Source organism: Mytilus californianus, unplaced genomic scaffold (genome assembly GCF_021869535.1).
Source record: "Mytilus californianus isolate M0D057914Y unplaced genomic scaffold, xbMytCali1.0.p SCAF_2, whole genome shotgun sequence".
Classification (NCBI taxonomy): Eukaryota; Metazoa; Mollusca; class Bivalvia; order Mytilida; family Mytilidae; genus Mytilus; species Mytilus californianus.
Window position 1 is genome coordinate 54183576 of NW_026262668.1, and position 72089 is coordinate 54255664.

Below are 72089 nucleotides of genomic sequence, written 5' to 3' on the forward strand. Positions count from 1 at the left end.
ACCGTCCAGATTTCAACTAAATTAAGGCGTAGGAAACATACAGCGCAGGCGTCGAAAAACTAAATATTCAAGTCAGATATGTAAAATGTTATAAGAAACATTATTTTGAAAGATATTTTAGTCAACGGATACGTATTTCCTTTATAGTCATTTTATTAGCTATGATTCATTGTGATATTGCTCAATAAATCGTAATGTAAATTATAGCTAGAAATGGGGGCCATTTTAAGGCCTTATCGAACGTACTCCTTTGAAATGATCATATTATGTGCTTTTTAACTCATTATTATTATGTATGATATGCTAATTACCCATTTATGAAAGCTGTTGTCAAAAAGTCTAGTACTTCATCAATTACGTCGTTTTTGTCTGGAAAAAACAACAGAAGATAAACGATTATATGCATGCATGTACAACATGTTGGTTTTGACATAATATATAAAACCAAATTAGTATAACTTGCAAAAAGAGATTAAAAAACAACAACAGATAATAATAATGATGATGATAATAATAATGATAATAATAAAGTTGTAATTATTATAGACATAATAACAATAATATTACTATTGATGTCATCAATTTTGTTATTGATAGATAAAACATATCTAAATATTTATTAATATACTTTTATCAACACCTATGCTTTCTGCTTATGACGTCTTTATACTTAATCCATTGGGGTGTAATAATGGATATTTTAGTCAGGAAGTCATGATTTCTTTATAAGTTGTAATCGGCTTTGAACAACCTTTCAATAACTGTGAGTATTCTAAAATCGGTGTTTTTAGTTTCCTTTAAGTTGTGTTTTGCTTTTTGTGTCGACCTGATGAGTCAAGTCATTACAACTGATTTTTATAGTTTGTTCTTAATTTGATGTAACAACACTGTCACAATTCAGGGTCATACAATTATGGCATTGTGCTAAAGCTAAGATCGCAGATTCTTCAGGTAAAGTTGACCCCAGAAGTTTTTTGCTGTTGAATTAAGGTCCTTTTGTTTTTGTCCTTTCCAACGATTTATATCTTCGGTTTCTTAAGATTTTGTCTTGAGTGCACAATTTTAAGGTTATTCCAGAACAAAATCTTTTGGACACGTAAATTATACATGTTTATATTACCACTAGGTTGGAACCAATGCTGGGCCACTACTTGTATCTTAGAATATTCTCCGCCCATGAGCCAGTGCATCGATTTTTGCATAATTCAAATCATACATCATTCTGTTTCGTGTTCTTTATGTGATTGTGCTGAAGCAAAAATTCGGATGTCTAAAAAAAAAGATGGCCTTACGCGTCTTTGGCGGTTATGTGTAGTCAAATTTGGGATTTTTTGCCCTCACATATAAAATATTTTTTGCTTCAAAAGGGTTATATCTCTACTATACCTAATTAAGGTTATTTATGAAACATACGATGAGAACAAAGAAATCCTGTCACATTTCTACTTTTTAAAGCGGATGTTGAAATTTTATTGCCCTTCATTCTGGTCGACCAATTTTGAAGAACCTACTTATTGGATTTAGTGTCAATTTGTTCTCTCCTGGATATGCATGAAATATTAAGCAAACAACAACCAGCACTCAATTAATCCAATACAATTTTAGATTGAAGAAATGGATGCAGATATTTGCTTTCATGAAGGACTGTCATTTTCAATTTCATATTAGCTTTCCCTTTATGGTATATGAGAGAATGAATGGCATTTTTATAGATCAATACTGCTTTGAGTATAAGTATGGCCATTTTCATCACTTCCTGTTTAAAACTGAAAATACACTCAGTTAACCCACAATTGTGTACTTTTCAGATTCATGCAAATTTTCTACTGAAATGGTAACTGTAACTTTGAAGCGATGCTTTTAAAAATTAACAAAAAATTAACAAAAGAAAATACATTAATTAAATGATTTCATTCTTTGGTAAACGACTGATTTAATATTCACGTGGATCCTATTCGAAATAGTAAGTTCATTCCCGTCTTTATATCTTTACACTGAATCCATTGGATATGTACTGATGATATTTTGTCGGGGATACCTGTTTTTTTTTTTTTTAAATTAATTGTTTTTGGCTTTGAGTTAGCATTCAGTAACTGCTAGTATTCTCGAATCGATAATTTGTGTCTTTAGTTTTTTTGTTAGTAGTTAATGTGCTTTTTATCGATCTGATGAGCCAAACCCTTTTCAACTATTTTTTAAAATTCTTTTTATGTTGTGTTGTTATACCACTGTCTTAGGTAAGGGGAGGGTTTGGTGCCTGCAAACATGTTTACCCCTCCACATTCTGTATGTTTCCGTCCCATGACAGGAGCCTGAAATTCAGCGGTTGTTGTTTGTTGCTGTATATCATACTTGTTTTCCGTTTGCTGTTTTGTACATAAATCAAGACATTGGTGTTCACGTTTGAATTGTTTACGTTTTGTCATGTCGGTGCCATTTATAGCTTGTTATGCGGTATGAATTTTGCACGTGTATTGATCTAAAGTTGCTACCATCTACGTCAATTGGTCTCTGATGAATAGTTCTCTCATGTTTAATAACACCACATCCATTTTTTATAAGGAAAACTTCAAATGGGTAAACTTATGTAAACTCAAATTTCTTGCAAATTGACAGTAAGCTAGGGAAAGAAGAACTGCTAATCATTGACTTTCAATTGCAGCACATCAGTATTAAGCGGAGACTGGTAACCAGACGGTTTTAGTTAAAACCTTTTAGTTTATCCAGAAACAATGCGATGCATTTCTATATATTTTAAGTTTTACTATGCTGTTAGTACCTTTTATCTTGGTTTATTTTGGGAGACTAAAAATTAGATTCTCCTATTGATTTTAAGATTGACCTCTTACTGTGTACTGGACCGGTCACTAACAGCAGGCTACTATTAGTGTCTATTTTGTAAGTCATTTATCTTGTTTACTAAAGTGGCATTTATCGTTTATTTTGGAATGAGTGAAAACTGGGCAGTCTGCTTTTGATCTTCCACAAGAAACATATCTTTGTATAATGGCTTTTACCTATCGTCAGTAATTTATAACTTAATTGTTGTTTATACATTTGTATGTTTTTGAGTTGCTTAACCTACAAGATGAAAGTTTATTTACAATAATATTCTATTTGTGTTGTCCCGACTAGTGTCAAAGTTTGTAAATCTAAAATTAATGTTGAACATATATCAAATATGTATTGCCAATAAATGCAAGATAAAAAACCTCGTAAATCATAACCCGTGACAATATTAAACTAGGCTGTAGACCAAATATTATAGTAATATGCTACGATATGATTTATAGTTGATGCTTAGCGTCCAGTTGCAATTATTTCATTCATCTGCAGGACGTCGATCTTGTCACGATAGACAGTCAGGATATTGTTCGACTTATAATTTGTTGTTGGCTAACACGAAATAATGTGAAAAGAGCAGAATACAACAATCACAAGCACACCTTTCCCGAAAACAAAAACCAGACTAACAAAGACAAAACAACAACGAGAACTTGTTACAGTGACAAATTGGGCTGGTGTAATATTTGTATGATTGCCAATGAGACAACTATCCTAAACCGTTTTTACGTGCAAACAAACAAACATCCACTTTGCCTATGTAGACCATAAACAACACAAGCAAATAAAAAACAACATGCACACACACAGTCTTCCGTCAATAGACCTCTCCCGCTTTAATAGTCTTTATGTCCTAAGGCTCGCGTCGTGTCGTCCGTCCACACCTCGCAACTCCTCCAAATAAAGTGAGTCGGGTTGGATTTCAATGATGGTTGTACAAAATCGTAATTATTGACATTGCATATCTCTTATTAAAAAAAATTCAATTATTTGAATAGATTTAGGGGTTTCCATAACAAAACATGAACTGCTAAGTAAGTATACATCTTGTATCCGAATCTTTTAAAACTGTTGGTAGATGCCAATGAAACATTCAATACATGATGGCATTTCACAACTATTTTATTTTTCATCAGATAGTCCTATAGCTACAATGTAAACATGGAACTTGCTATTATAGAACAGGGTATCCATTAATCAGTTATGTTTACATGTTTACCAGTTCATTGGTCGCTTCCGATATCCTACGAGATAAACATGGGATCCATTGAAGTCCTGTGACAAACTTTGGTTTAACTTACCGTCTAATCTTTAAACTTTTGTCGACCCGTATTAACGAAAACATCGCAGATTCAATATCCTTTGGTTCACAATCATGGAAGAGTCACATCTGCAATGATACATCAATTAATTTATTAATAAGTCGCAGATAAATCTGATTTTACATTATGCTGGTATTAAATAAATCTGTTTGATGTGGTAAATGATTCTGTCATATAAATTGGTATTGACCGATACTATAAAATGAAAACTGTGAATAAATCGTCTATAACATGTCAGAAACAATGGCTAGAAGATTACATTGATAGGATAAAGTCATAAACTTTGTATACGGAATATCTAAAGGTTAGTCGGTTTTAATTCATTATAAAAAATTCCTTTCGAGTTACCAAAATTAATTTGTTTACTATAGATTATATAATTATTGAATAGCATGGAATGATTAAAAAAAGTGAATCATTGTGCAATCAAAACCTGTTTGCAAATAAAATATCAAAACACAAAAAATATTGTCGATAAATAATGAAAAAATTAAAACAATCATCTATAAATATTTAGAATTACAAACATTTTCCATCAAAAGACTGATTGCATGACAAATTGTATTTGATTATATTAACATGAACAAGCTGATGTCGAAAGATAACTTTTTGATATGAAGTAAGTTTTGATTGTTCTTTATGCTAATCTAAGTTTCATGCATGTAGCTTTGAAATTGCATACAAAATTAACAAATTTCTTTTAGTGGTTAGAGCATATACTTTATATGTTTAACAATAACGTGTAAAAAGGAATTGACGGTAAACGTTGTATCTTACGATGTATTCGTGTTAATCTTGAATTTATTTTCATCATTTGATTGTCCGTTATGCTCGATATTGTTTGAGCATACGTGGGATTTCAGAAGGTGGCGCGTAATTACATGTGCCATGTATATATTAGATGTATATTTGGAATGGTCATGTTGTTTGCTCATTTACAATTCTAATTGATCATTCGACAAAAATGTGTGGTTATCGTCAAAATTAATGTTTTTTTGTTGCTAGATCTCAATTACTATCACATCAACCAATTATATCTGTTCGGGTTGCTCACCCAATTTTGTCAATATAACCATGGAAGTAAAATGATATAATACTTCCATGATATAACGGAACTATAAACAACTGTTATACAAGTAGAAGGTTTAGCTGGCTATAAAGCCAGGTTTAACCCACTGTTTTATTCGGAAAATGGCTGTACCAGGTCAGGAATTTGACAGTTGTTTTCCGTTCGTTCCTTTGGTTGATATAGTCGAACGTTTGTTTTTGTCAGGTGTTATTGACTTCCCCTTTTTGAATTTACCATGGACAAAAATGTTGGAGTTCGGTATTTTAGTCTTTATTTTTGTTCCTAAATAAAAGATGACCTTTGTGTTTTCATTGATCTTTTAAACAATGCATTGTTGCTTTCATGTTTAATGTTTGATTATGTTTTTGTATAATTGGTCTAAAAAGTAAAAATAACAAAAATACCGAACTCCAAGGAAAATTCAAATCGGAAAATTCCTTTCCAAATGGCAAAATCAAAAGCTCAAACACATCAAACGAATGGAAAACAACTGTCATATTCCTGACTTGGTACAAGCATTTCCTTATGTAGAAAATGGTGGATTAAACCTGGTTTTATAGCTTGCTAAACCCCTCTCTTGTATGCCAGTCGCATAACATTCTATTATATCGACAACAATGTGTGAAAAAAACAAACAAACATAACAGGTAAAATTGTCAAAAATAGTGGTATAGCAGTCAACATTGTGTTATAATCTTAATCACTATAAAAACAAACAAATATGTCAACAAAGAAAAAAAACTAAATTTATGTATAAGTAATAAACACACACACACATATATATACTTTTATGTTAAGTATCCATTTTTATCTCAACTTGTTCGATTCGCTCGTGTATGTAACAACGTGTTTGATTTTCACGAAAGAAATCTCTGTATTACTGAAAAAATATTACACCATGGTTTTCGATATCGCAAATTTATCAAAACTTTTACTAAAATTTTTTCATCGATACTAGGAAATCATTCGTAAATATAAATCAACGTGCAGACATTTTATACGTTCAGGTATTTCATATCCCATCTTTTATTGTAATATTCTATGCAAAGCACAAAAATGTCGTCATTCACCCCAAAAGCTAACCAAACCTTTAAAATGACTTATTCAGATTGGATATAGTTACGATATTGTTGTCAAGTCATTAAAGATGGCATTTTTTTGGAATTAATATTGATTCACTCATAGGGTCTTTGCATCGGAAATAAACACATTTATTCTAAAACCAGTTGTTGGCATGATCATGATGATACGGGGTATGTTTTTCTCGTATAATTTGTAAAAGCATGATACTAAACCCCTAACGGGAGGGATTGTGCTTGATTTTCATATGATGCAGACATAATCTTTCGATTAATTTAATTGAGGTCTGGAGCTGGCATGTCAGTACATTTATTTGTAACTGCTAGTTTGTTAATTTATGTTGATCATTGTCATTTTGCTTAGTTTCTTTTGTTAGCTATTCTAACATCGCACTCCGACTTCTTTTAAACTGAGTTTTACCTTGCGTATTGCTATGTGTTTGTTTAATCCATACTGGCTAGAGGTATAGGGGGAGGGTTAAAATCTCACAAGAAGTGTTTAACCCCGCCTCATGTATGCGCCTGTCCAGCCTTGCGTGTTTTTTAATCTTGGTTCATTTATATATTTTGGAGTTTAGTGTGGCGTCTATTTTGCTGAACCAGTATACAATTATTGTTTAGGGGACAACTGAAGCCCGCATCCGGGTGAGGGATTTTCCTACTGCGTTGAAGACCCATTGGTGGCCTTGTGCTGTTTTCTGTGCTTAGGCCGGGTTTTGTCTCTTCGACACATTCCCCGTTTCCATTTTTTAATTCTATATATAAATATACATTCTATTTTCGTGTACATATTGTAATAAATAACCATGGATAACTATTGTAAGAAAAATAAATCGAAAAAAAATGAAACAACACATGAGAATTTAAAAAAAAAATGCTATACGTCGTTAGTGAGTGATTATTTTTCTTTTACATCGTTTTAAATATATATGCTTAATATGACCCCTCACAGGTTGACCCCCATTAATCTCAAAAGAAGTGTTGTAAAATTTCTTTGAGTGTAGTATATTTGCTTAATGATGGTTCTCCTTTGTTATTTTGTGTGTCTTTGGATTTTAGTAACGGTTACACTTGATTCTTGCATTTACTAAGATAAGAAAAAATCAAAAATCATGTACTTTTATGGCGTCATATGTATAAAATATGGGCCAATATAAGATGGTTATATCGAGTTTAAAATAATTGAAAGTACTGCTTTGCTTAAAAAAAACCCAGTGATTTACATAATAAGGAATTTTGAAGGTATTATCATATCAATCAACCGACGCATGCTGGTATGGTCGATCAGTTGACTTTAGAAAAAAACTACACAAATCGTCTACATTTCATTTCATATAAATATAATAAGGTGTGGTATATTGTCATATAGGACAACTATTCACAAGTGTCCAAATGACGCGAATGTAAGCAACGCTATAGGTTATCGTACGGCCTTCAATATTGAGCAAAAAATATATACATGTAGTACAGAAAGCTATAAAATGTCCCAACGTGACAAAATGTGAAACAATTCAAACGAAAAAAACAACGTTCATATAAAAATAAGAAGATGTTGTATGATTGCCAAAATGAAAAAAAAGACTATCGGATAAAAGTACACATGAAACATCGATCATATGAGATTCTGAAATAACATTTTGAAACAAACTGTCACAAATAATTGCATTCATCAAACAATGGACACATGGCGGTTGAAAATATTTATCAATTATGGTTCCCATTTACGGACAGATAGGTTTATATTTATAATTTTAACAATAAAAAGACACCCACTAAGTATTATCCCATGACCAACTTTTTTCTATACTGTTAACTTGGTTTCTGATGATTTATTTTTATTGTAAGATTATCTTAAACGCTACATTGAGGATCTCAATTGATGTACATTTTCGAATTAGAACCTGAATGCAGATGAAAGAAGGATTTCTAACTTGATATAAATAATAAAAGTACAACGCTTTTAAGGCCAAGGCTGTAAGTTTATTGTAATAGGAACAAGGAATATTATACATGTATCATAATAACGGATTATACAGGAAAGGGAATACAGATGAAAACCGAATATAATTTTACTTGAGTCACGTTGTCGTTGCTGCATTCAGGGTTAACCTTCAGGAATGTTATGGTCAAAAGATTTGAATGGAAAAGAAGCATAAAAAGATAAATATATGTGAAGTACAAAAAAAAAAATCAAATCAGAAATCTTTTTAATCTTTGTAAAAAAACATGGATGAAAAAGTCATTCAAAACAATTTTTCGAAACTCATTTCTGGATTTTCTACTAACATCAGCAACGCCCTAAGCCAAAAAAATGGAAAGAGAAATATGTATGTCCGGTAAAACTTTATTTCGGATAATTTGCTTCTAAAATTCAGTCAACAGATGGATCTTCTTTGCAATTCATGAAATATCTTTTTTGTAATCTTGAGTCCTTGCTGGGTTAAAATAACCTATTGGAGCAACAAGTACGGACTTGTGAATACTTTTATGATTTTATGTTTTGTATTTTATTATTCTTGTTCAAATTTATGCTACTCCTATATTGCATTCAAATGCATTTTTATAATCGTTATTTGTAATAATGTAATTTTTCGATTTAGAATATAGAATAATGTTTAACCAATTACTGAAAATTCTAATCTATTAAGCCAAACCATGCTATTTCACTTTAGATTTGTTTAATTTTAACATTACATGCAACACATCATTAAACACCCAATCTATAAAAAAAATATTTTTTGACATTCCATTTAAAGCTCAGTGCTTGCTGACATGGCCTATTAGTATTCCTTCTAAAGATGTGTCATTGCTTACCTTTTTGATTAATATACAGATAGCGTGTATGCTGATGTCAATAAAAATGTATAATCTTCCTTAAATTTTTACTTAGTACAGCTGAGAATTTAAATGCATTAATCTCCACTGGAGAAGTTTAAATAGTTTCGTATAAGTTTATTCATGGTTCTATTTTGGTTCATTTAATCTGTCTTCTTCATTTTTGGTTTTTTTGTAATCGAGCCAGCATGTCAATGTTTTAACTTTTATTGAAATGTCAAGTTTCTTGAACTAAGAAGTATTTGTCTTAATCTTCTTTAAATTTCTTTTAAAGTCTTAGACAGCTTGCCAATAATAGTTTTGATACAACTATTCACGTGAAGGCTATCTTTGTTTTAAATAATAGTCTAATGACATTTGTCTCAAAATGCAGAGAACAAAGTATGACAAAGAGAAGTTTTAAAAAACAATATTGATACCCAATAGTCTTGAACGTGAAGTTTAAGAGAAAATGAAGCTCAAATATGCAGTTGTTTTATGTTTTTATTTGATTTAATCGCCTTTTTGTCGCATGCTTAATAGCAACTCTATGCTTTATTCATTTTATTTTTTAAAAAAGCGGGATTAAATACAAATGGTGTACGTGATGTATGAGGTACCAAAGTCCAAGCAGACAAGGGACTTGAAAACTAAAAAGCTAAAAAGCAGTGAAAGGAAAATAACATGATCGTTTCTGGACTTAAAAGAATAAATTGTTCTTGAGATTCGGTTCTTAAACATCCTTTGCGTTCATCCATTCGGCTTTGAATGGTGATGGTAAATCCCGAAAAGCGCTTCGGATGCATGAAATTCATTTAGTGTTGTTTTCATTTTTTCTTGACGGCTAGAAAATAACATTGGGTTTTGTTAAAAATTTTGCAGTATAAACTTATTTGCAAGTTACTTTTGGCCATTTTTCTAGTTTCACTCTATGTTAAAAGACAAAATATATTTTTTTTTTGAAGTTTTTGACTGCTTTCTCTAAATGTAAAATATTTAACACAAAATAAATTTTAACAACTGTACAGAAGATAATAATGTTGATAATATTAACACAAATCCAATGTAGTGATAATTTATGCATGGGATATGCGCATATAGTGACGATGTTAGTTGGGTATAATATTGACATTTCCACTGGGGACGAATTCATAAAACTTTACTCCGTACTCGTAGTAAAAAATTTGCACTCGAAACAACAAATCCAGTATTTTGATTGATTGATTTCTGAGTCAGGATACGATAATCGTAATCAAAAGTTGTATGACTACATTGTACAAGGCCTGATCACGTTATTAGATTGACCGTATTTTATAAAAGACCTCCAAAAATAGCAATAGTAACGGCTAGTGGACTGTGTTAAATCTACGCGACATGTATACTAAATAGGCCAAAAGGGCTTAGGTTGTGTGCACGTGAGACTGGTTTGGTCCTTTTGCATTTTGTTCTTGTGCCCAGTCAGAATGTCTGAGTCGGGTATTTTTTGTTGCTGTATTTGCGTCTGCTTTTTAGTAGGCGTCGAGTATTGGTGTGGTCTTTGAACTTTGCCATAGTTTTGGTAATTCCTTTTATCCTAAGTTATTATGTATTACATAATACTATTGTATTTCTTTTATCCTTATTATGTATTTCATAATACTATTGTATTTACATAGAAATTGAATTTTAACGGTAACTAATTAAACAAGATTGTACATGTATATCTTTTGATCCCAAAGCCTAAGTCCGGTCTTTACACTGGTATCGATCAGAGACAAACTTGACCGGTGCTTACCACTTCAACTTGTTTAATTGCACCAGGTTACGTTATTAATATCTTTCCATTTGTTATGTTGTGATATCATATACAAAGTCATTGGCTTTTGTAATCAACGATGTGTTTGTGATCTCATTTAATGATGATACCTTTCACACGGAAAGTAAGTAAATTTACTTCATTAATATTCTTGCATTTATCTATTATCTTATAAGATGTATTGATGATGAAACAGGAAGTAACGATTGTGGATTAAATGATTTAACATAGGTGCATTTATTTACTTTGATATTACTAATTTATTTTTATATAAAATGCACACATTTAATGAAGTAAACAATTGAAAACACGTCTGTTCTTTTATGTAATTCCCATTGGACTCTTGAACAAAATTAATTCCATGTCAGCTTATTTTTACATTTGCATATCATTTCCAATTTACGAGGTATACCATCAATATCCATTTTTAAATCCATACAGACAAACACAAATTTCTACTTCTATTTAAATTTTATGCACATTCAAAAGAACAACAAATTAATTGGGATAACCTTCTTTAACTATGATATAACTCGCAAGCACAACTGTTTTTTTATGTATAAAGTTTATGTATGTATTAGATGTAAGCTTCTCATGAGGGATGCTAGCCCCGACGATATGAGTCAATTACAACTGATTTACATAGAAGAAATAAATAAATATGTTACCTTCTCTTGTTCTGAAAAGAGCAATTAGTTTTAATAAAACAGGAACAGTGTTATTATCTCAAAGTTTCCAGATGCAGTAACACATTCAGAAGATGTTTTGTAGTTATGGATGTAGAATGAAATCTTAATTGCGTCTATTTTTCTGTCATCAAATTGATACCTTATCACTGCTTTTGTATGGCAATATGAATCGCTGTACTATCTTGTCTTTTCTGGTTTAATTGGCAAAATCTAAACTTTTTGCTGATAAATGATAACACTTCTATGTACATTTTAAGTATTCATTAAGATACACCTTAAGGACGTCGCTAGGTAAACTAAATTTGCGACAGTAAAATCTACGTTTTACGAAAGCAAAGCTTAAAATACAATACAGTTATCTCCTAATTTCTCATGTCAATTTTATTTGATTGGGAATTCGCGGTATTCCAATGCAACCAATGTTATAAAATTTCTGATCGTGTACAAACATTGTGATGTCATCAGCTTAACCGATATAAGTTTTGATTTCGCAGGAACTGGCTATGTTATTGCACAAACATTGGTAAAAAATAGCTATATTAAAGGTAAAGGTATAATTATTATCATTTCGGAAAGCACTTTCAAAAGAAGGACTTATTTAACAGAAGCATCTGAAATTTGATGAAAAAGGAAAGCACTCTTAATAATCGGACCTGTCTTATGTTTTCACCCTGTCTAGAAAATCGCATAATGAATTCAATGAATAAGGATTAAAAGAGGAGATGCGAGTATACGTCAACGCAACATCATCTTAAATACACAAGAACCCTATAAACATCTAACGATCAACATACGGTCTTCGAAAAGAGAAAGGTGTCCACACAATACTCAGCCACACGACAGGATTCAAATGATTTCTTTTTTATTGTTCCCTTAGTTCAGGTTATAGGACCATCTTAATTTATAGTTTAATCTGGTTGCCTGACGGCCTTGTCTTGGATCTAGAGTTTATGACTTTCAGGTAATAAACATTTCAAATTTGGATAGATGCTAGAAATATTTAGAAATATTTTTGATTACATGGAAAGAACAAAGAGGTTTCTAAACAATGCGATTAAACAGTATAGAAGAAATGCTAGATGGTTAAAACGCACGCACACTCATCCACGTCACTCTATCATTTGTTCTCGCTCTTTTTTCTTTTTTTTTCTTTCCCTAAAATTATATTTAAATTTAATATTTTAATATTTGAAATTTTAAGGAGACGTATGCATTCTGGCGCAAATACAAAATTTCAATCCTGGTATCTATGATGAGTTTATTTAAAAGATAAATATAATTTATATTGTAAATACTCATTATAGGAAGAAGACGTTATAAGCTTGATTTACTCGTCTTATCCCTTTTGCTTTGTTTTTGAAAATAACATGTGTAAAAACGAAAATATGTCGAGCTCTAAACAACTCCAAGCTGAACAAAATTTGTGAATAAACTTTACAAATACTTTCAAAAATCTGGAATCAAAACCAATTCCTCCTAATGAAAAAAGCTATCAATAAATAATAAAAAAAAAAACCAACCAGTGAAGAAGTTCCATTTGAACCAGCACAATGTTCAGGACGATTTAAAGCTTCCCTTTTGATGATGACTGTGTGTTACCCTCTAAATGATAATTAAATTAAACTTTCTTTATTGAAGCCATTGGTTGTTTATGTGTCGTAGTGTTGCTGTTTAAAGACGTAAACCCTTTATTTCCTTTTATTAATACATTGTACAAAAACATTTGACAGGGTTAAACTTTTTTTTTAGATCTAAACCCTCCGTTTTTTTTGCTCCAAAATGTAAAGTTGAAAATTACGGACACACAAGTCTAAACTATCATTGATATAGACACCAAACACATAAAAAAATGGTTCTTGACAAAATACAGTTCCTTTCAAAATCGATGAAACATGGCAGTCGCTCTGGAAAGGGTTAACAATAATTCATGGCATGTGCATGTGACAACCGGTAGTAACGGACAGTGTGAAAAGTCGATTCAGAGCCTAACGATCAATGCATGCATACGATGGCGATCGTAGAAAGTTTGTAGTTATAATATCAGAGTAGGCTAAATATGTCGTTTAGTAAGCTATAAACAGTTTATGTAAAAGCGATTGCTCTGTCCAAAAAGTCTCTGTTGTTGAGATAATCTTTGTCGAAACAAACCAGCTGTCATCTGCGGATACACAATACAGAGAAAATATCAGTATTTTGCTAATGAAAAAGTTCACCTTTTTTAAAGCTTAATTGTTAACGTCTGTCATAAAGGTCAGATTTCTAACATCCTGTATTGTCCACCTTATCGTATGTAAGGTTTGCATTTTCCTGAATTGATTCACAGAGGTTGTAAAAAGCCAGATGGAACATCCAGGAGATTTGCCTATCATTTACAGAGTTGGAAGATGATCAAGGAGACCCGTCAATCAATAACAAAGTTCAACGAAAGAGAGGCGAATGATACCAAACGGATATCGAAAACAAACGCCATTGCAAAAAAAAACGCAAAACCAACAAAAGACAAACAACAGTCCACAAAACACAACATAATATATAATAAAACTAAAGACTGAGCAACACAACTCCACCATAATATCGGGGGCTCCGGAAGGGTAATCAGATCCTGCTCCACATTTTCGCACATCGTGTTGTTCATGTTAGTACAATTTGGTGATAAGTCTAATTCGGTAAGTCCCATACACATTCGGGAGATTCGTTAATCAGTCACGGAGCTGGATAGAAGAGCAGGGGATCCAACAATCAATTACGGAGCTGGATAGATGATCAAGTATCCGTCTATCAATTACTGAAATGGATAAAACATACGACGATCCGTCAATAAATTACAAAGCTTGGTAGAACATCTGGGAGATCCACCAATCAATTTCGAACCTGGAAAGAACATCCGAGAGATGCATCAACCAATTTCAAAGCTCAATAGAACATCCAAGACATCTGCTTATCAATGGCGGTGCTAAATAGCACACCCGAGAGATCCGTCAACCAATTGAGGACAACAGAAAATCTCACTGGAGACCGAGCGACTAATATACCATTTAGTTTCCTCTTTGGTCAGATAATCAACTTTCATTATTCATAACAAAGTGAAAATAAAGCGAATACAATATATTAGATTTAAAAATGTCTAAGTATTTGACATCAGACAGCTAAGATCATATGTAACAAGACTGTTTTTCAAGATTGTCGTGCTTTTCTGTCGTAAGAAATAAAGTGACATGCCACGGTAAATATAAATTAAGCAAGAGAAAAGAGAAAAAAACATACATTTACATTGTGTCATAGGTCAAATTTATTTGTTCAGTGTATGTTCAATGGTGTTAATATGTCCTTTGATTGAGTTAAGCTATTTCAGTTGATATTTTATAGTGTGTCTTTCTATGTTGTGATGTTACACTATTGTTTCAGAAAAAGGGTGAAGGTTTGGTACCATTAAAACGTTTAAATCCGCTGCATTTGTTTGCACCTGTCCTAAGTCAGGAATCTGATGTTCAGTAGTTGTCGTTTGTTGATGTGGTTCATAAGTGTTTCTCGTTTCTCGTTTTTTATATAGATTAGACAGTTGGTTTTCCCGTTTGAATGGTTTTACACTAGTAATTTTTTGGGGCCCTTTATAGCTTACTGTTCGGTGTGAGCCAAGGCTCCGTGTTGAAGACCGTACTGTGACCTATAATGGTTTACTTTTATAAATTTTGACTTGGATGGAGAGTTGTCTCATTGGCACTCATACCACATCTTCTTATATCTATTGTATAAGAATGTAAGAAAAAATGAATATGATTACATATGCAACTTTTTATAGAAAAATTACATGAAAGTAATTTACTGGAATGTTTGAACAATACGAATCCTCTCAAAGAACAAAGTGTGACTTTGCTTATAGTTTCTTAGTGGAAAGTCTGTTCTAAAAATAAACATTACAAGAATGTTGTATCGAGTAGCACTCAAAATTCTACTTGAAATGTGGTTTGTATGAAACTACAATGATAATCCTTCATTTTTAAGATATAAAAAGCTGCGTCAGTAACGCATCTTAAGCCCTTTGCAAACCGGTTGTAAAATTATAAACATTTTCTTAAAGTGAAATTACTTTTTCGAAAGCCTTTTGTAAATTTTGCAAACCAATGGATTAACACTAAATCGAGATCCTTTTTTTCGATCCTTGAAAGTGTTCGATTTCGGTAGGGAGGTCACTTCCATCAGTCGGTGTTGTATAAAAATAAGAAGTTCGTCAAAAAGAGGATAGGGAAATATTTAAGAAAATGTGGACATATACATTTATCATCAATAAGACCGATTTTTAAATTTGAAAGGGAACGGAAAAAATTCCAGGAAATAAGTTAATCAAGTATACAAACATTTACCTGTGTAGGAAAACAAAATGTAAAATTGTCATAATGGAAATTGAGCGACCTGCTATTGATTCCAAGCTTATGGAAAGAGTCTGGATCAATTTCTCCCCAATCCATACATTAAAAATAGTATAATTCGAAAGCTGTTAAAAACTACATAAATAGTATAATCAAAGAGTCTTGATAATACACATTTAGAATTTAAAAACACATAAATCAAAATGTTATACAGAGTTTAAATATAAAATTGCAATTTTTACATAGTTTTTGTAAAATTATAGTTGCATCAAAGGATATCTTGAACAAATAATTTATTTGTATCTGAAAGGCAAACCGGAACTATATTTACCATAGAAAGTTTTTTTGTGATTGTTGCTCAAAACTTGTAAAAATCGACAAAATTGCAGTTTTGATAAATTTTACGTTTCCAGGAATACGTCGACATAACTTTAGAACTTAAAAGTGCACAAAGGAAAATAGATCTGGTGTGAAATGAATTCATGGGAAATTTACTCTATCTTTTTTAATATTTTGAGAATATAAACTAGTTTCGCATTGATGCGTAAATGTAAAATGACAAACGATCGAAAAGGCTATGGGTACAATTATACGACACATCCCTGACGGGCTAATAATGAAAAAAATATATTGACGTTACAAAGTATTTGACGCACAAGTATATAAAAACCTCAATCGTTATAAACACCTTCTAAACATGTCATATAAGTATGATTGCCATGAAAATGAAAACAATATGATTATCGCTTTTAGCTTCTACTAGGTGAAGCAAATGATCTATCCTGTTTTATCATCTACCTATAGAAAGAATTATCGCTAAAGTAATTACATCGAAAGCTTTTTTTTTTGCGGTGCTGAATTGCATTTGATTTGTTTTTGTTATTATTGGTGATAAATTGTGTATCTCTAATCATGCTGTGCGAACACGGGTTTGGTTTCTCACCTGTATATTTATACGGATCCATTCTGATACATTCACTACATAGAGAAACATGTGTTTGTCTTGTTTACTGAAGATAAATTAATTACTTTGATGAGAGATGACTTTAGTTAAAGTAAGTCAATAGAATTATTAGACTATAATAAGTGACATCTAAATAATCAAATTTTATTTTAAGTTAAAAGGGAAGTTTTACAATAAAGTATTACTTTAAAGAAATTAACTAATACAGTGTACATAATCTTTTGGTAAAAAAATAAATTCAGCTGACTATGGACATTTTGCATGAAGCACATTTCGCTTCAAAATAATTATGCTATGCACTTCATATGCTTAAAGTAATAACATTTGCTTTCAATGTCTTACATCTACAGCAACTATGAGAAAAAAAAAATAAAATAATTACGACAAATAAGAAAAAAAATTGTTTTAGATTCCGCTTCGATGACGGCAGATGCTCGAAATTTTTATAAATTCTTCAGGTACACATCATGTGTTATATTTTCTATTTTTTTAATTGAAATTCCAAATATATCAAGATGTTATAGCATAGATATATTTTTAAATTTTCAATTTACAAAACTGGAAAAATCTTAACATATGCAACAATACCATATGGCGCTAAACTTGGATAGGAAAGCTTGTCTCGGATAGTGTTATGTTGTCAATATATGAAAGAACTGTTCAAACTGCGTTGACATGTTCATTTATGCTCTAAAATCTGAGACTACTTTTTCAGTCCCTCTCAAAATACAATGCTCTCGATATGGGTTCAAACTACAATTAGACAAGTACAAATGTCTTGACTTTGTGCATTAAATCCTCAATTAGCTACCATTTTTTTGTAAACATTCGTCAGTTCGCTATTGTCAGGTTTTATTTTAATGTTTTGAATATTTTTGTTTATATTTACAATAATAGAAAAATGTATGTTTCATGATTTGAAAGCGTCATTTAATTTCGTAGAACTAAAATTATACCTAATATTGAAAAAAAAACCAAGAAAAATACAGTTTTTGTCCTCTAAACTATTCTCAAAGAGGTTGTAAATAAAACTTTACGTTTTCAAGTATAACTCTGAATCGCTAATGTTTAATGGTTCTGCACAGTTACGTTATCTGAAAGAAGCAAAAGATTTGTGTCAATAACAGCGCTGTATCAGTTTTTTCATTTCGATAACGCATACGATTTACTAAATAGTTAGATTGGAACTGTGCTGCTTTGTTTTGACAAAAATGTTTTTTATCTTTTGAATATCTTCAAGTATCCGCCATGATTAAGAGTAGTAAAACAACAGCAGTTCCTGTGATATACCCATATAGTTATCTCGTCGCATTTGATGGATTGTTTATACGTGTACATTCGCTCCATTTCCTCTTTTTTCAAATTTGTAAACACAAAGATGTTAAACTTCTTTTCTGATGCTATGTGGCTGCATTAAAAAATATGCTGTATTTTAAGCTTTTTGTGGGTCTTTATTTTTTTAAGATATGATGTGTTCATTCATGGTGGAAATCCCAAGGATAATTTTATTTCATCAAACTTCACATGAAGCATTGTGGTTTTATGCAGTACATCCGTTTATACCGCTCCAATTACTGAATTTTCCTGTAAACATCATGTTATAGTACGTGTTTGTAATCTGAAATAGCAGTGCATTTTGTAAGGCAAAAAAATATCATTATTTGCAAAATAAGAATAAATCGGTTGTTTATAAAATTTCTTAATAACTCAAACTACATGTATGTATTACAGTCATACAAGGATATCAATGAGAATCCTTTAAATCGTCGCTAAGCTCGGTTGTAAGTGTAAGCACTTCCAATATTTGGCAAAACTTTTCAGAATATTTGGTTTTAATGCTCTTCAACTTCGTATTTGATTTGGCGCTCCAGCTGTTTTGATTCGAGCATATGTGATGAGTCTTATGTAAACGAAACGCGCGTCTGGCGTACCAAATTATAAGCCTGGCATCTTTGATGAGTTTTTCCCAGTAACTGTGTATATGAAGACCATATATAAAAGCATTATTTTGATTCTCAATACTCTTCAAGTTAGTATTTGATTTGGCTCTCCAACTGTTTTGATTCGAACACCAGGAATGAGTCTCATATAGACAAAACGCACGTCTGGCGTACCAAATTATAAGCATGGCATCTTTGTTGAGTTTTCCCAATGTCTGTGTACATGAAGAACATATACGAAAGCTCGCTGTTTTATAATTTTCTAGTATTTCATGACATATTTATATATGGATAGAGAGGTATACTGGTTTAACTTATAGTTTGTCAGTAAGTTTACAGAAACACATTTCTGTTGCTTAATAAAAATAAAGGAGATGTGATACGATTGCGACACAATTATCCGCAACAGTCCAAATGACGTGAATGTAACCAAGACTTATTTCATTGAAACTTATATCCTCAAAATGTCGTGCACAGAAATTAATTTTTCATCATTTTTTTCTCGGCAACAACAAATCATACCTTCTTGACATAATTATGCGGGTTATAAAAAACAGTAAATGAACAGTAGTTCACCTTATTGTATTTTCATATTAATAAGAAGATGCGCCATGATTGCCAATGAGACAACTCTCCACCAGAGACCATATGACATAGAAGTCAACAACTATCAACGTACGGCCTTCAAAAATGAGCAAACCCATACCGCATAGTAAGCTGTAAAAGGCCCTGAAATGACAATGTAAAACAATTCAAATCAGGAAACTAACGGCCTGTTTTATGTACAATGTGATTCTTTTTTTCCAAGTTACGGTTGTATAATGAATAATACATTTACAACTGGGTGTATTGTGTATTCTTTTCAATATTTAATGAATACCAAATATAAATTCGGAAATATTTCATAGGATTATTTGAACTAATGTTAAGTAAATACTATTAAGACAGCAACAAAACAGCATGTAGCAAAATAAGACACCAAAATTTCCGTGCCGAACCCGGCACTAATTGGAATTAGTTGAAAGTTCTTTTAACAGGATTTTTATGTTCTTTTAGGAATCAAACCATTTAATATGTACGCTAATGGATAGTGCACTCAGTTGAATAATAATTTTTCTACAAAATGATAACTAATCATTATTTGGATTGTTTTTGGAAAATTTAATTGTTACTAAAAAACCATAAATCATAAAACTTGTATAGTAAACTTTTTGCAACAACCGTTATACGGAAAAATCTCTAGAAATCACATTTCTCGTAATATTAAACGTTAATTGACACATTTTCCTTCAATCCACATCACGAGGGTCTGGATGCAGGTCCTTCATTTCTTTATATATATTCTTTAATGTTTTTAACCATTTTACCTGTTCTTTATTTATTTCGACCATTATTAACTGTTCTTTATATTTAAGCACCCCATTATTCTCTATTCTTTTAGCCTGTTTTTCTCTATTCTTTATTATTTTTGCCCTTTATTCTGCACTTTTTGCCCATTATTCTCTACTCTGTAAACCCTATCCAGACCCTCCATCGTTATGATGTCGTTGTGATTATATATTCAAATAACAGTAACAGAAACCTTGAACATAAATTGACTATATTCATCAAATAACTGCAATGTTTTTAATTCATTATTGTTAAAATGAAAATTATTTGATCAGATATTTTTGAAAATAAAAATGCCTATTCATCATCTAGAAGAAAATCCGAAACAACCAACCACAGAATTTTGAATTACTTTGACCATGGAAGTATTATACAATACTTCCATATTTTTGGATAATGATATAATTTAAAACGTTGCATGAGTGTTTGATGGATGGATGTCTGTTTAACACCCAGTGACAAATTAAATGCATATGCAGGACGAAAACATGATAATGGGATATGAATATAGACCCTGTTTTGTATAAGACCGACAAGATGGGTCGCATTTTTTAACATGCTTTTTTACAAGGCAAAAGTACTTCGAGCCGCCCAGATCTGGCTTTTACTCGTTAATGCCGCGTACTTAGTGGAGAAGCAGCAAATACCAATCAAATTAAAATAAAATCTAAAATAAATGATCATAAACGCAACTGTAAGTCATCTATATGAAAGTAAAACTGTCGTGAAAATAATCACACTAGACTAAGTACTGGTTCAAAAGGTCAGTTGAATACTGCAACCATTATATTGCTTTTCGTTCATGATTAAATATTTATAACTGCTTTCCCCTATTTGTGCTTTCTTTGCCGAGTTACTTTTAGAAAGACGAGGACAAACTTTGGATTTGAGCATTTGAGATAGTCGAAACTATTATGCTTGAACGACTTTCGATTTTTCAACGAATATCCATGAACAATCTATGGCATTGCTGTTTATTCCATTTTGATACAATTTTTTTTATTTTTTTGGTATTGCATGAGACCTGGAACCAAAAGGAATTGAAAAGTATCTTTTATCAATTCATACTTTAAAGTACTATTTTTCCGTAATAACTTTGATTTTTGTTTTGAATGTCATTAACCATTTATGTTTAGAACATTTTTTATACTCAATTTTGAGCAATCTTATTATTCGAACGCACAAAATTTATAATGAGTTATTTCATTCATCCTCATTAGCATTAATAATTTCATTAATTCTTCAGAAATATGATTTAATTTTATCAAAAATTGCGAGGACACATACGAAGCTTTCATGTTTTAAATTTTGATTGCCTTTTAAAGTAACCCTGCCGGTGAAATAAATCAGGGGAAAATTAGACATAAATCTTTTCACACATGGAACCATCATTATTCTGCCACGAATCATCCGACAATGGACTATACAATATGCTTCTTCAATATAAACATTTTGACAGACATACATTCAAAGAAGCTGTCAACGTGGTTTGTTAAATAAAAATGACATTGTCGTTACTATCAGGTTATTATGTGGCATATTCCAATTAAAACTCTCGTGATCGTGAGAATGAATTGATACTGCTGATTTGTCGCAGTAATGTACATATAACAACAATTAGTAGGGAGAAAGTAACCCATTAAATGCTTGCAGTCCTGCTTTATTAACAATAATTTCATCTACAAAATAACCCGCATTATTTGCTTTAAATTAGTGGAAAGATATTAAAAATAAAGTTGTTTTTTTCAACAAAAACATGGAATATTGAAAATTGGAAAATTATGCAGATTGCTTTTAATGACCTAAACGTGAACAAATGTTGCATGCATGTTACGTTTTTGTCTTTCCAATGATTGTTCTTTTATTTATGGAAACTTAATATCACGTTCTCCTCTTTCAAATAAACTAAGCATGTGATATAAACATTTGTCAACCTGGTGGATATTTTTAAACTGGCATGAAATGACAAAATAAAAAAATGATTAAAGCTTGAAACATGAATACATGAAGAAGTATGCTTAACTTGTCAGAACCATACGCTATTTAATTTCTAAATCATTTACCTATTTTTGACATTTTTACCTATTATGTCTGTTTGTTTTGTTCACACATTGTTGTCAATATAATGGAATTCTATGCGACTGTCATACAAGTGAGAGGTTTAGCTAGCTTTAAAACCAGGTTCAATTCACCATTTTCTACATAAGGAAATGTCTGTACCAAGTCAGGAATATGACAGTTGTTTTCCATTCGTTTGATGTGTTTGAGCTTTATGTTGCCAATGGTTAAGGGACTTTCTGTTTTGAATTTTCCTTGAAGTTCGGTATTTTTGTTGTTTTACGTTTTACAACAGATTTATTTTTTTTTGCATTTGCAGAAGGACATGAAAAAAATGTTAAAGGGATCCTTATCCAGAACCAGATTCTATCAAATATTAAAAAAAATACCCAAAAGAACACCATGCATATTTAACGGCAATAATTTCGGCAAAAAAATATCGAATTAAAAAGGCGGCAAAACTATGATCAACTGCACATACTGTTTAAGTATGAGAGCTGTCGATCGTTTACTTATATACGGTCCTGAATATGCATGAAATATTTGCCACTGGATATTAAGCAACCAACTATCAATCGTTTACCTTCAAAGAGGTATAAATATTATAAAAATAAGGAGATTTGGTATGATTTCCAATGAGATAACTATCCACCAAAGTTCAGATGAAGTGGATGTAAGCAATTATAGGCAACCGTACGGCCTGCAACAATGAGATAAACCCATACTCCATGTTTGAAGGAATATTTCAGAATTACAGGATTATAAATACTCCTCAAAATAAATAAATACAAATGACAGAAATATATGACCGATAAGATCATGGCAAAATAAAGTGCTAACTTAAGATCTAACGTTAATAAGAACAAAAAATAGGATGCGACATTAATTCCATCAAATTTATTTGATTAATATAATGAAGGGTAAGAATAGGATATTTAATACAAGAGTTGTCGAGAAAAGTCGTCAAGGAAAGTTGCAACGAAGTTACCGATATACATGTATTTATCAAGTCCCATAGCACCTTTGAAAGAACAAAAAGAATTGAAATGTAAAAGAGAAAAATACACGCTGCATCGGAAACTGGTACCTGAAAAAAAAAACCATCATAAAAATGAAAATAGTATACAATCCCTTTCAAGTTTTCTTGACCAAGGAGGCTAGACTAACCTCCTTGGCATAACAAGATACAAATATTAACACATTAAAAGTTGATATCGGTACTTGGAAACTCCTATCAAGCAACTTTAACATTTCATACTTTTTGATAAATTCATTGAAGTAATTAAGAAACTGATGTCATAATTTTAACAGGAAGTGTGTGCTTTTTCAATTTTACAGATGAAATTGAATTTCAAGAAGTTAATGTATTATTCTACAAAATAACCAAGCAGAATATGATGGATGCATTTCTAATTGTAAACCTTTTCAAATAATAGCTTATGTATAGACACTTTTTATGTTCCCGTCAAGAGCTGAAAGTGTAAAGAACATATTATATAGTGGGTAGATAGTATACAGACAACGGAATCATGGAATTTCAATTAAAATTTTGGCAAATTTAAGAAGTTGTTTAGTTTAATGAGATGTTCGTGTCAATAGTAAACAAATCACTTCTCTCAATTCTCTTTGATCATATATCTTTCTGGAATATATTTGTGATTATGTATACCCAGAACTTCATTTGCTAATTATCAACTTAATTAACGTTAAATATAAGAGGGGAATACAAAGGTTTAGATCCGAAACATTATAATGTATTTCTGTAATACTTTGAGCAAAAATATATCTATAAAATGCATTAACATCAAACTTGTCAAGTATTTTTACTTGGTTTTGATTTTCATATTAATTCGTTTAATTAAACATTATACAATTTCATTTATCACTCACAAGTATACAATACCTTTCATTTGTTCAACACACATTTAAAATATTGCACGTTTTACAATGTACACTCACGAAAAATGGTTGACATATCTAATTCTCATGGTTTTTCCTATCTTCATTTAAGCCGCAAACTCCCCAAATTTTATGTAAAACTTGATGAAAACCTTAAGAAAACACAACTTGAAAGATAGTTTATCAATAGCTGTATATATTTTAATTAGACAGTAAATTCTTTGCAAACATCCAGATTTGTCTAAATGTATAAATGAAATGTAAATCCAACGTTAAAGTGACTGGTGTCATTTTAGACCTTAATAATATAATTTTCATAGTTATCTTTAATAAAAAAAAATATTATACACGGGACATGACTCTTCCGTCGGCTCCTTTCTATACGATATTTTCTTGCTATCAGAGACGATAAAATTTCTATGAACGCAATATTGTCATTTTTATTTCAACTGGGATAAAGTTATCATAAATCGGTCAAAATTTTTCTAAATTTTGATTTTATCACATTTATAGAAATTTATGGTAGAATCAAGATTCAATATGAAGGAATTTGAAAGTGATATTTCAGACCCATATGTTTGCTGTAATGTTATTAATAAAGTATCAAATTGACGAATCGTCCTTTAAATCTTACTTTGTGCGGCTTAATAGACTTGTGTATACCGTTGGTGTTTCATCGTTGCGACTCGACTGATATCTCTTTGCTTTTTCGGAATTTTGGGTCCTCAATGTTCTCCATCTTTGTACTTTATTTGGCCTTTTATTTTTTTTTTTTGATTCGAGCGTTACTGACGAGTCTTTTGTAGACGAAACGCACGTCCGTCTGGCGTACACAATCATAAGCCTGGTATCTTTGATGAGTTTTTTTATGATGTCTTGAAGCAATGTTAACATGTTTTGTTATTTTTTCTTCATATTTAACTCTAAACAGGTTTGTTTTGGGCATGGCAAAATGTCCTCTCTTTATGATCTGTTAATTTTGTTCCGTTATGAAGATCTACTATGAAGTACAGCCACCAATATTAGAGAGGTGTCTAGGAAAGCGCCAAACTTAAACGATGTTTTAAGGAAGTCAATATGATCCAATATCTCGTCTTGATACCGATGTTAAAAAGTACTGTGATATTTCTAATGAATATTATAAAACGTTATTCCTTTGTCATTTGTCTCAAACGGATGTAACATTTTGTACCAAATGGAAAAGTCATTTTACCTGATTGCCAATTTATTAACCTCCAGGCCGATGAGATGCCGGTGCGCAGACGCAGCAAATGGTTCGTTGAGAATAACATGATATCTTAAGAGCTATCATATAAGAAAAAGACATAATTTGCAGAACAGTAGTGTTAAAATGAAGAAAAACAAATGAATTGATTCGATTCTTACTTAATATGGACTCAAACCAAAGAAAGCCATCCAATGGCATCATCTATTCTTTACATTTTAAGTATATCTATCGCGCGTAAACTTTCAGCAAAACAAACCTCACCTAAAACCGGGAGAGAACTAGAATGCTCCGACAGAGTAAGCAGTTCTTGCTCCACTAGTGATAGCCTTGGTGTTGCTTATGGTAAGTAAAAAAGATGTATTAAATGGAGTCACAATCGAGGAAAAAAAGACGAGATAGTGGCTACGAGAGGTGGGACATATCCTTGGTTATCTGTGACGAAGATGTTCCATAACGATCAGTCAAGTCATGATAACGTCCGTTAAATTAAACCGTCGAAGAGATGACGTTATCCTTATCATTAGAAACCTTGGTTCAATAGCTTTCGTGTAAGTAGCAACCCTCTTTCAGGGAAATCATGATAGGAAACACAAACCCTGGAATATCAATTGGGAGATATATATTCCATATGAAGGCGCTACTGAAATGTTGCTACACAGAAATGGAAAGTTCACAATTAGGGGAATTGAAATAATCGTTTTTGTCGTAAAGTTTAGTTCTCAAATGACACTCATTGTCAATTTCTAAATGCAAGTCAAGATATGAACTTGACCTAACCGTTTCTTTTGTGTTCTTTATATCAAGTAAAATGGGATAGTTGCGATCAACATAGTAACTATCTTTGAATTATTCAGATTAAGGACATTATCTGTAAAGTAGATGGTGCCATTAAAGGACACTACCAGCTCTTTTCATTCGTCGTGAAAAGCTATGTATTAAATGCCCCAGGGTGACAGAATGTGAAATAATCCAACAGAGAAAGCAAACGACCTGATTTATATATTAAAAACAATAAACGAATAAACAAATAACAATGTCAGACAATAACCAACGACAACCCCTAGATTACAGGTCTGGCTTTTTAAAAATCACGAAAGGTAGTAAGCTTTATCAGCATCAAACAGATAAATAGGTATAAGAATATGTGGTATGAGTGCCAATGAGACAACTCCCCATCCAAGTCACAATTTGTAAAAGTAAACCATTATAGGTCAAATTACGGCCTTCAACACGGAGCCTAAAAGGCTGTTTTGTATTAGATGTAAACTTCTCATATCTGAGGGGTGGTCGCCTCGCAAAAATGAGACAATTACATCTGATTTACATAGAAGTATAATAAATAAATATTTTATCTTTTCTATTGTTCAAAAAGTGCAATTAATTTGATAAAACAGGAAAAGTGTCATTATCTCAAATTTTTCAGATGCAGTAACACTTTCAGAAGATGTTTTGTAATGAAATCTATTTTTCTGTCATCAAATTTATACCTTATCACTGATTTTGTATGGTAATATTAATCGTTGTACTATATTGTCTTTTTCTGGTTTAATCGCCAAAATCTGAACTTTGTGCCGATAAATGATTACACTTCTATGTAAATGTTTTAAAACCAACTGACACAAACCTTTATGACTCTAAGCTGAATCGTCATAAAATTGTAATTGATATAAAATATATTGTATTCTAGCTTATGTATTTTTGTTTCGCAAAATTAATTTTTGTCTTGCAGTTTGACGCCAATACTTGTTAAGAAGCACATTAAAGAATGATAAATCTCGCCCATGTAAATACGCAATTAACGTTTATGTAAGATCTTGCATGCTTTGTGCAATGCTTCAAATGTTCCTTTGAGAGATTAGCGCTTAGGGAAAATAGAGCTTCATTACGAGTTTAATCTAGGTAATTACAAAACATTCTACACTTTCTCAAGTACATTCCTTAATAAATAACAGACTTGTTTGGAAAGTTATACCTTCTTTTCCTTTGTGGCATTATTTTAATTGGACACTGATATTAATGATTTGTACAATTTAAGAGAAAATATTTATAAAATTGCTTTTTCAGCTGCAAGTTTATATCTTCGAGACTTAAGACAGTAAAAAGCAGTTTTGTCTTAAGTTAAAAAAAAATTATATATGTGGGTCAAATACATAATGCATAATACATATTTTAAAGTATTTAGTAAATTGAAAAACCTAGATATCACATCGAGATAATACCATTATCAAAAGAAAAAATGTTCCTTTATTTTTATCCTCGCAAGTTATATTTCATCTGCTAAAACTGCCACGCGCGGAAGCGACAAAATAAATGGTTGTTCTTCAGCACGTGATGTTTCCTGATAAGGTGCATTTCAAAGTAAAATGTTACGAGTGCATTGCTATTATAAAATACTGCTCAGTTAGCTTCTATATACTAAGCATACAAATTTAAAAAGCATTCTTGAACCCTTTCGTTTTGTTAACATACTTGTTGATAAGAATTTTAATTATGATATATAGTTTAATTATTTCGTCTTAAAATACTTCGGGGTCAATATCGATTCAATTACTAATAGCTTACTTTAGTGTTTCAATTATAGAATAATGTTAATAGGTTTACTTTGGATATTGTGCAAGAGTGAACTTTTTTGCACTGTTTATGACTGATTGATGCGAACAACATGAAAATACAGCACCAAAAGAGAGGCGAAAGATACCAAAGCGATATTTAGTCGGAAAAAAAACTGACAACGCCATGGTAAAAAAACGAAAAACGACCAAAACACAAATAACAGTACACAAAACGCAAGAGAGAAAACTAAAGACTAAGCAACACGAAACCCACCTAAAACAAGGGGGATATTAGGAGCTCCGGAAGATTTAGTATAATTATCCTGCTACACATCCAAAGTGTAGTAATGCACGATTTCTGTTTCTGCAGATCCGTAACATGGTGCTAGCGTCAGTATTGTCTGAAATTCCGATATTATTGAATAATTCTGTTTCCTGTAGTGATTTTTATTGTTGGTTTTCTGTGTATCTTTTGTTAGTATACCGATTTTATAAAACAAGATGTGGCTGTGAAGAGCAGATTTTAGAAAATTACAAAACCCGGCGTTCTCTCCTTTATAAAAGGACAACAAATCCCCTTCTTTATACTGGATAACTTATAACTACTTTACAAAAACCTTATAAAGAATGGTATATTCGACTAAACAACAATCTAAATTCTAAAATCACATCCAATTGGTCTCGTTATAATACACACGTAATATTAGCGACTGGATGTTAAACATCTATTCATTCGTCAATGACTTTTGAAATCTTCGGACTTGTACACTCGACGCAGAAAAGTCTCAGTTTAGTCTAACGAATGCCTTCAAAGAACTGATTGTCGGACATATCATGAGAAGTAAAATTCTTTGAGGTTATGTTATAAATTTGTGATACATTTTAAAGATACTAGTAGTCTTAAAAGTTGAATATTTCCCCCCAATTCAACCATCTTTTAATATAAAATATAAAATTAAGGAGATGTGGTATGATTGCCAATGAGACAACTATCCACCAAAGTTCAAATGAAGTGGATGTAAGCAATTGTAAAGGATACCAGCACATAACATACCGTTGGCTATTCCCAGCTTGCATCCCTTTACAGCAGCTTCGGTTGACTTCATAGAAAATAAAATAAAAATTCTGCTAAAAAATTCTTTTATGATTTTCATTAACATCTTAAAAACCCTGCTAACAAAATATTATATGATTTTCATATCTACAAATACTTGAATGTCAATAGATGATTATATTTATTCCTCTTGGGTTTACACCTCGATTGAACAAGTGGAATACAAATGGATGGAATCCTGGTAATCCTTGAAAGTTTGAATTGAAAGAAAATGTAATAAATGTTTTGGTTGAAAATGTGTTTAATCCTATCATAAATTATAGAATACATAGTTTGATATGCTTTTTGATTGTTGCTATTATTCTCCATACCTCCATCATTTGAACTGTAGAAAGAAACTAAAAAGAATTAAAGATACATGTGAAGAATGTGTTTTGTAATTAAGCTGTCTTCTCCAATAACCTGAGAATTATTAAGACATTAAACATAAGATAAAGTAAATGCTTTAAGATAATACAATTATAAACATCTGTCAAACATGAGGGTTAACTTTCCTTGACCATTCCATTCATCGTGAGTTACAGTAATAATTTAGATATCAAACTGCGAGTAAACGATTTGAATGACCGTACACTATGAACAAATTATGTTGTATTTCTATCTTGACTGAAAATAAAACAAGCATTCAGCTGATAAAATATATCGTAAACGTGTTTCAATCATGTTTCTTCGTCTGTTAGTATGTTTATTATATCTTTACCGATATAGACACAAGTTAAAACAATCGTCAATTCTGTTTATTTTGATATTAGTTGATAACGTTTCTTCAAAAAACATATTTGTACGTGATAGCTATAGGAAAATGACCCGCATGTCTTCTTGTACCTAAAGAAATCTGTGAAACTGATTTAGGCAATAGAAAAAATTATTGTATAGATGTTTACTTTTTTAACATTGAATCCCCAAGTGTGACTGGGAAGTAGAAATATGATCATTTTGGTCTTCTTCCAACCAACAATAAAACCCTTGCCAAAGTGGAGCGTCCTTTTGACTGTTCAGGATTTATAAGCTACAGTACGCAGCCACGTCCGGTCAGAATGGGGACGTAAAATCCGATTTCTAGTGGAGAGCGAGCTAGAGAGCCACGCATATGCAGGTTAAGAACCCTTCCAATAGCTCTTTGAAGGGTTCATAGATGGCCTGTTGCAAGGCAAAATTTCTGTCCCTATCCAATATACCCTCATCATCTTCCAGTGGCAATCCAAATTCATCCCGGAAGGCCTATATTACAGGATCTTACTATTGTATGTATTGTTATTTTGTTCTCTTCCTAAACTTGCATGAAATATTTGCCACTAGACGCTAAGCAAACATCAATTAACTGAAACCTTTTTAAGAAAAACCCTATTTTGCATTCCTTTTTTCCTATTTAAGAAAATTGTTAATTTGATTAGTTTTGGAAACCTTGATATACTTATGCGGTATCTTACTGATTACAAGAGCGCAATTATTTGTTTAAATTTTACCGATAACAAAGATGGTACTTCGAATAAAATCTTGTGAGGCTCCTGATTTGATGATACAGGGTACGGTTTTTTAATCAAGGTTTAAAAAATCAAGAAAATTAAATTCATATTAAACAAAGTGTAGAAAATATATTCAATTCATGTACATCAGAGTCATTGAAATATTGCCTTTCCCATTAAGCGTGGAAAAAAAAATTTGAACTGCAGTTTATGTTTTGGCTGTTATACAACGCTGACATGTCTAGTCACATGAACTGCTACCAATTTTTTTCTAGTTTGTGTATTGTTCACACTGGTACCCTACGGAAAATGCATAACAAATAATTGTTCTCTTGTAACCTTCTACATATGATACATTTATTTTCATAGTGGTATTATCAGTTTACATGTTAATCCGATTCTTTGAAACATGTTTCGAACTTAAGTATTGTATTTCATTCGGTCAAGTATCATTATATATCGGAAACTGAAATGTTAATCAAGAGTTGTGTCTAATAATAATTTTGTTTTAGAATATCTACTTGAACTGTAGCGATTAAGCCGTTCGACCATAAATGAAACTGGAAATAATGGATTTTTACATTAGATTGGGAAAAACTGAAATATAACAGTTTGGCTAAAGCACATTTTACGATAAAGCTACGTTCTCTGCTGCAACATTAAATTTCAGTAAAAAGTACATGAAGTCAAAGTCACGATCCCTCATTTCAATAAGTAAAAATTGACGAAGAAAATGAATTGGAAATCATATTGAAGACATTTAGCTAGTAAATAATTAAAAAACAAAATCAACAGTAAAGATGCTTTTAAATACCCTCCTCCAAAAATAAAATCTCCCAATAGGTCCGGTAGAAACGTCGTTGATATAAATATGAAAACAAATGATTCGTTGGGTATACGTCAATGAGAAAACCCAACAACACTATAGACATGTTGATGTTCTAAAGATATGCATGTATAACTTATTACTAACAAGAAAAATGAAGCTATCAATTAGATGGATTAATTCTGGAAGGAAAAGACTATTGACTAGAACCATTAACTTTTATTAAACAAATAATACTTCGTCAATGTCTGTCTATCACGAGTTCCAATGGTGCCAAAATTATCCAAATAATGACTATTGTCAGACATAATTAAAATCAATTGGTAATACTAGGAGATACGTATTAATGCATTCAATAATTATATATGATCGTATTTTATTATCTGCTTTCATTTACAACAAATACTTTAATTAGAAATTTGATGTTGTTAGCGCGATTTATGATGCTTTCTTGATTCATTCAGTCGTCCATTGGCGACACACAGTGTCTGCGTTAAGCTCCTAGTATTACAGCAATAAAATTCTTCTTTTATGACCAATATGTCATTTTGTTAATTTGAAGGTATAATTAAATTAAAGACAGAGAAAAACACATAAACACGTACAAAGTTTTTCTGTGACATTTAAAAGACAATGCCCTTCTTTACTATAGATCTCACTCGTAACATTTTTATTTTTTATTTTGCAGATTTGGACAGTGTAAATAAACTGACCTCGTAAAAAACAAAAATGGGAAGCTATGGGATAGGTGGAAATCTTTCAAGCCTTGTTGTAATTTTCAACTCAACACCTGAAATAGTAGCACTAAATATGACAAATGGACTTGGACCGTGTGACGATGCAACAGATGAGTATTCAGGTTTTTATAATGTGGCCCAGTTTATCACGGGTCTCATTATTTATCCAATAGTATGCATTCTGGGTATTATTGGAAACACACTGACTTTGATCGTCTTAAGTCACAAAGACATGGCGACATCAACAAATGTCTACCTTTCAGCTCTAGCTGTTTCGGACACAATCAAACTCATCAATGATTTCTTTTACTTTATAATGGTTGTTCTACAAGATCAAAATCTGGACAAGGACATGAGGCTGATTTCAAATTTTTATCCATATGCGCATTACATATTCAACATGTCAGTTTGTGTGACGGCTTGGCTAACAGTGTCTGTGGCAGTCGAACGTTATATTTCGATATGCCACATAACAAAAGCCAAGGAGATGTGCACTATAAGTAAGGCAAGAATAGTGAGCACCGTCGTGTTTCTCACAATGATAATTCTAACTGTTCCGTCTGCTTTACGTTACGAGGCAATTCATCAAGTGGACAACAACAAAAATGTCACGTGTTATACAGTGCTGCCGAGTGCCCTGGGAAATAATTCAGATTTTATGGACCCATACACATGGGTACAGAACTCCTTAAGATCTATTATACCGTTGATAGTTCTTATATTTCTAAACGCAAGAATAATTAATGAATTAAGAAAGCAGAGAGTGAAAGGCAAGAAACTTTCTTCTAGGAATAGAATAACGCTCATGCTTATAGCAATCATTATATTTTTTACTGTTTGTATAATGCCGGATGCATTTATGTCACTGTTCTTCGGCTTTGGTTACGTTGACGAATCAAATCTAGTGAAAGGAATAAGGGAAATAACAGATTCTCTGCTAGCAATCAACTCTGCCTTCAACTTCGTCTTATATTGCAGTATGAGCAAAATATTCCGAACAACATTTTCAAAGATATTTCTGACGCGGTGTTTAGCCCCGAAACCGTCTCAAGAAAGACTTTTGAACAACGGCACATGCATCGAAAAAGAAGCTAAATCTGTAAATCGGAAAGACAGTAGCAGCGGAAGCGGAAATAACAACAAAGAAACCTTTGTTTGATGTAGTAATGAACGGAATAAGCATGTGCTCTTGAGTGTAAATATTACATTTGAACTAACATTGCTCCAACACAAATTTTATTTGCGTCAAATGACTCGAGATCTTGCATGATACCCGTCAATACGAACATGTTATATATTATTCTTCATTTACTGATTGCACAAATTAATCAAAATACCGTCATGCTAAAGATAATGTGATTAAATAATATTTGACGATCTTTTGTCTCGTGTTTTTCTCATCTTGTGTATCAAGGATCGGAGCAACCATGTACTGTTTGTACAATTATAACGAGATTTTAGACACGGACTGCCCGGTGAATTATGGATGTGATATATGCCTGTTTGGCCATGCGAGTGAAACGCATTATTCTCATAGAGAAGTATACTTGGGTCTAAAACTTGTTGTTATTAATTAAATTTTCACAATATTTGTATTTTTTTTCCTTACAAGAGCAATATACATCTTTAATGTCGGTCCAACTTTGTGTATAAATATTTGATTTTTGTCCACAATCAAATAAAAACAACAGGAAAATACGTCTGTATTATTATATTTGTTGATCCTTTTCTTCTAGTTATATTCATACAACAGTTTTGTCAGTGAATTAATATATAAAAAGTAAAGACGTCTAGGGAAATAAAGTAATTGGCAAAACTTTTAGGAATTTTTGGTCCTCAATGCTCTTCAACTTCGTACTTTATTTGGCCTTTTTTTTTTTAACTATTTTTGATTCGAGCGTCACTGATGAGTCTTTTGTAGACGAAACGCGCGTCTGGAGCAAGTACAAAATTTCAATCCTGGTATCTATGATGAGTTTATTTAGATTCCCGATTATTAAAATAATATTATTGTTAGATTAAAAAACAACCTTTCCGCAATTTGTAAAACCAGTGTTCAACTTGTTTTAAACTTTTTTTTTAAAATTTTGCAATGATATGCAACGTTTTTATTCTGTCATTCAAATTATGTTTTGCAATTTCTTTCTCACGAGCAAAATATAATATTTATGTAAGACTGGTAAAGAATATCGATTGTAATTACTTCTTCATACTCAAATGTTTGTACTTTCATTTGTAATATATTTCCATATAGGGGTGTTACTCCATTAAATACATTTGGAGGAGAAAGTGAAGTTGAGAATGTACAATCATGTTTGATGATTTATATGTCTGGAAAATGTAAATGTACGATACGAATTTACTCATTTGGGTAAAGTCTTTTTGAAGTAAAAGCACTAAACCATTTTTGAACTTTATGCTTTCATCCCTAGACGCAATATCTGCATTCGAAGAATTTATATGTATTAATGGAGTGACACCCCTTTCAGCTTTTAAATGATTTTATGTCAACTGAGATCTAACTTAAGCTTTGTATTTGTATTATTTAGCAGAAACATGTTTTCCATTGTGCATCAGTCCGAAAATAAATCATATCTACTTACTTTTGTTATTTCATACGCAGATAAGAACTGCTAAACGAATTCAGGGTGTTGTTGTAACAGAAGTAATAGGGAAAAATAGAGCTTGGGTATTGAGACATTTTTTATGTTGATATTATAGTATTTCTTTTTGGTTAATCTAGTCCACCGCTTTCCTATAGTCTTTAAACATTTTCCAAAATATTCTATAGATACATGTTTGTACTAAACGTAACTAAATGACGTGTAAAGCTAGCAAAAATGGATATTTTCGTATTGCATTCTTGAAATGTTTAAATTCTTTTGTTGAATGGTTGAATATTGTCTCACTTGCCTATATTTCTTTTTTTTATATATAAGACCCTTGGAATGGGAAAGCTACTTTAAAGTACAGTTTTCTCTACACTTTCAATGTCTTGGTAGTTTATATTCACATTATAACTATTTATAAATAACATACACATTCTAGTTAATCTAATTTAGAACTAATTACGGTCATGGGAAGTAGTAAATTTCAGGTAAATGAGTTTTCTACTTACTTTTCACCCACCCTTAGAGATATTTCAATGGAGAATATAGGATATGGCGTATTAATTAATGACACACGCATTTATCAAATTCCACGGCAAAGGGACAACAATTTTATTACTTTTTCTTCGTCTCAAAATCACAGTGAGGCCTTCACCATGGACACGGAATAAATTGACATCTCAATGTAAGTTCTAGAAAGCCCCATAGCATCGGTTTTAGTAGAATTGTTTGCTATTTGTCGATAACGATACACATATACATCGAAGAACACAGATACAGGGTTATATCAACACATAAGACTTAGAACAAAGAAATCTTACAGCAATTGCATCGTAAAATAAAGAAACAATATAAAAACTAAGACAAACACGGGACGTATCAAGATAAATGTAAGATAACTTGGCAGGAAATAATGTATGAACAAAATAATTCAGATGGTCAACTCTGCTGTTTCAATAAACAAACATGTCGAAATAGAAAAGGTAACTGAAGTTATTTAAGAAATATATACATATTCGCCATAACTTATAACATGCACTTAAAATCCAAAATCCAAATCAAAGGTGTTTAATGATAATGGAATTGTGTTTAACGTTCAGTGGAAAATATTACACGCATATCAGGACACGGACATGATATGAAAATGAACCCTGCTTTGTACTACATGTACACTGACACGCTGAGTTGGATTTTTAAAAGGGGTTTTTGGCATTGATTGTTATCAAAATGGTCGCAGATGATTATATTAAGTTATTACAAGTTTTTAACAATATAACTGTTAGAATGTCCCATCCAATGATCGTCAAATGATTAAACCTGTTTCTGAATAAGAAAGACGACATATGCTGTCATCGGGTCCAATTTTCAACCAAAAAAAAAATCCGTTTTTACGTCATTTCCAATTAACAAAAGTAACTAGTCGCCATATTTTGTTGAATTTAGTTGAGCATTACCCATCAAATGATACAATTTACCACTAAAAAAGGACACATACGGTTTTGGAAATGCCTTTCCAATTTATAAAGTACATAGCAACCATGATATACTTTCCGATTCAGTAGATTATGAGCTGTCACATGGCACATTTGTTAACCAAACAGGACTTTGTAATTTCTTGTTTGCTAAGTAATCAAATATTTTTTGAGATAACGAAGGTATACGTTTTTACAAAGGTCTATTCTAAACAAGAGACAAATTTTCGTTCTGTTACTCATTGCTTCTGTGTTTGTTTGTTTTTTTTTGTTTTTAGTTTCATTAATTTCAATTCGCTTTTTGTGTAGTTTAAAACAAGACTAAAATGGTTCTTAATTAATTTCTGTTTCAAAAATTCATTAGTAATGCACCTATTGCATTGCACCAGTAAGTAATTACTGCAATGTTAATGATGCTTACTCCAAATAGAAGTCGTTGATACTAGAACAGCATGATTTCTAACAGGTTAAGAAAGTACTTTTAGCATGAGTTTAGCAACTGCAAGAATATTAGTAACATACCATTTGAATTGCACAAGATCGTAATGCCTGTACTGTTCATAATGCATGAAATTTACTCCAAACAACAGTTACTGATACAATCTAGGACGGCCTGATTTCTAGCAGCTTGCGCAAGTACTTTGAGCTAGCTTTAAGTAACTACCAGCAGCTTTGAACGAAATATTTTTTAGCATTTTTTACTTATATGTTGGTTTTTGTATTCTATTATATGGCTAATATAGAGTTAATATGTGTTTTTTTTAACAGATTTTTATTGTTTGTTGTTCTATATAAAATTAAGGCGCTGTGGTATGATTTTCAACGAGAAAACTATCCACCGGAGACCAAATAAAGTGAATGTACGTAATTATAGGTCATTATAGTTTTATGTCCTCTTTGTTAATACAAATAAATAGGTGGTTGAGTGCTCACAAGTTCACGTGCTTGTCTCGTGTACAGAGCATCCTCAGTGGTGTTCTTTATTGGTCTAAAATGTTTTTATCCTTTACGTCATATACCTAATAGGCTTTGTTTGACTTATAATTCCAAACTTTACTTGATTTTTGACAATTTAGAGCTTAACACATTGTATGATGATGATCACTTTTCTATTGTTGGAGACTGTAAAGTTGACTTTGACACATGTACTTTAAGGTATATTTTAGGTCATAAGGTACAAGTACTTGTGTAGGTGAAGCTTTAAAGAAATTTCCATTTATTTATTTTAGAAATAATGGTAACATATTATTTCGAACCTGCATAATTAAACTGAAGAAACGACTGCATTTTACCAACTTGCAAATAAGTATAAATCAATTTTGGCAGGGAACCGATGTAAGATTTTCAGACCAAATTCAGAAAATGCATACATTTATCGGAGACTATCTTTTTTTAAAAGCTGAAACAAGTCAATTAAAACATATAGTACCACAATTGGTGATTTTCAATATCACAGAACAAGAGAGTAGCCTTTTCATTCTTGCTTCGTTGTGAAAGAGACTATCACACAGAACCAAACTTTGACTGTCCATGGGGTTAAAACACTAAATCCCTGGGATGTGTTTTAATTAATTTTAGTCTCTGATGCATGATTTTTTATTGTTAATTGTTTTTGGCTATTAACTAGCTTTCAGTAACTGCGAGTACTCTCAAATCGCTTTGATAAGTAATTAGTATGACGATACATTTTAACTTCTGTACTCGTACTATGAACAACAAATTTATTAATATTGTAAAAAATGTTTACCTCCGTACTCCTAACAACAAAATTATATTCAAATTTACATGTGTACGTTGTTTTATTTAACGCCATTTTGTCCCAGGTAAGAGTTGTCTTATTGACACTCTTCCTACATCTTTTTTATTACTACCTGTAACGTCTATGTTATATAGGCACCTACGTTTTAATATTGTATTTATATTGTGTCATAGATCAAACTTTATCGTTCAGTTTATGTTTATTTGTTTTTGTTTAAATTTTTTTTTTATCGACTTAAGCCAATTTCAATTGATATTTTATAGTGTGTCTTTTATGTTGTAATGTTTAACTACTGTCTCAGGTTAGGGTGAAGGTTGGCGCTTGTTAAAAAGTTTAAACCCGCTGCATTTTTATGCACCTGTCCTAAGTCAGGAGCCTGTTGTTCAGTGGTTGTCGTTTGTTGGTGTGGTTCATAGGTGTTTCTCGTTTCTCGTTTTTTTATATAGATTAGACCGTTGGTTTTCTTGCTTGAATTGGTTTACACTAGTCATTTTGGGGCCCTTTATAGCTTGCTGTTCGGTATGAGCCAAGGCTCTGTGTTGAAGGCCATACTTTGACCTATAATTATTAACTTTTTATACATTGTGACTTGGATGGAGAGTTGTCTCATTGGCACTCATACCACATCTTCTTATTTATAAAGGCATAACCTGAACCATATGACACCATAGCAAGCTGCCCAAACATTAAATCCCATGCCAATAGAAAGCAACAATCATTTAGCAGGTCACAATAGTATACTGGTAAGATGAAGAAGACCCTTAATGCCACCAAAATTTAGTTTATGGACGGCGTTGCTCTAACATCTGTTTACCAAGCGGAAAATACTTCATGAACATTCATGTAAAATGCAAAATGTATTTGATGCTGAAAATTATAGGATATGTGATAATAGCCGTTATTATGTCTCTAAATTTGAAAATAAATCATACCAAAATACACAATATGTATTATTAAAGAATTGGATGATATATTAAGGCTGGTTATTTTAGTGCAGAATTGTCATATTTGAGATGTCTATAATGATTCACTACACATGATATAATTGAAATATATATGCATAGTTCAACTTTATTCGTTCAGTGTATGTTTACTTGTTTTATTAATATGTCTTTTTGATTGAGTTAAGCCATTTCAATTGATATTTTATAGCATGTCTTTCTATGTTGTAATGTTACACTACTATTTCAGGTTAGGGTGAAGGTTGGCGCCTGTTGAAACATTTAAACCCGCTGCATTTGCTTGCACCTGTCCTAAGTCAGAAACCTGTTGTTCGGTGGTTGTCGTTTGTTGATGTGGTTCATAAGTGTTTCTCGTTTATCGTTTTTATATAGATTAGACCGTTGGTTTTCTTGATTGAATTGTTTTACCCTAGTCTTTTTGTGGTCCTTTATAGCTTACAGTTCGGTGTGAGCCAAGGCTTCGTGTTGAAGACCGTACTTTGACCTATAATTGTTTACTTTTTACACATTGTGACTTGGATGGAGAGTTGTCTCATTAGCACTCATACCACATCTTCTTATTACTATTATATAACATATTTACAAGCCTTGCAAATAGTACAAAAAGCTATTAACATGTATCAACTGAAATATTAACAACAGTCTTAAAGTTACATTAAAAGAGACTCATATCAGCATCTTTTGACAAGACATTTTGAGGAGAAAGATCTTTTTAAGGTTAAGTTGTTGTTGGTATATCTATATCCCAGGAAAATTCACAAATGACTTTGACAGATTTCGCTAAGTTTACTTAAATGTAAGAAGTTTGAAGGCTTAATTTAAATATGAAAGTCAGACTTCAAGATATAGAATTGCTAATATCTGACAGCTTGCCTAATGTATCGTTATCATAGGCATATCGAAAGGATAATATTTGTAGACTTTTAAGACTGTGATTCCTTTAAGTCACTTGGGAAAAGTATCTTTAATTTTATCGTGACGATCTCTAAATTAGTATAGCTTTTCTTTTCAACAATGGAATTACGCATTAAGGTTGTGAATGACAAAGGTGGTTTATACAATCATGCATACAATTGTAATAGTTCTTTAGAAATTTACCAAGGCGCTTTTCCTGAATGACATAACGCCATGTTTTTTTAGATCTCAAATAATCAAATCAAAGCCATGTTGTCAAAGTTGGTAATATTAACATACCCCTCTACAGACAATAATTTTGTCAAAAAACATGTTTGTACATTTGTAATGCGGGATAATTAAAATGGCTGACTTTAAGGATTACGTTATTTTCGGTAAATGCAATATCCATCGCGCATGTTACAGAAATCGTGTTCCGCTGTTGAAATGTTTTCTTCTCAAAGATAAAAAAAAAACAATTGCATAATGGTCTTTTCCCACAATTATCTGTTCACTAAGATGACAAAATGGTTGATTTCTTTTAAGCGATATTTTAGAAGAGTAAAATACAAATTTTCGACACACTTAAAATACTTTTCTGAAAGGATCGTCTGTTTTGGTTTGCGGTATCTATAAAAGTGCAACAACGTCCTGTTGCAATGGGTATGTAATTTCGATGACTCTTTTCAAGAGTGCCACACATTCTGCACATTTAATAACCTTAATTGCAACAATTTTGTGATGGCTGTAGGTTCTTGTTGAAAGGCAAAATGTGTATTCTCTTTTTTCGGTGGATATAATCGTTTTCATAACAGTGTGGACGAGACCATTTTTTGGCGCGCTCAAGTCTCCCATTGACTGGGTTAAATTAGGTGAACGTTCGTCTGTAACGCCCACTTATCACGTCGTACTTATTATAGACATTTAAACTGTGGGGTCATCAAAGGTTCTCAACGCCTGACTCAAATAATTCGAAAAACTCGTACAGGAATAACCATTGTGTTTTGATTAATATTGAATACTTAAACGTTCTTTGGACGATATTTATCTAAACGCACTCAAGAACATCTGTATCGTTTTAAAAGACCCAATAAATTCAAAAGTATCATTTATCAACACCTTAAGAAGCACAATCATCCTATTAAATATTTAGCAGTTCAACCTTTAGAAGTAGTAAATAAGCAGCCTGGTGAATCTCATTCAAAGTGTGTACGATTGCGGAAAATAATTGAATTAAATTGGATTAAAAAATTACAGACAGTCTACCCTCTCGGTCTTAATGATAATATCATGGGAATTGGTAATATATCAAGAACCGATTCTGTTAACATTTTGGATACTAGTATAGTTTCTAAAACTGTTCGTAAAAACCGTTCTCATGGTCGTAGAAAAAATCGCAATCAAAGAAAATTTCGGACCAATCATACCAATATTTCGGACCTAATTTCTATTTCAAAAAACAACGGCAGACATTATCTGTTAACAAAGCTCTGTTCATTACCGGTTAATAAGTTAAATAAAATTTTAGAGGATTGCAACACAATTTCATATAGCAGTCCTAAGTATGAAATCGTTCAAATTATAATGGCATATTTTTATTCTAAACTGTTTCCCAAAATTGATCGCCCTGAAGATCATAAAAAACAGTTTATTAAAATAAAGTATGTCAATAAAGGTTTTGATTTTGTAAATATTGCCGGTATTTTTAACGACCATTCTGTTAAAGAACAAATTCCGGGATATTTCGATAATACTGAGCTCCCTCTTATTTGTTATATTTACAAGAAATCTACCCGGAAATTTGTGTTTAATTATAGCCAATTGTGTAAAGATGTTAATATCAGTGAAAATACACCTACTTCATGTAATTGCAGTAATTCCGAATACATTTATGGACCCATTTCCCATGTTATAACAGGAGATCTTAACATCGTCCAAGACCGAGAGTTAAAATCATTCCTCAGTAAAGGACCTAAATATCGTCCCCCGTCAATTATTAATTGGAATGAGTGTCGTAATATCATCCACGACTCACTCCATACTTACTGTTTGAAATGGATAAAACGGGAAAAAGCTGACAAAAAATCTTTGGACTCTTTTTTTAAATCAGTAATGAACATAGTTGATATACGTATTCAACATTTTAAAGAACATTTTACTCTTAACAATTATAACCACAATAAACCTATTTCTCGTATCAAACATAAACTAAAAGAACTAGCCAAGGAATTTGTTTTTGTCCCGGCCGATAAAGCTGCTAATAATATTATTATTGTTTGACGTAAATTTTACATTGAGGTTCTGAAAAAAGAAATCACCAATTCACCAACATTCCAACTGACTCCATTTTCAGAAAACGATATCTGTAACAAACATAAACTTTTAGCTACCGCTTTACAAGCAGAACCAAATACAATGAAAGTCCCAACTATGTATTGGCTTCCGAAGCTACACAAAACACCTTACAAATATAGATTCATTTCGTCTTCAAGCCATTGTTCCACTACTAAATTGTCTATTCTTCTTACCAGTACACTTGGTACAATCAAAAATCTGATAATAAATTGTTCAAATAAGGCCTTCGAAAATAGTGGAATTAATTACTTTTGGAGTGTCAAGAACTCGTTGGAAGTACTTGATAAATTGCATGCATATATTGGTGATTTTGAATCTGTTCAAAGTTTTGATTTCTCTATCCTATATACCACATTGCCTCACATTCTCATTAAGAAAAAATTCACACACCTAATTAAATGGGCATTTAAAAAGTCAGAATGTGAATATATATGTTCAAACTCTTTTAGGTCATTTTTTAGTAGCAATAAACAAAAAAACTATGTCAATTGGACATGCTTTGATACTATATATGCCCTTGAATTTTTACTAGATAACATTTTTGTTCGCTTTGGAGATTCCGTATATCGTCAGGTTATCGCAATTCCAATGGGGACTAACTGTGCACCACTTATTGCGGACCTTTTTTTGTATTGCTATGAGTTACAATTTATGACAAAAATCAGCAAAGACCCATCGAAACAACATCTGATACACAAATTTAATAATACTTTTAGATATTTGGATGATATTTTGGCTCTCAATAATGACGACTTCAGTATGTATACTAAAGAAATTTATCCTGTTGAACTTACTTTAAATAAAGCTAATACCAACAATGACCACTGCCCTTTCCTCGATCTTGATATCTATATCATTAACGGAAAGCTTTATACTAAAATATATGATAAGAGAGATGATTTTTCATTTCCTATCGTTAATTATCCATTTTTAGATGGTGACGTTCCCTTGTCACCATCTTACGGTGTTTATATATCTCAACTTGTACGATTCGCTCGTGTATGTAACAATGTTTTAGATTTTAACGAGAGAAATTTATGTATTACTGAAAAATTATTACACCAGGGTTTTCGATATCACAAACTAGTCAAAACATTTACTAAATTTTATCATCGGTATAAGGACATCATTCGTAAACATAGCTCAACATGCAGACTTCTTATACGTTCAGGTATTTCACATCCAATTTTTTATGGAAATATTCTTTATAAAGCACAAAAATGTCAGTATTCACCTCTGAAGCTAACAAAACCTTTAAATAGACTTATTAAGAAGGGATATAGTTACGATACTGTTGTCAGGTCATTAAAGATTGCATATTTTGGCGTTAATATTGATTCACTTATAGGGTCTTTGCATTGGCACTAAACACATTTATTTAAAAACCAGTTGTTGGCATGACACGGGTTATGTTCTTCTCATATATGTTATGATGGTATGATACTAAACCCCTAACGGGAAGGATTGTGCCTGATATTCATATGATGAAGACATAATCTTTCAATAAGTTTAATTGAAGTCTGGAACTGGCATGTCAGTTAACTGCTAGTAGTCTGTTGTCATTTATGTATTATTGTCATTTTGTTTATTTTCTTTGGTTACATCTTCTGACATCAGACTCGGACTTCTCTTGAACTGAATATTAATGTGCGTATTGTTATGCGTTTACTTTTCTACATTGGCTAGAGGTATATGGGGAGGGTTGAGATCTCATAAACATGTTTAACCCCGCCGCATTTTTGCGCCTGTCCCAAGTCAGGAGCCTCTAGCCTTTGTCAGTCTTGTATTATTTTTAATTTTAGTTTCTTGTGTACAATTTGGAGTTTAGTATGGCGTTCATTATCACTGAACTAGTATATATATTTGTTTAGGGGCCAGCTGAAGGACGCCTCCGGGTGCGGGAATTTCTCGCTGCATTGAAGACCTGTTGGTGACCTTCTGCTGTTGTCTGTTCTATGGTCGGGTTGTTGTCTCTTTGACACATTCCCCATTTCCATTCTCAATTTTATTTACTTGCGTTTTTTTATGTTTTGATCAACAATTTCATTTTATGTATCGAAATGTGTAACAAGTATTTATCTAAATTCCCACTGGAGGGCCTCTGTCAGACTGCGTGAGCGTAAAATCATTGTTATCGATAGCCGACGACAAACAAGTTAAATGTAAATGATTCAGTAGTATTAACAACAAAAGTACTACGGTTATCCACACTGTTACGGGAATACCTCTAAACAAAGTCATGTCTTTCATCCCATCCAGTCCATCCGTTTGCAGAACTTATTTTGTAGATTTATTTAGTACAAGTTATATGTTGCATGTTTTCGTCTTCAATATGTAAGATATTTGCCACTGGACATTACGATAAAATAAATCAAATAATCATACTTAAGAAGGAATTACTTAATGTATTATATCGGGGTAAGTGCATTACAGTAAATTAATCTGTTTTCATGACCCTAGAAATGTTTTGTATGCTATATCCTCTTTTCGTTAATTTTAAATGAGTATTTAATTAAGCATTCGGCATAAAGAATTTCATAGACAGGCCTTAAATTTAGAGGATACATCAAAATTTGAAATACACGTTCAGCTGTTGAGATAAGAAATCATTTATCCAACAAAACATTCAGGTTCAAATTATTAGATCCTTTTCTCTATTCCGTGTACTAATGTATACGTCATTATGTTCTAATTCATAACTTCAAGCGAACATAAATTATTTACAAAATAAACTCAACACCTTTGTATGGGATCAGCTCGCCTGACAGTGTGCAGCAAAGCTTTAATTTTATTAAAGACAAATGCAAAATAAAGTTAATATGTTACTGTCTGCCTAGGCCGCTGCAGGGAACAAACACAAAAACCAATCTACAAGAATAAAAACAATTTTCATTATGTACGCAAATACAAATTATGAATCAAATTAAAGATTCTGTTCTTTATTATCTACATAAATCAAAATAACACAAGAAAAATACATTTTGTCGGGTGGGAGGGTGGGAAACTTTACTGCACCAAAAGCAAACCTCGAATGACAATATCTTAAATTCACACAACCGCCAAAAGTATAGCACGAAATATTTGATATTACCTTATTCAAATATTATGATGAGTTCTTACTCAACCGATGAAAAACATTTAACCTATTATATACCTTCAACACATGTATAATTATAAACAAATACACGTGGTAATGTTTACATACCGGTGTACATTACTTTAAAAAATATATTCATTAGTCCCCTATGATAGGCGCAGTTTTTTTTAGCACAAGTAAAACACAAAGTCGCTAAATTCACTACTTCATGTGTTCGTGTATTCAACGAAATTGCATTGTCCAAAGGTCCAATGACTTAGATAGAGTTCTCACTTGCTACTAGGGGAAAATTATGGAATATAATAAATCGGCTTACATTCCTGACCTTAATTTCAATATGATTTTCGTAGGGTCGCGTAAAGGGACATTGACGAAGTGTAGTTTAGGAAGGTAATATGTGCAAGGAGAATAAGTAAACGGTAAGTTAATTAAATATAACTAAAGGATATGTGTGGTGCAAAATGGGAAACAATCAAATAACACGCATTGGAAAGAACAGATGTCGTGTGTTAATGAATTATATGCTCCCGAAGAGATCATAAATGGTAGAAAAGTCGATTTTGGTCTAACGTGTGTAGCAATATCATGGAAAAACTTCAATAACATGGCGGAAAACTTCGTTTAATCTGGTTTTGCAGTTTTCAATAAAACACCATATACGATTTACCGCAAATTTGTATCTGATTACACCAAAAAGGAGCATACGACTTCCCGCAAATTTGTATATCTTATTACCAAAAGTCTGATAATAAGTAAAACAACACTCACAAATTTCATTCAGACGCTCATCATTTTGCACCTGTCTCAATTTATAAGATATTTTTAAAAATTGCTTAGCACAGCTATAATCTTTATGAAATATTAATCTTTAAATCAAAACATAATAATATAAGTTTTTTTTATTAACATTAAAAAACTGGAATCGACCGATGCATATATTTTTGTAGAATGTGAAACAATTACTTCCTTTTTGGTACAGTTAGTGTTGTATTTGAGAAATACCCTTTTTGCTACATATGCAGTTAGTGTTATATTTGAGTTATAAAAATCATCATCAAAACTAGAAAAGAAACCAAACAATTTGTACAATATATATTAAAGGGTAAAGAAAATGTATAAAATTTACCTTTAGATATACGCTGATACTCAAATATTAAACTTTTTCGAGGAGATACAGACTGAATTAAAGGAGATAACAATAAGAAATGCAAGATAGCCATTTTATTACAATAACGGTTGATTCCTTATGCACATTTTTTTTTCATTAAGAAAAGATACCTTTTATTAGACACATTAACCACTTTTAGGTACAAAATGTGTCATCCTATTTAATTTTAATTTCTGCTCAATTATATCTTTATATATTTAGTAAATCACCTTAATTGGCCAATTAGCAAACTTTCATTGGTTAATTCAGATACATTGTCTTTTTTAATTCATATGGCTAACTTATTTGTAATTGTAAAATTATGAAAGGTCTTTTGCACTTAGTCTATATATATTAAAATACATACGTCTGCAGTTAAAACAACAAATTTTACAGTTGAAATTATATCTGATAACAATGAGAAAATGGACTTATGTGATGGTTTTAAGTCGTAATTAAATTTCAAAACAATGATGGGCTCTAAAATTATATGCACTTTTAAAATATTGATTAAAGAACTATAATTAGATGTTTTCGAGTCTGAAAAATCGTTTTGAAAAACTAATTATGGCACTCTGTCATGTTCCGAGCAAATAAATGCTTTGGATTCAAAAACCACTTTCAGACCAGGTTTAATCTGAGTCTGACGATTGAGAAATATTTGCAATATGGGGGTCCTTAAATTATACTATAACGGTTATGTTTTGCTATCTTTGATTGTCGAACACTAAGTACTATATGTTGTGAAACATCCATTCATATTTTGGTTGTTATCCGATAGAAAGTATCAGAGTTAGCATCTGGACACCAAAATTACTGACAGGTCAACATCTGTATACCTTCATCCCTAGAAACTTTGCAGCGTCGGGTATAAATATTCAAGAAAAAATATCAGTACTATTTTTCTGAATCAAAATGTAGACATACTTAGCTGATTGATTGTTGGTTGCTTAACGTCCAGTGGCAAATATTTCGTGCATGTTCAGGACGAGGAGTTAGGGGCTTAGAAACAAATATTTTAATGTTAAAATTAAAAAAACTTGCAAACGCCGAAACAGTGCTCATGTTTTGAGAAATTGATAAAACAAGATTAGGTAATAATAATGTTGTAGGATTATTTTCAGACGACAAAAAAAGGGGCCTTCACAACAAAGTCCCCCTTTTTTAGCTTTATTTTTAAACTAAATGTATTTAATTCTTTGTAAGTTTTTTTTATATTTTTCAATTGTTTTGTTTTAATGATAGATTAAAAATAAAACATTATAAGTGACCATATTTTCCTTGCTTTTCTTCTTCGTACATGTGTTTCTAAAAAAAAACAATATATCGCAAAAATGTATGACACTTTGCTTTGAAAGGTGCCTGTGTGGTTGAAATAATTATGATTTACCGTTCACATTTTCAAAGCATCATTTATTCAAAATATACACTTAAAACCCAAATGCATTTATTTCTAAAAGCATATATTCTCAGGCTTAGTTTGTTAAAGAGAAAATAATGTATAATATTCACTTCAAGTAACGAAGTAAAATCCCTCGTCGAAAAAGCAAAAGGAATGAGTACTGATAACAAAGAATTTCTTTCGAATTAGGTAGAAGCCATCTAAAAAAATATAAAAAGGAGGAGATATCACATTAATACTTAATGCATTTCTGTAATTCAATGTTTACTTATTTTGTGTTACATCTCGTCTCACTATTTTTAATATGAACCACCTTTGATAAGTATTCAGTATGACGATAAATTTTCACTTCTGTACTCGTACTCTGAACAGCAAATTTATCAATTTTGTAAAAAGTGTTTACTTCCGTACTCCTAACAACAAAATTATAATATTTCAATTTACCTATGTACGTTGTTTTATTTAACGCCATTTTGTCCCAGGTTAAAGTTGTCTTTTTGACACTGTTCCTACATCTTTTTTTATTACTTCCTGTAACGTCTATGTTATATAGGCACCTACGATTTACTATCGTATTTATATTATGTCATAGATCAAACTTATTCGTTCAGCGTATGCTTACTTGTTTTTGTTTAAATGTCTTTTTGATCGAGTTAAGCCATTTCAATTGATATTTTATAGTGTGTCTTTTTATGTTGTAATGTTACACTTCTGTCTCAGGTTAGGGTTAAGGTTCGGTGTGAGCCAAGGCTCCGTGTTGAAGACCGTACTTTGAACTATAATTGTTAACTTTTTATACATTGTGACTTGGATGGAGAGTTATCTCATTGGCATTCATACCACATCTTCTTATTTATATTATACATCCTTGATTTCAAAAATTTGGCTTTGAGCGTTCCTGATGAAGGTAAATCCAGAAAAAGCGTTTCGAACGCACGAAATTTGTAAAATGTTGATTTCATTTTTACACACTGGATCGATACGCTGCAGGTAGACTATCATGCTCAGTTTCCGAGGGTTCCATCAGCTCAGTAGCTGAAACAAGTATTAAGTCCTAGAGGAGATTATGATTATTTAAAAAAAAAAAGCAGGGAAGTCCGATGCTGTTGTAGTATCAGTTCCCGAGAGTATCATCAAATCAGTAGTCAGTATTTCGGTACTGACATGATTTTTAAAAATCCTATCTTAAATTATCCGTTTATCAATTTAGAAATTATTATAAGAAAGAAAGGTTTCAACTCCTTGGGCAAAGTTGACCTTGGCTATTATTTTTAGGGCCCTTTTTTATCATATAGCTCTTCAACTGTTTCGGTTATTATACATCCTTAGCTTTCAAAATTTGGATTTGAGAGCTCCTACTGAAGCTTTATCCAGAAAAGCGCTTCGGACGCATTTAATTTATAAAATATTGTTTTCATTTTTTATAAAAAAAAATATGTTGACGCCACTTAAGGCATCCACATGAGGAAATAATAAATTGAACTTATTTTTTGTTTACTCGGCACTTTTAAAGAAATAACTATATCAGTCTTATATTTTCATTAAAGTTGCACTGTATTCATTACTCAGAAAACGTGTTAAAATTTTGTAATGTATTGTAGCCTGTGGTTATCATCGAGTTTTTATATTCACTTCACTGTTTTGTTTTCAAAATAATTTCCTTCAGGAATTAATGCTTGTGTCAACAAGAAAACTGAATATACAGAAAAATTTATTTCATCGAAATATACTTGAATACTTTTATTCAATATCCGATTTCAACAATTTTCTCCAAGTCAGCTGCATATATTTAGAAGAGACTTCCGCGAGTGAGCAATAACAACTACAAATATGCATTTTTATCTTAAGGACAAAATGTCAAAGAATGAGAACTGTACGACCCTCAACAATGAGCAAAACTCACACCGTATAGTAGGCTATAAAAACTCCGGGATGACAAAATTTGAAACAGTTCAAAAGAGAAAACAAACGGCCTGACGTATACTAAAACAATAAAGAACCATTCAAGCACAGGACCACGGACCGGGATAGGCACACAGAGAATGTAGTGTGATCAAATACGTCTGAGAATTCCCAAACCTCCCCCTTTTATATTCAATATTTTTATGGATACTTGTATTAAATATTCAAGTCAATTATCAAATATGACTACAGGGTCTTTGTGGAAGACATGACTAAAGTTGCCCAATTTACAGATGTGGATACTAAAACATACAAAAAATCTGTTAGAGTCATCCTGTTCAGTAGTTTTTTTTTTTTAGAAAAGTGTGGCAAAAATTTTTGTTTTCATTCAACATATTGAAATATTGAAAAATTCCAACTATATTCAAACAGTAAGTAAGTAGGTGTCTGACCAATTACACGTTATAACTCACCACTATCAAGTTATTTGCAAAATTTGAAGTCATCTTTTTTAGGTTCTTTTTAGAACACACCCTGATTTAAATAAAAATTCTCTGAAACTGACATCAAAATGCTAGATTGTTAATTGACAATATATTTGTCACGTTTAGAGGACGTCATTTTTAAACAAAACACAAAATCGGCATTTCTATGGTATCCAACTATGATGTTCCTCTATTTATATTAGGCAGTTTTAACACAGGAGCTTCACAGGACAAATGAAAAGAGGCTAACATTATCTTGTAACTTCACGTACGCGTTCCGCTATATAGATGATGTTTCTCACTAAATATTTCAAAGTTTGGTGACTATTTTGAACGCACCCATCCCGTCGAACTTGTAATAAAAAATACTACAGATACCATTAGGTTCTTCCTTATACAAAATGTATCTTGAATAACATTTAAAAATTGACAATTAGGGTTGGTTGAAAACAAAACTTTACCGGACAAAAGGAATGATTTCAGCTTCCCAATTGTAAACTTCTATTTTTTATGTAGGAACATTTCTGTAGCGCCTGCATACAATGAGCAATATGGCAGGTACTAATAGTGGAGCAGGACTGCTTCGCCTTCCGTACCACCCCCTAGTTCTTGATGTTATCCGTGTTGCAACAGTAAATTCCATATGGGATGAGAGCGAAGATAGTGACCTAATACGATATATATGGGGTCGGTAAATTCCATATGGAGTGAGAGGTCTTCGCTCTCACCCAATATGGAATTTACTGACCCCATATATATCGTATTATGGAATTTACTGACCCCATATATATCGTATTAGGTCACTAACACACTATTTAACTAATAATATTAGTCCTCTCATATCTGAGTGCCGTTAGCCATGAACATGTTAGACGACTATTGTATCTAATTTAGATAAAAGTAATCAATAATTATGTTATCTTTTCTCTTCTTCTTAAAAGAGCAATGAGTTTTGATAAAACAGGAATAGTGTCATTATCTCAAATTTGTCAGATGCTAGTATAACACTTTCAGAAGATGTTTTATTGTTATGGAATTGGAATGAATTCTTAATTGTATTTTTTCTGTCATCAAATTGATACTTTATCACTGCTTTTGTATGTCAAAATGAATCGCTGAAATATCTCGTCTCTTCCTGGTTTAATTAACAAAACCTGAACTTTTTGCTGATTAATGGTAACACTTCTATGTAAATATATTATACACCTTATCAGTTTTAATTATACAATTTTAGGGCTTAATAAGGTTATAAACGCCTCTGGTTGAACATGAATTGTAGGTAAAAAAACGTAATAAAATTGTTCACATCTCAACCATTATTAAAAGTTGATGCCTTTTTGGTGCATGTGTGGCATTTAACGTTGATGATCGAAGTTAGAAGAAGACTGTACAGTCGATTCCCACATTTGCGATATATTATACATTACTTTTCAAATTCTAAGAATGGCAGAGGCTCATTCAGCTTTAAAACTAAAGCTGTATTTCGCCTTGGCCTTTTTAATTTGTACGCCAACTTTTTGTAGGCTGGCTTTTTTTCAGGGAGTTAAATCAGTGGCATTTACATGCTACATTTTGTAAGATTAACTCCCCTGTTGTAACAGTTGTAAATAATTTTGATCGTCGTTTTTAGTAAATGATATTTCCATTGGAATCTTTCTCCTTTTAAATAATTTGCCTCCAAAAAAATCAAGCAAGTTGTGTCCTGACATCAGTGTTGATACATCCGGGGGATATTCAGTCATATATAATACAAAAACAAAAGATATGAGGTATCCATCCGGTGTTTTTCTGTTTTGGTATCCTCAGCTTTGATATACATTTACAACACTCGTCACGTTATACTTTTTGCTAAACATAACTTTGAATTTTCTTGATTAAAACATACTTTATTGTCTTATTCATCCATTTCCAGTTCCCAAAAGCATATTTCGATTTTCTGGGTAAGGAAATTTAACATTTTTAGACTTAATATAAGTCATGCATAAAACCAAAATATTATAATATCAAAACCAAGAAATTGGGTTTTTATAATTAGGTATAAATGTTCACAGCAATTGATTTATTTCCGCAATGACTCTTTAAAAATCAAAACCTTCCTAACAAAAAAAATAACGATACAATACATTTGAATTGAAAAGTCCAATATTTATATATTAAACATCGATACATGTATAAGCCTTAAATATTGAAAAATTTCAAATTAACTCATCAAAGACACCAGACTTAATGTAATTTCATACGCCAGACGCGCGTTTCGTCTACAAAAAACACCAGTGACGCTTGGAATAAAAAAGTTAAAAGGCCAAATAAAGTACGAAGTTGAAGAGTGTCAAAGTTGACAGTATATGTAAAAATATACGTAGAATAAACTTTATTAATAAGCATTGATTTAAACTGACTGTTAAAAGGAAGATTTAGACCGACCAACCTCTAAATCACAGGAAGATGCTGTGTGTCAAAAATCTATCAGACAAATAAACTCCATCAAACATATCAGAGAAAATATTTGTTTAAAAATATTGTTTATTTTTTAACATTTTTTCAAGAAAGAAAATTCAATGATTAACAATAGATATCGGAGTAATCAATTGTAAAAAAATTATATACATGAAGATACCGGAAGTTGGTTCGACTATTTATCCATTTAAACATTTGTATATATTTAAAAAATATTCAAAACGATTTTCCGGGTATACAGTTGCGATCTTTAGTGCATACAATAGTTAACTGTTTTTAAACATCATTTTCTCGATATTAAGTTTCGCTATAACATATTGTACTCAAAATTGTTTTGTTCTTTAATTTTGTAAAAAAAACCTTTTATTAACAGGAAATACGTGGGAAAACTTGAAAACACAGACGAAATATTTTGATCATATTGTCATTAACTGTTTCTTAGAAGACAATTGTCAGTATCAAACATCAGTTTTGACATTATAGAAAAGTACAGTAATAAATCAAGTGCATATCCATCGGATTTTTAAAACAAAACACGGAAAAAACTAAATTGAAATGTAAATACTTAAGTGCAATATTTTCTCTTAATTATTTTTATACAGAAACAAGTATGATAACGATGAAAGGGATTTCAAATGACGATTAGACATAAATTTGTTTAAAAGAAATAGTTAATGATATAAATGGATGATTTACAAAACGAATTTACAGTCCCACGCATAAATTAAGTTTTAGCTTCTTTGAATTTGTGTAGGTTGTCTTGTTCATACCACCATATTTCTATCATACATGTGTAAGCCACTGTTTTGTAAGCTAGCTTTTTATTAGGGGAGTTAAATTAGGGGCATATCAATGTTACACTTTAACTCTCCTGTTTTTGTAAAAAATTTTGATCGTCGTTTTTAACAAATGACATTTTGATAATTTGCCTCCAAAAAACCGAGCAAGGTGTGTCCTGACATAAGTGTTCATGCATCAAGGGACTTTTCAGTCATATATGGTGTTTTTCTGTTGTTTTTTTTTGTATCCTCAGCTTTGGTATACATTTACAACACAGGTCACGTTAGAAATATTTCATTTTAAATTTGTTTAAAAAGAAATGGTTAATGATATAAATGGATGATTTATAAAACGAATTTACAGTCCCACGCATAAAATAAGTTTTTAGCCTCTTTGAGTTTGTGTAGGTTGTCTTGTTCATACCACCATAGGTCAATCATATATGTGTATGTCTTAATTACTGAGGTTGTTGTTTGTTGCTGTACATACTATTTGTTTTTCGTTTATTGTTTTGTACTTAAATCAGGCCGTTGGTTTTCTCGTTTAACGTTTAATATTTTTGTTTTAAATTTGTCATTTCGAGGTCTGCGATTACCCCTGGTTTTTTGGTGGGGCTCGTGTTGCTCAGTCTTTAGTTTTCATTGTTGTATTTTGTTTATTGTTGCTTTTCTTTTCGCCGTTTTTTGTTTTTTTGCCATGACGGTATTATCAGTTTGTTTACGACATATGAGTTTGTACATTTGTATAACCCTTTGGTAGCGTTCGCCTACCCCTGAAGATTGTATAGGTTGCCCATTAAATGTCTTTTTGGTTATTTTTGTCGTAAAGTTGCTGTCTTATTGACGTTTGTACTTGACCGTACATTTGTATATTATATACAACCGAGAGAATTTACTTGTCCTTTTCTGGATTTTGATATTTCTGTTTCACACGAGACGAATTTTAGCTTCCTTCTGTTATTTTTTCCTTTTTTTTTCATCTGTCCCTTCTTACGATCGATTGTATGTTTCCAAATTCGTTTTCTATGTCCGTGTCTTTAGTGACGTTTCAGATTTCAATGAACATAATATATGTATAATAACTGGTTAAGTATTAAATCTGGGATTTCGTTACCACAAATTACTTAAAAACTTTTACTAAATTATTTCATTGACACAAATATTTGGCTTTGTTGCTTGGCTTTACCTGGAGGATTCTTATTAAAACGGGATTTCACATCCTAATTTTCACGGTGATGTTAACGTTGTTAATAGAGGCCATACATATACTTAGATACGATCATGTAAACTTATTGATTCATTGAATAAACTTATTGTTAAAGGTTATCAATTTAACACCTAAGTAAAATTATTGAATACTGTTTTAATGGTAGTCGATTTTGTTTTTGATAAATTAAGCATAGCTGAAAAGGATATGTAATGCTATATATACAGTTATGAGTGTTTTTGATCCTACATTCTGTCGATACTATTCACTTATATTTTGGGTCAATGTTTTTCTCAGATTGATTATGACGTCTTTACACCAAATCGTTTGGATGTGTACTAATTGATATTTTAGTCTCGGAGAACATAATTTTTTTTATTAGTTGAAATTGACTTTGAACTAGCTTTCAGTAACTGCGAGTACCCTTTGATTGACATTTAGTGTCTTTTGTTTTTATTTTAGTTTTTATTTTGTGCTTTGTATCAATCTATGAAGTATATACATGTACATATATAGTAATTTATTATTAGTGTCCAAATCAGTCCTTAAATTCACCACAGTCTCTCAATTAATTTCAAAAGCATCAATAGATTTTGATACAATTACATCCACTGGTAGGTTATTCCAATTATTAAGTATACCCTGTGAAAATTGTCTCCATTTAAACGATGTATTACAACGGGTATTTGTCCTAACAATAATGTCAATATTAAGAAGGTATATCTGCTATTGCATTTATAATTTTAAAGTTTGAATCATATCACCATGACGCCATCTACAAGTCAGAGAAAGAAGCTTATAATAAGCACTTTTAATTGTTCCTTACAACACAAATTTAGTACAGATGATATACATATAGATCGTATCGTCTGCAATTTTCAGCAGATGTTTCATTGCAATAATTATTCTAAATGTGGTCGTATTAGCAAAATATATATTTAAAGAAATTTAACTTGGTTTATGTAATTACGGTCATTTAGATGAATTATAGCAAGTAGTTTACTTTTGCTTTTATTTACCGTAAATGGTTATATACTTTACTGGAAGTATGTTTTGTAAAAAAGTCCTATTGAAAAATTATTCTTTTCTTGCTCATATTGTATAAACATTTTTAGAAGTACTTCTACCGTTTTGAATGCGCTTACACTTGCAAGTGAGAGAGTTTTAAAATGCATGTACATTTTCAGAACTCTTAGTCAAACGCCGATTTTCGAAATCGTTCAAGAATATTTTTTAAAAGTATGCCCATTGTATACTGATCTTTGGGAAATATCTTTTAGTTTTGTATTTAGCCAATTTCCTTAATCTTACAAAACAATATATTATGTTGCTTGTTCTTAATTCAGCCCTGCCTTGCATTTTTTTGATCAGATTAAATTTTTCGATTTCAAAGAATATCAGAACACAAAAATGTTGCTTTTCTCCAAACATTTGGGTTATTGGTTAAGTGATGTTCAATATATACATATAACAGTAAACTGTATATGACGCTCATCTGTAAAAACAATTGATAGACATCAAGGTATGGGTTCAGCAAATATGAATAACTACAGGGATTTATTTTTCTCATTTACAAATAAGAGAATATAATTCGCAAAGATAAACAAAAAAGAAAGTTTTGTATGAAAATCATACGGTGGCAGAATAAGGCAATGCACGAAATATATTTCAGCTCGTTCCCACAACATAGTATTTTTTTCCCTCAAGATAATATCCTGTAACCACAAGTTGATTATCTTATTACTACAAGATGGTTGTCTTTTTCCCAAAACATAGTATATTGTTCACACAAGAACATAGTATATACACCTTATCGCTATTTGTCCGCCATTACTGGACATCACACAGGTTCCCGTAAAATTTTGACGTCATAATACAAAATATCTGACGCCACAATGGAAAAGTGATTGTTGTATGACGTCAATAGTTCAAGCGGGACAGATTCTCGGGTCAGCCGGGAATAGCGATAAGGTGTATTGTTCCCACAAGATTATATCCTGTACCAACAAGATGGTTTTCTTGTTCACGCAAGATGATATCCTGTACCCACAACATAGTATATTGTTTCAACAAGATAATATCCTGTACCCACAACATAGTAGATTATTCCCACTAGATATCTTAGATTAATACATGTTATATCAGTATTACAAACCTAATCTTGAACTCTATCCTATTTTTTGGAAATTTATAGAAATTTATATGTGACGTCACATTGTGCGTCGATCTCTTCGGCTAACATATAATACGTTGTTCGGCTGTGCCTTTTTTATGTGCTGATTTAGGTTGTTTTACGTATTCGTTTTCATTCTGTAGTTAGTCACCACTTCGGTGTTATAAACATATCTATTCTATAGTCATTTTTATAAATTTACTGTTTGCGAAAGTATGAATTATTCTAAATACTAAGGATTTTCTTATCCCAGGCATATAACCTTAGCCGTATTTGGCACAACTTTTTGGAACTTTTGGTCCTCAATGCTCTTCAACTTTGTACTTGTTTTGGCTTTCGAACTTTTTTCATCTGAGCGTCACTGATGGGTCTTATGTAGACGAAACGCGCGTCTGGCGTATTAAATTATAAGCCTGGTACCTTTTGATATCTATTATTTGTGTGTGTCTCTGTCTTGTTTGTTCTTCCATTTATTTGTATTGTAGTCCTGTCATGTAATCTTGTCATTTTAATGTTATATTTTACATTGCCATAAAAGCGGGAGGTTTGGCTAGCCACAAAACCAGGTTCAACCCACCATTTTTCTAAAAATGTCCTGTACCAAGTCAGGAAAATGGCCATTGTTATATTATAGTTCGTTTCTGTGTGTGTTGTGTTTCTGTTGTGTCGTTGTTCTCTTATTTTTGATGTGTTTCCCTCAGTTTTAGTTTGTAACTCGGATTTGTTTTTTTTCTCAATCGATTTATGAATTTCGAATAGCGGTATACTACTGTTGCCTTTATTTTGTACTCACAAGGTTTTCTTGTTCACTCAAGATAATAACCTGTACCCACAAGACGGTTTTCATGTCCACTCAAGGTAATATCCTGTACCCACAAGAAGGTTTTCTTGTTCACTCAAGATAATAACCTGTACCCACAAGACGGTTTTCATGTCCACTCAAGGTAATATCCTGTACCCACAAGAAGGTTTTCTTGTTCACTCAAGATAATATCCTGTACCCACAACATAGAATATTGTTACCTATGATGATATCTTCAGTAAGTCAAACAATTCATCCCCCAGAAAGCTCACCAACTGTATTACCGGTACCTTTTTCAAGAAGTCCAGGTTCACCTCCTGAAGATTCTGAAGATACATATTCGTATTCACAGAGTAAATATCATGGAGGAACTTATTGCTAAATGCAAAAATCCTAACATTATAACTTGTGCTGTTAAATTTGATTTCGTTATCGAAAATCGGGCAGATGCAACAGGAGTGTCGCGGGATGTTTACTAAACCTTTTGGAATACATTTTTTTCCAGGGCTGCTGAAGGAGAAGGACAAGCAAGTGTATCGTCTTTAATTTCCAAATTGCAAAACGAGGAATGGAAATCTATATCAATTTCATTTAACTATTTTTAAAAAGCTAGTTTTCCAAATTGTAACGAGTAAGTCTATTTATCTATTACTGATGAAATTGGAGAAAATATGTATGTATGTTAAAAAAAAAATACATCAACCAAAAAGAGAGACTGAATGTGACTTAGAATTTAGTTGATCAAAAACAGTCTATTGAACTTTAACAATAATGCGTTTGTGGTTAGTGTTGAATGAATTATTGCCCAATATATTAGCTTATTCCTTAATATCCTTGTATTGTTATGTATAATTATTGTACTGATATATTATTTTTAGCACTATAGTTTAAATCATCACAATAGTTATATCGAGTATGAATAACCTTTCAAAATTATTTAGTGTAATGCACATTTCTTGCTAAAAATAACTGGTAATAAATGTAAATCCATCTAATCATTAAAGGGGCCTCAGTGACCATGCCTGGTCTTACATCACTAGTCTGTCAACGGTGAGTTTGTGAGTTCTTACCCCCTCGTGGCAAGGATATTTCCACTCCTAACTTAATTGATTAGGATAAGAAGTTTTTCTGCCGAAGTTCGATGGTTCACTCCGGGCACTTCGTCTTCCTCTATCAATAAAACTGGCTATCATGATGTAGTCAATTGTCACAGTGCTTAAAATGGTGTTAAACAACTAAATTAATATAAATCAAGTCAAATAATTAATTTTCAGTCGCGTATCTCCCCTTGCTTATATCAATGAGAAACATTGGTCAATTATTCCCCTTTAATGATAACACAGATGGCAGTACAGTAGATCAGGTCCAACACACACAGCATCTCTTATCTAGACTATTACCTATTTAGAATTACAGTGCATGTGTTGATATTTGTTTACAAATTATAATTAATAAGAAGTTTTTGTTTATTAAATATCCTTTACCTGTTGTTGTGTACCTGGATGTCCTAATAGAGGTGGGCATATGTTTCTAAGGGATGGAAATGGACAATTATTGCAATAAAAAGGAAGAAAAGAAATTAGGGCTCTATAATAACGAGACCTTTACTTATGTAAACATTAACTTTGTAGGTAATTTCATTTCTGTATAACACTTTGAATTGACAAAAAATGAGTCATTTTCGGTTCCCAGTCGCAAGAATTTTAGAAATCTATTGTTCAGTACAATTGCTTGGCTATATAGCCCTGTATTTACCCCCATTGGTTCCAGATGACCCTTCATTGATTTTGATGTAAAATGTGCAAATTCATTTCCAAAATTCTAATTTCTGTCATATGATTCTTATTTAAGAATAATAAATTTTATCTTTTTAACTTCATTAAAAAGTAACTTGTTGAAAAACCCATCAAATTTTGCATTTAAAGCTAGGTTTTGTTTTTAATTTGTCACATATATATATATATGTATATAGTTTTTATTCCCGTTATACATTTTATGAAATTTATTTAAAGAATAACACAAATAAAAAAATCATAATATATTTTAATATTTTTGTAAATAAATTTTATTATTATACATTCATAAATATATACATATACCTAAAAACTCTTCAGTATTCCATTTTTTTCAATGAAGAAAGACATACATGCATTTATATTTATAAATATGTTAAAATACTCTCTCATTTTTCTTCTTTATACACATGCACTTCGTGATTTTAAGTCTTTTTTTTTTATTCCAGGCAGTTTCCAAATTTTGACACATTTGTATAATTAATATATTAAGTAGTGAATAAGATAAAAATGAAACAAAAGAATTTATTAAGAATTAATTATCAGCATACACATATGTGTGTATCATGTGCCATTATGAATGCATGCTGGCTTCCTTATCGTACAAACAGATGTTGTTGGACCTGATCTACCTATAATTTATTGGGGATAATCTTCACCAATGTCTCTCATTTAGATCTAACAAGAGAGCGATCTGGTTGGCAAATAGGGTACCTAATTGGAGGGCTATCTATTCATTAACTTGTGTGGAGATTTCCTGTATACTGATTACATCACATCTACTTTATCATACTAAAAGGTTAAGACAATTTTAATTACTTTTCAATTTACGCAAAACATAAAAAATTACGGTGTAATTTTCGTTTCGGTTTGGTAGCTTCATTGGTAAATATAAGATTGAAATCTCAAATAATTATCATTTAAATTCAAATAGGTTTTTTTATGTTGTATGAGTACTACTGCTGTAAAAAAAGAGGCGGGAGATACCAAGATGGTGTCAATAAATCTTTAGACGGGATGACTCTGTCCTAGTTCCCGGGACTACGTTCCAGGTATTAGCTGATATATTTGTATATGTGTAACATACTGAATATTGCAATCGGGAACCTGTTTCGGATGACTCCAACTTTACCACTTGGAAACCTTTGTTTAATAGCCCCCTGTAAGCAGCAACTCTAGATCACTAGATAGGTGACTGAAAATTCACAACTTGGAAGCTAACCCTTTTGTCGTAAAGGTTTGTTCTCAACCGACCCTATTTCTATTTCTAGATGTAAGACAAGATATAAGGCAGATATAACAGTACATAAATGTGGTATCGGTTATTTCGAGCTCACTTGGATAGAAACGTTCATCAAAGTCACCAAACTTTGTTGAAAAACGCGTTCTCCAAACGCAACATATATCTTGTCAATAAAAAATCAAGCATCTTGATGTTATCAGTGTTAGAGAATTTTTTGTTTGAATCCTTATTTTGTCTTTTTTGTTTTTACAAAATATGATTTATCCATTCCCAAAACAAAATATACAAATCTACATTGGCTATTCTTTTTTAAATGAAACGAGGTTCTAATTCTATCAGTAAGTCTAAGTTAAGAATGGGGTATACTAGTGTAAAGGGTAGAGAAGTCAAATATTTTATGCTATTGCAAAACAAGGGTTAGATTGTATGAACCCGTACAGATCTTTGGATGTTTTTAGCATCCACATATGATCCACACCGCCCACAGAGAGGTTAGTTTCACTTTGACTTTGAAGCCTGCACTTCATGAAGCTGATAAAATTAAGACATAGCAGTATAACGTTGTTTTCAGGAGACTTATGTAGTTTTAGTATCCAGTTAAGGACGATTCAGTTCTTCGTCTTTGATTTAAATTCCAAAAGACACGGAACAGACAAATGTTAACCTTTGTTCAGGACTCTTCTTTTATAAGTGTCGTGGGAGTATATGTTGAGTATTTTTTTTAAAGAATTGTCAATAGTATTTACCTAATTCCGTTATGAAGCAGTTTATGTATTGTGATTTACACTGAGATAACCTTTAGGCTTAAACTGTGAAAAAGAATAGACTGTAAATGGATATCAATTTCACACTGTATTAAGATCTTTGAAAATTATCGGTACAGACAATAAATTTTATGGACACCATCACGAATTGGTTGACCTATACGATGTGTCTGTGTGATGACTAATGACATTTTTACCACGTCTTAGATTGTGGTTTAACATCTATGTCGTCTGTCTTCTAAGTACCGAACGTGACCTATTCCCGAATATGACTGTTTTGCCGAGTATGAATTTGCATTGCTATACAACGTGTCTCGGTATTTATACATCCGACATTCTTGTATTTATCTATGATGTTTCTGTTGTTGTTTCTGTTTGATATTGTGTTTTGTCTTATCATTTGTGTTTGAATTCTTCATTTTCGGTACATTTCACATATGTCTTATTTGTCAGTATAGTCGAGTTAATTTCCATTTTCCATGGATAAAGTATTGTGTTAGTTCAAATAATTATGACGTCGTCACATCATTTACTTAAAAAATAGCCTTTCAATACCGCCATAGTCATGATAATTGTTTGGACTAGTATTGTGAAAATAATTGTATGAATTTCAAGATTATATATTCGATACGAATATACATCACTGTGTGTGATGTCCTGTGCTGTCGTTAATGGAAGATGTTCGTTGTTATTCTGCGGTTTACATGTAGTAACGACAATTATATAATATTATTTATTGTGCGTTTTCTCTGTGATGAGTGTTCTTGCGTTGGTTATGCTGTATTTCTGTCACGTAGTGTTGTCATTTCAGCAATATTTTTTAACATTGCCATATAAGCGGGAGGTTTGGCCAGCCATAAAACCAGTTTCAACCCACCATTTTTTCTTAAAGTGTCATGTACTGAGTCAGGAATATGGCAGTTGTTATCCAATAGTTCGTTTCTATGTATGTTGGCGTTTGTTTTTTTAACACTTCAGTGTTTCTGTTGTTCCGTTGTTTTCTTCTTATAGTTGATGTGTTTCCCTCGGTTTTAGTTTGTAACCCGGATTTGTTTTCTCTCAATCGATTTATGACTTTTGGTATACTACTATTGCCATTATTTATTTTCAATAAATGAAAATACTTTATCCCTAAAATTACTAGGGATTTGAATTAGTTTGCTTTATGTTCTAGTTTGCTTATGATAGAATCAACGTCACAGTGTTCTGTCCTCTTTTTTATTTTTATTTCCTTTATGCAAACGAATTATCGGTTATATTGTAAATAGTGAAATGTATCTTAAATTCTGTAGGCTTCCACTAACATTTAGAAGACCACGTCAGCCTGACGTGTCATTGTCCATTTCCTTCCACTCTCTAGTTCAACATTTGTCTTTAAAAGTATATGGTAAAAAAAATATTTATTTCTAGAATATTATTATATTATATATGTTTAGGAAACGTATATTAACACTAATACGTACATGAAATAGGAAAATATGTCTGCTAATTAAAAGATTTAGCCTGAATTTTGAAAAACGAATGCTCCGGTTGCTTCAAATTTTGTAACTGAGTATCTTTGAAATTGATGTGTTCCTCTTTGAGTCATTACTTTCGAGATGGTTAATTTTATCGATGCTGCAGAGAACGTGAAGACTTAGGAAACATGTGCACTAAAGTTTTAATTACAATACTGGTATATTTGAAATCTGTCTGCATCACCAACAGTTATAGATATAAGCTGTGACTAATGATCAATAAGATGCTGTCTTTTATCTTTTACAATGCTTTAGCAAATTTTAGAAACGACCTATGGCGAATTATGAAATTGCGTTAGAATTACGCGAAAGAGATGAATTATTTATTTTCATTTTGTGCTTTTCAAAGTAAGATTATCAACTACCTTAAAAACTTGATAAAATTCAAAAGCATCAATATTTATTTAAAATTTTAAGACAATTATAAAAGAATATATCGTTTAGGGTTCACCACAAAATTTACTCTAAGTACTGACAAACCTGTCTGTCTAGAAGAGTTGTATGGCAAGGCGTTATTATTGTTAGGACTCAAGGTTTCTCACATCTTATCAATGACGCCTTCTTTTCGACCCTATCCTACCCCAAAGTTCTCAGTTTTTCTGTTTCCTTTTCAGTGCTTTTTTACCGAAAGAGGTGTCTGATGCATACATCTGATGTTATCCCCGGCCATGGGCTTCACTAAACCCGAAAAAAAATCCTCATCCCATTGGTTGTCCATTTGGCTGTGAAGGATGCACTCAGGCAAGTCACGTCTGGAGTCTTAATATGAAGCATGGTGCAAGCGGGGATATCTGTGTTCCATTGACGCATTCTTCTTTTATTCAAGATGTAATTTATCAAATAGAAACATACTTTTTTTTTTAAAATTGCAAATTACTTTTTAAGAATTCGAGAATTATATTTATTTGTATTGTGGTCCTGTCAAGTGATGTTGTCGTTTTGGTGTTGTGTTTGACGTTGCCATTAACGCGGGAGGTTTGGCATGCCACAAAACCAGGTTCAACCCACCATTTTTTTCTTAATATGTCCTGTACCAAGTCAAGAAAATGGCCATTGTTATATTATAGTTCGTTTCTGTGTGTGTTACATTTTAATGTTGTGTTTTTGTTGTGTCGTTGTTCTCTTATATTTGATGCGTTTCCCTCAGTTTTAGTTTGTAACCCGGATTTGTTTTTATCTCTATCGATTTATGAGTTTCGAACAGCGGTATACTACTGTTGCCTTTATTTATAGCCACTAAAAAGAAAGAAAAAAATAACTGAATATTTTTTGCTTTCTAGCCCAACATTCACAGTAAAAAGTGTAATATATGATCATTTAATTTTTAAACTATTTTAGGGATTTTTTTTTAGTAGCGTCGTTCCCTTATGGCTCGATTGATTGCTTTTTACCTGACGTAAAGTGAAAAATATTCATGCATACTCTGGATGAGAAGAAATTATCAAGTAGGCTCTGCATATTGGTTAAACCGGGGTTGGAAATTGTGTCAAGTTAATGTCCCCATTACGACGGGACGTGGCTGCGTATTTATCTATCCTTTCATCTTTATCATCATGGGTTCTAGATTAGAAAAGTCCAGGTACCATGTGTCATCGACCCTTCATATTATTTTTAATAATCTGATAACCTAGTTATGCAGTTACGTCATCTTGAAATGAATTTCAAATATGAATATATATACTTGAGTAGAAATTTACTCTTGCACTATATTTGAACACAGCGCCACAGGCTACGGTGATAATAATTGACATGTCTGCATCTGTGGCATCTTTGAGATCATATGTCTAATATTGTACCAGCTATTTGCTTATAAAAGTTGCATTACTATGTCAGGTCACAATTATTAGAAGTGAAGATAGTGCATATACACATCTCATGAAATCTTCTCATTTAGAAGGATCAAGCTAACAAAAATAATATCATTTTCATTTTTTCTTACAGAACATGTTTAAAAAGATGAGGAGTTAATTATTTCTTCTCCTTAACGCAAAGAAATATGTGATTTTATTTTTTATAAAGAACTATCATGAAGGAAAAAAATGAACTTACCTTTTATAACTAGTCTGAAATGTTAGCACAAAAACACTGTTCAAACAATAGGGCAAATAAGGAATTTACTTGTGCAATTGGCCGTCTTAGAGTATTGAATTGCATGAATATTGTGAACAACGCACCCAAGAACGTTGATATGGATAACAACGACCTCAACAACAAATTTCAATCAATGACTTGACGTATTTATATTTTGGGCTATGAACAATTAACACCTTTCATTACACTGTCTGAAATCCAAATGGTTGACGGGGTTTTCAAAAATATTATCAAACCAGTACCTCTCTCGTCCGGCTAAAAAATACCCTAGCTCAAATTGGGTTGGATGTATGGGATGTATAAATACACAGCCACGTTCTATGAACGTTAAATAACCACTGCATCAAACTCTACCTACGGATCCTTCAGAGTTTGATGCAGTGGTTTTTTAACGTTCATAGAAATTGGCTGTGTATTTATCAGATTCTTTGATCTCGTGCTTTTTTTATTGGACAGGAGATAGATAACAAAACCATCCTGCTAGTACATATTTCAATAAAGTATGTACTACAAACTGTAATGAATTATACATCAAATTGAGAAATTCTTGCACAATACCACATACAAATTCTGTCTTTGATTTTATGTTTTATGTAATATACTACACATGTACACCTGCTTGAAGCATTGATACGTTACAAACATTTACATCTATGGTTGCCGTGATGCCATTCACTCTTTCAAAACCTTCAGAAGAGAGACGAAGGTTACCAAAGTGATTTCAAACTCACTAGTCGAAAACGTCATGGCAAAAAAAGAAAATGACCAAAAGACAAACAACAGTATACAAAACACAACAAGAAAACTAAAGACTGAGCAACACGTTACCACGAAATTATGGGTTGTGTCATCCTGTTCAAACGTACTAAGAGCTATCTAATTTTATCAGTAATGACGATTGGTTCAGTAGCTTCCTTGAAAGCAGCAAGGACATTTTGATAGAAATTACAAGCCCTGGAATACCACAGCAACTAGAAGAACAAGATTCAAAACGAATTTGCTACATAGACGATGCTCCATAATGGAATTACAAAGTTCCGAATGTAAAACATGAAATCGTATTTTGTTCTCAAACGACTCATTCAAGATATGATGCAGACCTTGCTATATGTATTAACCATCATTGTTAACTAGATGAATGGAAAAGAGGGGCGAAAGATACCAAAGTGACATTCAAACTCATAATTTGAAAATAAACTCACAACGCCATGGCTAAAAAAGAAAAAAAGGCAAACAGACAAACAATAATACACAAAACACAACATAGAAAACCAAAGACTGAGCAACACGAACCCCACCAAAAACGGGGGGTGACCTCAGGTGCTCCGGAAGGGTAAGCAGATCCTGCTCCACATGTGGCACCCGTCGTGTTGCTCATGTAAGTACAAACCCGGTAATAAGTCTAATTCGGTAGGTCACATTCGGGAAAAGGGGACGGGATTGTAGTTACGACATAAGAAACATATCCGCTATCATTTGTGAAACTGATATTCCGTAACGGTCAACCAACTCGTGATGGCGTCCGTAAAATTGTACGAAGGGATGATTTCAACTTCACCAATTGGAACTCTTGGTTTAATAGCTTCCTTGTGAGCAGCAACCCTCTATCAAGGAAATCATAATAGGAAATACAAGCCCTGGAGTATCGTATCAACTGGGAGATATATACTCCGTATACGGGCGCTGCTGGAGTGTTGCTACATAAAAATGGAAAGTTCACAATTTGGAAGCTGAAAGCATCTCTTTTGTCATAAAGTTTTGTTTTCAACCGACCCTCGTTGTCAGTTTCTAGATTTAAGTCAAGATATGAGGCAGACTTGACTGTATCTGTTGTATCCTTTATCTCAAGTTCGAGGGGATAGATGCGTTCAATATAGCCACTAAATTTTGAATTATTTAGTGAGAGAACATCATCTATGTAGCGGAAAGTACAGATAAAGGATACTGCTAACTTCTTTTCTTTCTTCCTAAGAGGTTCCTGTATGAAGTCAGCCTCATATGAATAAAGGAACAAGTCGGCAAGAGGGGCACAGTTGGTTCCCATGGGAATGCCGATTGTTTGTTAAAAAAAAAAAACCGTCCTCCAAACATAACAAATATGTTGTTAATCAAGAAATCAAGCATCTTGATAATGTCAGTTTAAGAGAATTTTTTGTTAGAATCAGAGTGATTTTTTACAAAGTAGGATTTATCCCTCTCTAAGAGCAGATACTTGTATCTACGTTGGCCATTCTTTTTTAATGAAACAAAGCAGGACTAACTTTTTCAATTTATCTTTTAGTTTGGAATGAGGAATACTTGTGTAAAGTGTAGAAAAGTCAAATGTTTTAATACTATTGCAAGATGAAAGAGTCTTATATTGTATGTACTCTAAAAGATCTTTGGAAGTTTTTAGTATCCACATCTGATTCACGCAACCTCTTGAATAGGTAGTTTCACAATAACTTTGAAGCCCGGCTTTGATTGCTGATAAGATCCAGTGATGGAAGATCCAGTTCCTCATCTTTGGTTGAAATTCCAAAGGAACATAGAACAGACCCATGATTTTCCAGGATTTCTTCTTTAGTAAGTGTCTTTGGGGTATATGTTGAGTTCCCAAGTGAACTGTCAATACCTAATTCATTTATCAAGCAGTTTATGTAATGTGATTTACACACAAAGACGATGTTGTTTGGGGCTTTATCTGCGGGGACAACAACATATTTGTCATGGAGATAGAAGTGTTTAGCAACATTTGGGTCTTTAAAGATTGATGTAGCATGTGTATTAATAGACCCATTCAGTTTCTTAATTCTGATTTGTATTAACGACCTCACAGCCTTAATCTATTCGGAAAGAGTATCTACGTCTACTTTCTCGCGTTTTACCATTGCCTGGCATAATCCTCGATTGAATCCATCAGTATTTTGAAGTTGTGTTTCCAATTGATGGATTTAGGCTCACGATATTTCGGACCTTTGGATAACACATTTTGCAGAGAATTGTTATTGACAATATTTATGTCACCAGTAATAACGTGGCCGGCCGGATTATATATCAATAGGGAACTAACACAGGTGCAATCAGGAGGTTTAGACTTGAAAACGTCAATATTGAGATCCTGCAACACGTGTTTGTAATTGAAAATTTTAGTTGTAATTGGTTTGGTATAGGTATAAGAAATGATAGGTACAGACTGATCTTTAAAATAGGGAGGTATTTTCGGGTGAACTAATTTATGATGAAGGATATTGCTCAAGTTGATGGCATCGAGACCTTTGTTGGCAAAGGAAAGTTTAAGAAAGGATCTTTTCTCTTTTTCATCTTTTCCAATATATTCGATAAACATCGTTACAAAACGTCACCATATAAACCCGACAGACTGTATGCATAATTTTTTAGGTAAACAATGCGTATCCTCCATCGTACCTTGTAAAAACAAATGCTTTGAATTCATTGTCTTCATTCAACAGGCATCCTTCATTCAAAACATCTTACACATTTTTGCATTCATCAGCAAAGAACAATAATCATTAAACAGCAAAGTCAAAGATGAATCTCTGTTTTTTAAGTCGTACAGAGAAATGTAGTTGTAATCAAGGTACAAACCTTTTCTCATGAAAATTTATCTTTCTATTATTCAACAAAGCGATCGTAAACATAAGTTCGGATCTATAGATATTTATCATTCGTCAGAGCCGTTACCATGAAAATATTAATCAGCCATACCTATTTTGTTGGCTTGAATCGTTTATTTTAGGGTAATAATCAAGAGAAACGTTAAAAGAGTTTGGAAGGCAATAACTTAATTATTATATGGAGCTGTACTGTTATATAACCAAAAGTTGACTGAACTTTATATAACCAAACGCCCTAAAGTATAACCTGGAACAATTCAACTCGTTCTTTAAGTACAAAATTTATCTGTGTAGGATGTATAAATACGCAGCCACGTCTATTACGAATAAGCACGCTAAATCTATTACATCGTGTAGGGAAAGTATCAATCAGTCTTGCACGTGAAAAAAAACCTTGCAACAACTCTTTGAGGATTCCGTAAGTGGTCTATAGCAACCAAAAATTTCTGTTCAAACCGAAATATCCTAATTAGTATGTTCCAGTCAACTTTTCTTTTTCTTCAATGTTGCAATATCTGTAGCACCTGCTTATGGAGCATATATCAGACAGTTTAAACATTAATTCAGGACGTGGTTTCTATTCACAATTTCCTTAATCGATAGGTGCTGTTAAGATGGAAGTGATTAAACCGAAGGGTCATAATGATAAAGTTGAACTCATCTTTCCAAAGGTTTTATGGGCGCCATTTTGATTTAATTTACTGTTATGAAATATACCTCTTGTCGTTTTTTCTCATTTATGATACATATATCACCATACTCAAATTTGGGGTTAAACTGATGTTCGCAACTGCAGGGACATTCAAAGATGGCAGTTTGAAAATCAGCATCATATTTCTACACCTGGAACAAGAATGGAGCACATCTCGTGCAGAGGTAAATTTTAGTGAAAAATTAAACGTGAAAACAATCGTGATGATGTCGGAAACTGTAAAAATCCATATCCGTAACAGATCACAAGCATGTTTTACATGCCAGAAATTGTGAAAGTAAAGGAGTTTTTAATGTTAAATAAAATAAAATAATAAAAAAAAAATTTTCCATTTATTATAAACATTTCCATGGAACATTTTTACATGAGAATTTATTTGGCATGGTATGGTCAGTTTGTGTTTGAATCTGCCTTTGGTACCTGTATGTAGAGGCTGATGAGCACGCAATCTCCAGCAGACGTTTGAAGCTTGGACTTCAATACGCTGTCAAGCTAAAAGCATATCCAGAAAATCCTGCCTACCACTGTGTTTTAAATCCCATGTATATAAAGATATATTTGCAAAATATGAAAATAAAGTTCCTCCTTTAGGAATTCGTTTAAAACCACATTTAACCACTTTTGATTTAAAATCTGTTGCTCAAGTTGAAAATGCAAATGCCCTCCATGGGAACTTCCCAAGTCGAAAATGATATTTTGATCTCCGTAAATACAGTAAAACTGAAACAAACCCTCTTTTAATTAACAACATTATGCTGAAATTTAGGCAAATTATTCAGATTTTTCAACTGTCTATACAGATGGATTGAAGGATGGTAACTGAGTTGCATCTGTTGTTGTCTTTGGAGACAGAGCTGCGACTCTCCATTTGTCATCTGCCGCATCCATATTTACTGCTGAAGCAAAGGCAATAATTTTGGCTTTGAAATTTATTGCTTCTTCAGACAAATCAAAATGTATTATATGTTCTGAATCACTTTCATGCTTACAAGCTATACAACATACTAAAAAATTAAAAACCCGATAATTCTCAAGATTGTATATGTAATGAGGAACATAAAAATTCTTCATAAATAAATAATTTTTCTATGGGTACCGAGTCATGTTGAAATCCATGGAAACACGGTTGTAGACCAGGAAGCAAAAAATGCCTTGGATGACCCTTTTCTAACTGTATATATACCGATTTTAGTTCTAATATTAGAGAATATGTTTTTAATATATTGAAAAATGAATGGAGTAAAAAAAGATGATAATAAATTACATGAAAATCAAACCTAAATTAGGTAAACCTTTTAATAATTTTATGTGCAGAAAAGATCAGTGTGTTATTTCTAGATGCGTATTGGTCATACTAGAATAACACATGAGTATCTTCTAAAAAAAATACTATTAAACATGCTTTGATTAATTTTATTGACTTTGCTGCTATTCGTAGGAAGCATTTTAATGTTAATAATATGTATGATTTATTTGATAGTGTTCCAATTACAAATATTGTTTCATTCTTAAAAGAAGTTGGAATATATTATAAAATATAAAAATGTGGTATAAATTTAAAATGATTTTAATTTTTATCACGTTATCTGAGTGTTGAATTTTATTTGTAAATGAGCAATTTTGCTTTAGACTTGAGTTTTAGTATATTGAAGGACCTTTTGTCCGATTTAAAAAATAAATAAATTGTAAAAATATTTTGAATTAGCTCTCGCCGCGACATACCCTTTTTGCGCTAAGGCAGCGTAAAGCAAACACCAATCAATCAATCCTTTGGTACCTTTCGCCTCTACTTTATTATAAACTTCAAGGTATATGAGAAAAACAATACTGTAAATGATCGAAATGGAAATAAGATATGTTTAATTTATAACAAGGCTTATGCAAAAGCCATAAGAAGCTTGGACTTTATCTTATTATATAAGATTGGCAATGCTGTCATTTCGATATCACGAATTAAAATCGTTATCACGAATTGTAGAAATCGATATCACGAATTTATGGAATTAGTTATAACAGATTTTTGTAATTCGTAATAACGGAATAAATTCTTTATCACAATATTTACAAATAATACGAATCTTCATGGTATCACAGCCAGTTTGGATACCAAACACACTCTCTTCCCCAACCACAGCTACAATATCTTTTCCATTTTGCTGAACGTTATGAAACAGGGGACTCCTCCTGTTTTCTTATGCTCATTGCTAATGGTTATGGCCTTCTATTTAGTCCCTCTCTTGATATCTTCCCATTTCTTTTTTATCTCTTCTGTTGTTCTTATTGTAAATGACACTGATTTCACTGCATTTTTTTCTTTTTTTTCCCCCAAGCTTCTTTTTTTCTGGTTTTTGTTACCACATCAGAGAATTTACTGAACAACATATGTGAGTTTCTTTTCATATTGTCCACAATAGCGGCTATTTCTTTTTCGGAAAAGATTGGTTTCTTTGATTTTTTTCCTCCTCCATGACTGACGTTTCTTTGAAAATGACGTCATAATTTCCTGTCGCCTCTACTTTATTATAAACTTCAAGGTATAGGAGAAAAAACAATACTGTAAATGATCGAAATGGAAATAAGATAAGATATGTTTTATAACAAGGCTTATGCAAAAAGCCATATGAAGCTTGGACTTTATCATATTATATAAGATTGGCAATGCTGTCATTTCGATATCACGAATTAAAATCGTTATCAC

General features: G+C 31.9%; 1 protein-coding gene across 2 annotated transcripts; it reads left to right on the top strand.

Annotated features, from left to right (window-relative positions):
* Window positions 1-737: 737 nt before the first annotated feature.
* LOC127730017 (FMRFamide receptor-like) lies at window positions 738-34801 on the top strand. 2 transcript variants are annotated; one of them, XM_052238064.1, is made up of 2 exons: window positions 738-763; window positions 32104-34801. In XM_052238064.1, the coding sequence occupies exon 2, from the start codon at window positions 32145-32147 to the stop codon at window positions 33309-33311; it is 1167 nt and encodes a 388-aa protein (XP_052094024.1). In that variant the 5' UTR covers window positions 738-763; window positions 32104-32144; the 3' UTR covers window positions 33312-34801. The 2 variants fall into 2 exon arrangements, with proteins under 2 accessions (XP_052094024.1, XP_052094023.1); XM_052238063.1 differs by lacking the exon at window positions 738-763 and adding an exon at window positions 16798-17034.
* The last annotated feature ends 37288 nt before the right edge of the window (window positions 34802-72089 follow it).

Excerpts from the sequence above, each read along its gene's own strand:
- LOC127730017 (XM_052238064.1), top strand. The coding sequence starts at position 32,145 with ATGGGAAGCTATGGGATAGGTGGAAATCTTTCAAGCCTTGTTGTAATT.